Consider the following 72,089-nt stretch of genomic DNA (forward strand, 5'->3'; position numbering starts at 1 on the left):
ATTGATGGAACTCAGGAGTGATTGACGGAGCTTGCTAGCTCCGGAACAATTGATGTTTGCTCCGGAATCGACGAAGGCCGATAGTCACACGGATAGCAGCTATATTATTATTAAGGTTACTGATTAGTAAGGAACTCCCAGAAAGTGAAAGTGCAACTTTCACTTTCTGAAATTGCATTTTTGTCTCCCCCCAGTTTTATCATTGGAATGTGATATAAAACGAGGCAACAGTCTGCTTTAGGACCATGCGTACACATCTGAGTGGTCGGGTAGGCTGTTTGGAGTGTTTATCCTTCCGATCAGTTATACGTGGATATGTAGTATCGGCGTTTGTTGCTGTCAAGTCATGCCTATGTTTGCTAATCTTGCCAATGAAAAAATCCTTAATGTTATTGCAAATATCAGTCCGTTTTGTGATTGAATGAGCCATCTAATTCAATGAATGGAGCTGAGTTTGCCTTTTTGCCCAAAATGTCATAAGGTGCTCCAAAACGTTTTACTATCAATCTTTATATAATTCATATTTGATTCATAGTAGAGTTTTTTCTTTTTATTCAGTCACATGATTTCTCCATTTGCAGTACGTTTGTCATTCGGTTGTGCAGCCAGACTTATCTACCATTTCTTTTGCCTCATCCATCTCCACCATGTAATTGCCCGTCAATCTCCGGGGATTTAACAGTTTTTACGGTCATTTTGTTAATGGTGAATGCTTACTAGTAACTGGAATTTCATAAAGTTGTCATGAACCATAAACAATTAATGAACATGCACCTGTGGAACGGTCGTTAAGACACTAACAGCTTACAGACGGTAGGTAATTAAGGTCACAGTTATGAAAATTTTTGACACTAAAGAGGCCTTTCTACTGACTCTGAAAAACACCAAAATAAAGATGCCACGGGTCCCTGCTCATCTGCGTGAACGTGCCTTAGGCATGCTGCAAGGAGACATAAGGACTGCAGATGTGGCCAGGGCAATAAATTGCAATGTCCGTACTGTGAGACAACACAAGGGATATTGCAGCTTCCATCATCATGGTAGTGCTGCTGCTGGCCTCTCTGGGAGCCTTGCTGTACTACTACCTGCACATCCAGGACAAAACAAAGGCAATGACTGGCTGGGCTGTGGACCGAGGTTTCGGTAACGACACATATGACCTACGCCTCACAGTGAGTATTATGGTTCCACTATTTCTTGGTTGTTTCTGGGAGGTTTTCATCGCTTTCAAGAACAGTTCAAGAGACAGTTCAGGAAGGTGATTCTAATATTTGTAGTTTTCTTATCATTCTCCTTTTGTCAATTTTCAGCATTGCGACCTTGCTTCCAGTCCCGGTACAACCAATAGCGTAGGTTTTCACTAACGAAGATTACGTCCCTGTAAGTACACTCTGAATTAATGAACTTCTATTCACTTATTTATTCTAAGCTATGCTGCTCTGTGAATACCTATGAATATCTGCCTTTGTGTGTCTGCAGGACTCCATAGAATTAGTGAGGGAGGAGATGGTGTTGAAGGGGAGAGTCTGCAGCCTAGTTGTGGCTTTGTGAAATTTAGGCGATAACACAGTAGAAGAACTGCTTGTGTTGTCTTGCACCTGACACACACACACCTCGATATCAGGATAGCATTGACTTCTTAACTGTGAGTGAAGTGTCTATAACATCCACTGAACACGTTCACAAACCCCCCACACACATACACTCATCCATGTACCATTGCAATCAATGGAGCAGCTGCAGATTCGACTGACTGAGTCCTGAAGTCTGGGACTTCTCCAGGTGGACAGTCCGGATAGTTGGAGGTCAAAGGAGCAAGAGGTGAGATGGCTCACTGTATGCATTTCTAACTGCCAGAGCAGAAAATTGCCCCTTCTGTCTTCAGAGACAAGACACTGCTCTGTTGTGGTAATCCTACTAATAGAGTTAGGGTGTAGAAGAAATGGAGAACGTGTCTGACGTCGAATCCTATCGGTTAGCTACAGTGCTGAATTAAATGTATAGGTTATTGATATGAGAGCCATGCTGTATAGCTGTTTGTCATAGAGTGCGGCTGGTCAAACTTCAAGAGAGACGGGAGACAGGGAGAAGGATTGCATGCCCTATATTAGAATGTGATAGGTGCCTTGTTAAAATTGCCTTCCAAATAGAGTACAAATGTTCTGGGGCAAATAGAAGAAGACTATAAGAGGAAAATGAAGAGCATGTATTATCAAGCAAAATGTTATTGAAATTGTACCAAATTGTATGTTTTGAGATGATGACTATTATTCATTAAAACAGTAAATGTCATGCACCACATTGCTTCAGTTTAGTTTTACAACAAATATAAATTAATTTGCTTATGACACATTGTGACAAGTGACATCGATGGTGCATATTCATATTAAACTGTCAGACCAATTTGTAGGCTAATTATAAGTCTAATATGTCATCATTTAAGTAAATTGCATCCTGTTATTTATCCTGGCTACCTGGTCAAGAGTACAGGTGGTGTTGCCCTGGTCAAACGAGAAATTCACTTGGGAAAAAAGATGAACAAGGGAATGACGATATCGCCCCTAGCAACCCCTACGTCTCCACGGCAACATCCTCCCCTGCCCTCTTCTCTTCCGTGGCATCAATCACACAACCTGTTTTCGATCAGACTACCAACTCCTACAAAAATGGTTGGGTTACACACTGTATTGACAGGTGTAGTGGCATAAATTCGGCTGTAGCCTAGCCATAGTCCATAGTTAGATCAGACTATTGCACGGGCGGTTAGGCTACCTAATGACAGCGCACACATCCAAATAGGTGGGTGGTTGTAAGGCGCAAATTAGGAGGGAGCGGGCCTCGAATGAAACTCGAATGCAATTCCATAAAAACGAATTGCTCTTGAAAATAAACAGAATATTCCACGCGCTTACACCGATCCTGGCTCCCGCTGCTCGGACAACCTCCATTCCAGGCTCGTGCCATCCGCCCTCTTCCAATACCTTAACAGATATGGTGCGCGGATAAGCTTTTTTTCACCTGCACCCGCCGCAATTGCTAAGAATCCACACGCAACCGCCCTGATATTATACACGACCCAACGTGCATAGAACTATCAGCTTTTATGATGCGTTTTTGATGAAGACAGCACCTCTACATATGGTATATAACGGTGAGCATTGCAATCTCTCAAGATGCAGAAATAAATAAATCATACTTCTCCACTCTTGTTCCCAAACCCAAATTATGCCTACATTTGGTGTATAATTTTACTGCAATAAATGCTTAATTCTACAGAAGTTAAGGCTATGTGATAGGTTATAGATCTACAGTTAGTGTCCAGATTTCAGTTACAGTGCAATTAGTGCAATCAATCACAGTAGTGAGGGATGTGTCATAATGATTAAGTTAATTAGAATAAATTGAGTGAATCTGTTAAAAAAACAATAGTTTATGGCATATTAAATCAATTAGGCTATTGTTATCATATAGAAATTATTGTACTGTTGTACATAATATTAGCATCAACATACATTATTGTTAAATTCAATTTCACATATTTAATTGTTTCGTGTTTCATTTCATATTTGTTACATAATCGAGGCAACAGTGAAAGTGAAAGTAATCTTTTGGTTCAACCTTAATGCATAATAAGCATCATCAACACGGGGAACATATTAGGTGTACGCTAATACGCTGTATAAAGAATATATCCATTTATAAGACACAGGTTCTCTGCTAATTACCCTGCAGGTTTATTTTCTTGTTCTTTCCCCTGCAGAGTGTAAGAGTATCGTGGCGTTCTAATACGTTGAGACATGAACTGGAGTTCCTTAACAGAGTTACTCCATCATATGGTGCTGTTTTCACTGCTTGGATATTAAACCCGGCTAGGTAGTATTGCATTTCGCGTAAAACAAATCAATCAAATCCATTACCTGGTTGCTGTTTTTTTTGTCTGCCTGCTTTTCCCACAGGGGTCTTCCCCAATTTTTGCAGAGGTACTGGGTAATTTATCTCTCACCGGGTTCCTATTCCTCCAAGCGGATCATGACATAAGCTCTCCCAGGGTGTCGAACCCTTGCTTCATGGCCTTGTTTGTTTGGCTGAGCTAAAGGCTTCCCTTTGTGTGATGGTGGCTTCCCCCCTGGGGATCCGCATACCTCGTGTATGCACTGTCTGGGTTTGAGCCACATGGAGAGGGCGGTGGATCGCCCTACTGGATGCCTGTTTTGTCTGGTGTTCTCAGAACGCCTGCACCTGGTGCGATTGGAGGCCATGCGCAAGTGTGTCAGCCAGGCTTGGGCTCAGACTGGGGACGAGCTCCCTCCCTCACAAGGGGTGCACCAGTGAGCTGTTAGTCCCTCTACTGGGCCCAATACCCCTCCCAGGAAGCGTGGTCGGCGCCACTACAGGCAGAGCCCATCTGCTGCCAGTCCTGGACGGGGGCAGCACTCGGAACCTCTGGGACCACCTTGAACAGGGTGCATGCCCTGCATCAGGAGGTTGATAGCTTCGATGGCGCTGACAGCTGTTCCCTGTTGACTAGTGATAGGCTGTTCCTGGGGGATGATGCTGGCACTGTTCATCACGGTGAGCAGGGCTACCAGGCTGACAGGCCATCAGAAGCCGGCAGCGGGGCTTCATCGCCCCCAGCGGCTCGAGAGGCTATGAGGAGCCTACTCACTCGGGTAGCCACTACACTGGGAATCAAACTGGTGGACAGTGATGACTCTCCATCTGTCCCCATCTCTGCTGAGTTCCGTGAGGCCTTGCAGGAGAGCTGGGTCTCTGCCAGGGGGCGCTTCCGACCCAGCAGAGACTGGACCATGGAGTTATGTTGCGGGCGCAGAGTCACTCGGCCTCCGGGAATACCCGACCATGGACACCATGATAGCTGACATGGTCCTCCCAGACCGGGAGATTATAGGGCGGAACCCACGACTGAAGCCAGCATGCCCCCGAGACTTTTTGATGCCGACATGAAAGCCACATATGGTCCGTCTGCTCTCTTGGCCGCCTTAGCAACGCGGCCATACTGCTGCAGGTCTACCTGCAGACTCTGTTGCCCTGGCTGCAGGAGGGCACACTTAACTAGCATGGCTACCACAGAATTCTGCAGCAATATGCCATCCCATCTGCTTTGTGCTTAGTGGGAATATCATTTGTTTTTCAACAGGACAATGACTCAACACACCTCCAGGCTTTGTAAGGGCTATTTACCAAGAAGGAGAGTGATGGAGTGCTGCATCAGATAGCCTGGCCTCCACAATGACCCGACCTCAACCCAATTGAGATGGTTTGGACCGCAGAGTGAAGTAAAAGCAGCCAACAAGTGCTCAGCATATGTGGGATACACAGTTGAAGTCAGAAGTTTACATACACCTTAGCCAAATCGTTTTTAAACTCAGTTTTTCAAAATTCCTGATATTTAATCCTAGTAAAATGTTAGGATCATCACTTTATTTTAAGAATGTGAAATGTCAGAATAATAGTAGAGAGAATAATTTATTTCAGCTTTTATTTCTTTCATCACATTCCCAGTGTGTCAGAAGTTTACATACACTCAATTAGTATTTGGTAGCATTGCCTTTAAATTGTTTAACTTGGGTCAATCATTTCGGGTAGCCTTCCACAAGCTTCCCACAAAAAGTTGGGTGAATTTTGGCAAATTCCTCGTAACTGAGTCAGGTTTATAGGTCTCCTTGCTCGCACATGCTTTTTCAGTTCTGCCCACAAATGTTCTATTGGATTGAGGACAGGGCTTTGTGATGGCCACTCCAATACCTTTACTTTGTTGTCCTTAAGCCATTTTGCCACAACTTTGGAAGTACGATCTTTGTCCCCATGTGCAGTTGCAAACCGTAGTCTGGCTTTTTAATGGCGATTTTGGATCAGTGGCTTCTTCCTTGCTGAGTGGCCTTTCAGGTTATGTCAATATAGGACTCGTTTTACTGTGGATATAGATAATTTTGTACCTGTTTCCTCCAGCATCTTCACAAGGTCCTTTGCTGTTGTTCTGTGATTGATTTGCACTTTTTGCACCAAAGTACGTTAATCTCTAGGAGACAGAACGCGTCTCCTTCTCGAGCAGTGTGACGACTGCGTGGTCCCATGGTGTTTATACATGCGTAGTATTGTTTGCACAGATGAACGCGGTACCTTCAGGCATTTGGAAATTGCTCTCAAGGATGAACCAGACTTGTGGAGGTCTACAAAAACAATTCTGATGTCTTGGCTGATTTATTTTGATTTTTCCCTTGATGTCAAGCAAAGAGGCACTGAGTTTGAAGGTAGGCCTTGAAATACATCCACAGGTACACCTCCAATTGACTCAAATTATGTCAATTAGCCTATCAGAAGCTTCTAAAGCATGACATACATTTTTTTAATTTCCCAAGCTGTTTAAAGGCACAGTCAAATTATTAACTTCTGACCCACTGGAATTGTGATACAGTGAATTATAAGTGAAATAATCTGTCTGTAAACAATTGTTGGAAAAATTACTTGTGTCATGCACAAAGTAGATGTCCTAACCGACTTGCCAAAACTATAGTTTGTTAACAAGACATTTGAGTAGTTGTTGAAAAACTAGTTTTAATGAATCCAACCTAAGTGTATGTAAACTTTCGACTTCAACTGTATTCCAGGTGAAGCTGGTTGAGAGAAAAGCATTCCAGGTGAAGCTGGTTGAGAGAATGCCAAGAGTGTGCAAAGATGTCATCAAGGCAAAGGGTGGCTACTTTGAAGAATCTAAGATCTAAAATCTATTTTGATTTGTTTAACGCTTTTGGTTAGTACATGATTATTGTCTTATGTGTTATTTCATAGTTTTGATGTCTTCACTATTATTCTAGAATGTAGAAAATAGTAAACATAAGGAAAAACCCTTGAATGACTTGGTGTGTCCAAATGTTTGCCTGGTACTGTACCTTTCTGGATTTTTAAAGGTACTGTTGATCTATATTCAATCTGTCCTCCACCCACCTGCCCTTCAGCCACACAATATTTAATGACCCTAAACCTATCCACCCAGCGGATATAACCACGGGGACTGCGGGTTATTAGTCAACCTGGGCATCACCACTGCACAGCAGCCCATTACCGTTTGTTCTGATGGATCCCAGTGTACTCATCTTCCTGCTGTATAATCATAGCTCATAAACTGTTGGGTTGGATGCAGTACCGGAGTCAAGCGACCAAGCCCCGCAAACGAGCCATGCCAATATGGAGAAAAAGGTAAGGGTTATGTGTCGCGTATTATGGGATGAATAACAAAAGTGTGGGTGTTTGTTATCTTAGGCCAAATGAATCAATGGTTGGCTAAAGCTATATAATTAACCTATTTAGTATTTGAAAAACGACTATTTAACATTGCAGGCTATTATTTAGTTATTAAATTACAGCATGGCAAATATTATATATTCATTCAGATGTTAATACCTCCTCTCTACCTTTCAGATACCGATTTTGCCCTAGCAGCTGGCAGATCAGCAGCCAGCCTTGCAGAACAGAGAGGACGAGACTGGAGGAGGGCTGCTGGGAAGAGTGGACGGATTGACAGAAAGGCCTGAGCTGTCAGTACAGCAGTGGGAACTGGCTGGGCTGGGCTGGCTGACTGGCTGCAACCTGGTCTTTGAGGGTGGGGTTGAGACCCAGGGCCTCTAGCTTAATGATGAGCTCGGAGGGTACAATGGTGTTGAATGCTGAGCTATAGTCAATGAACATGAACGAGCTCATCATTAAGCTAGAGGCCCTGGGTCTCAACCCCACCCTCAAAGACCAGGTTGCAGCCAGTTAGCCAGCCCAGCCCAGCCAGTTCCCACTGCTGTACTGACAGATCAAATCCCTATGGGCAATGTGCTATTCAATCACAGCAAAGAGATTCTTCAGCAGATCAAGCTCGTCAAACATGTCAAAGTTCCAAGTTCAAGAAGAGGTCTTTTAGTCTAACAATCCACTTAGGGGTTGGAGAATTGTCTGAAGTTTTTCCTAGCCACCGTGCTTCTACACCTGCATTGCTTGCTGTTTGGGGTTTTAGGCTGGGTTTCTGTACAGCACTTTGAGATATCAGCTGATGTACGAAGGGCTATATAAATACATTTGATTTGATTTGCTTGTTTGGGATTGTATGTGTCGTGGTAATTTCCTGTATTACTTAACATTGGGAGAGCAAACCACACACAAGTCAGAGTTATTTTATGAAGTCCATCTTTAATTATATGAGCTTCACCATAGCCCTGTGACTCTCAGATCAATTCAGTGTCTATAAATTTATTACAAAACAGTTCTTAGTATAATTTATAGCCAAGACACACCCATCTCAACTCACATGACGAAACACAGATCTTAGGAACATTACAAAGGAAGACTTTACTTGAGAGGAGTATCCCATAGCCAGACAGCATTAGCTATACATTATCGTTCAGTTTGCTCTCTTAGACAAGGTTCTACTTCTCGTTCTTGGTACTTCATATTACCAAACCATTACCTCATCCAATGGCATATATCAATTGTCAATTCTAGATACTCCCATCTCAAATACACCCCCTCCTGGACAAGATTAGAAAAGACAGTGAGCCTCTTAGGTCATATACTAGATCAAGATAAGGGCAACCTCAGAGGGGACATACAATAGTTACAGACACATTCCCATAAGAAGACAAGCCTCCATTCTGTCCTCCTTCCCTTCTGATATTCTTCATAGCATCACATGGTTTAACAGATATATTGAAATATGAAGACAAGCCTGACCTCTCCCCTCCCTGGGCCCCTAGTGACTAAGCCCTGGGAGAAGAGAGGAAAATGCAACTGCCAACAGTATTATCCAAAAGAAAACATCCTAATGACAAATATCTCACATAAGCATTATTATGTAAATAAAACATCTTATTTATCAACGTTACCTAACTAATTCTGATTCATCCCCAACATATGTTACAATCCTTGATGTCTCTCTGGAAAGCAACCCTTACCCTAATTTCGTCTACCTTGTTATCTAGAGACTGGACATTAGCGATTAATATTCTCTGACGCTGTGGGTGGAGTGAGCGCCTCCGAAGTCTGACCTGAAGACCGCTCCGTCTACCTCTCCTCTAGCGGCGTGGTTTTGGGTCAGCCTCTGGAATCAGCTCAAATGTCCTGGGTACAGTCGTTCGGACAAAGGATCCACTTGGGAAAGTCGTATTCCTGGTCGTAGTGCTGGTAAGTTGACGCCGCTCTGATATCTAATAGTTCTTCCCGGCTGTATGTAATAACACTTACAGTGACTCACTCTGAGCTAACAATGTAAGAAAAAAAACATTACAAAAAAAAGAATACTACAAAGTTTCCTAAGGCCTAGAAGCGAGGCAGCCCTCTCTGTCGGCGCCATTTTGTCACATATACTATGTTACGTCTAGTCAATGAGACCAGGCTGGGACAACAGTACAACATGAGGAAATGTCTGTGAAAGTGTGGAAAGGCTGAATATTACTTTATTTTCCACTGTTTGTGTATTTACGTATCTGTTAATCTAGATTTTGTTAGTCATATTTGATCATGTTATTTGGTGTTTGTATTCCAAATCAGATGTTTTACCCCTTTAGTATCTGTTTTTCAGACCACACCTCAAAAATAATGCTGAGTCTTTCAGATGCATCCAGGAATTTTAAGTGTCCTTTTTGTTTATACACTTCATTATTTTGCTCTGAGCACAGGTGGCAGCTGAGGGGAAAACGGCTTATAATAATGTCCGGAACAGAGCAAATGGAATGTATTTGATACCATTCCACCTATTCCACTCCAGTCATTACCATGAGCCTGTTTTTACCCCCAAGCCAGTTTTTACCCCCAAGTTATAAGACTCCTGAACAGGTAACCAAATGGTTACCCAGACTATTTGCATTGTGTGCCCCCCCCCCTATCTCTACTCTTTCTCTCTCTCTTCTCTCTACTCTTTCTCTCTCCTCTCTCTACTCTCGATCTACTTTCTCTCTCTACTCTCTCTCTCTCGCTACTCTTTCTTTCTTTCTTTCTTTCTCTCTCTACTTTCTCTCTCTACTCTTTCTCTACTCTTTCTCTCTCTACTCTTTCTTTCTTTCTCTCTCTTCTCTCTCCTCTTTCTTTCTCTCCTCTCTCTCTACTCTTTCTCTCTCTCTACTTGTTCTCGCTCTCTACTTGTTCTCTCTCTCTCTACTTGTTCTCTCTCTCTACTTGTTCTCTCTCTACTTGTTCTCTCTCTACTTGTTCTCTCTCTACTTGTTCTCTCTCTCTACTTGTTCTCTCTCTCTACTTGTTCTCTCTCTACCCCCCCAACCCCTCTTTTACACAGCTGCTACTCTCTGTTTATCTTATATGCATACATACACTTCAACGATACATTCATGTACATAGTCCCTAAATGGCCCGACTAACCAGTGCTCCCACACATTGGCTAACCCGGCTATCTGCATTGCGTCCCACCACCCGCCAACCCCTCTTTTTACGCTTCTGCTACTCTCTATTCATCATATATGCATAGTCACTTCAACGAAACCTACATGTACATACTACCTCAATAAGCCTGACTAACAGGTGTCTGTATATAACCTTGCTACTCTTTTTTCAAATGTCTTTTTACTGTTGTTTTATTTCTTTACTTACCTACACACACACACACACACACACACATTTTTTTCCGCACCATTGGTTAGAGCCTGTAAGTAAACATTTCACTGTAAGGTCTACCTACACCGGTTGTATTCGGCGCACGTGACAGATAAACTTTGATTTGATCTGATTCTCCCCAATTAGGTGCCACCAACCTCCTATGTCTCAGAGAAAATGAAGAAATGTTTGTCATGGCCATGTTCACACTAATGTACAGTAAAGACCACCATGTGTGTCTACTGTGGATGTGGCTTTAATCAAATATAACAACCACAATGAACCACACCAGGTTTGTGGGCTCATGGTAATGACTGGGGCGGAATCAGTGAAATGGCTTGCAAAACAGCATTCCTTTGTGTGAAACACATTGCATTTATTCGGCATCTTTTTCTTATAAAATAAGATGTTTGAATTCGGTGGCTTCATACTTACCTTTCAAAAGATGATTCCTGCAGTTTATGCTTACATAGTGTCTCTCCCAATCTCATTATGCCTGGAATATTATCTGATTATACACAAGAGACACCTGATCTCTCCCTTCAGTAGTTGTTGACTCTGTCAGCATACATGTGCTTTGGGCATTGTGCCTCATCAGCATGGAAACAGACTCCGAAATACCCACCCCTTCTGTCCTTTGGCCAGCCCCCAATGTCAGAACAGTAGTCAGTGTCATTAGAAAACTGCGTCCGTATTAGAAAAGCCAGCCTAGTGGAAAGTAGGTACGTTTAACAAGGAGCCATCCTTCTCCCTACTGGCCCATGTTGTGTAATTGTGTGCTCCTGTGCACTGAGCTGCATACAAGGCCTGGATCAACAAACAGCCGTAGTCCTCTCTCAGCAGATGGCCTGCCTATGATGGCACAGGTGGGTGCTCATGTTTATTTCTCGTGGGAGGGAAGATTTTGGCTGCCTCAGTTGTACTGGTCCAATGTCAATGTTTGTCTAAATCTGGTTGTATGTTTTATGAGGGGTTTTCATGTTCATTTAGTGATTAATAATGTATAATCTCAAGAATTGAAACTGAATTTAAGAAATGTATGATAGCATTTGCACATAGAAACACATTGTGGAATTTGAGTGGGTCAGTGCTTATGCATGTTTTAAGCCATTTTTTGCACATATTGTGACACTGAACAGTATATTTACATCACAAGCAGTGATGGCAACTTTTACTTCACTACATTCCTAAAGAAAATAATGTACTTTTTACTCCGTACATTTTCCCTGACACCCAAAAGTACTCGTTACATTTTGACAGGAAAATTGTCCAATTCACACACTTATCAAGATAACATCCCTGCTCATCCTTACTGCCTCTGATCTGGAGGACTCACTAAACATAAATGCTTTGTTTGTAAATTATGTCTGAGTGTTGGAGTGTGCCCCTGGCTAACCGTCAATTTAAAAAAAAACTAGAAAATTGTGCTGTTTTGCTTAATATAAGACATTTTAAATAATTTTTATTTCTACTTTCGATACTTAAGTACATTTTAGCAATTCCATTTACTTTTGATACTTACGTATATTTAAAACCAAATACTTTTAGACTTTTACTCAACTAGTATTTTACAAAGTGACTTTCACTAGAGTCATTTTATGGTATCTTTACTTTTACTCAAGTATGACAATTTAGTACTTTTTCCACCACTGATCACAAGACACTATATTTACATTACAAGGCTTACAAAATTGAATCATGGTTAAATAAACTGTAGATTAAAGAAACCTTTTTAGAGACAAGTTTAACAACATGTCATTATTTCTAGAAAAGACACTGAGCTTCAAAGAAGGTAAACTGGATGATTGATAGGTCAGATGTCAGTGATGAGACTACGTCACAACAAGCTCATTTACATAACCTGTGAAAAACCCTAAACCGGTTTAACTGTCTCAGTCGACTTGGATGATCTAAGGCTGAGAGGAAAAGAGAGGAAGAGAGACCAGAGCACTGCTTCAGTATAATCAATTCTCCTTACTTCACCCATAAAACAGTAAGTAAAGATGTTTCTCTATAATAACTTTGGAAGTACAGATGATGTCATAGAAAGTGAAACTCCTACGACATACTGCAGATAGTTTCACAATGGGTGGCAAGGAATAAATTAGTCCTAAATATTTCAAAAACTAAAAGCAATTGTATTTGGGACAAATCATTTACTAAACCTAAAACCTCAACTCAATCCTGTAATAAATCATGTTGAAATTGAGCAAGTTGAGGTGACTAAACTGCTTGTGAGTAACCCTGGATTGTAAACTGTCATGGTCAAAACATGTTGATACAACAGTAGCTAAAATGGGGAGAAGTCTGTCCATAATAAAGCACTGTTCTGCCTTTTTAACAACACTATCAACAAGGCAGGTCCTACAGGCTCTAGTTTCGTCGTACCTGGACTACTGTTGAGTCGTGTGGTCAGGTGCCACATAGAGGGACCTCTGAAAATTACAATTGGCTAACATTAATGATATGCATGTAAGTCGCTCATGGCTCAAAGTGGAAGAGAGATTGACTTCATCATTACTTGTTGTTGTAAGACATGCTTAATGCACCGAGGTGTCTGCATAAACTACTAGCACACAGCTTGGACACCCATTCATTACCCCACAAGACATGCCAGCAAAGGTCTCTTCACCATCCCCAAGTTCTGGAGTTTTGTTTTTGCATCTTTTACTTTCGGTTTTGTACAGCTTCAAACAGCTGAATGTACAATATTTTTGGTTATTGAAAATATATTTCACAGCAGTTAAAATGGTACAATCATTCAATATACAATGACTGCTTGTTTTGCCACATAAACTGAAATTAGGTGAATGAAGCATTTGTGTTTAGTGAGACTGCCAGATCAGAGGCAGTGTGGATGACCAGGGATGTACTCTTGATAAGTGTGTCAATTGGACCATTTTCCTGTCCTGCTAAGCCTTCAAAAAATACTTTTAGGTGTCAGAGAAAATGTATGGAATGAAATGTACATTATTTTCTTTGTGAATGTAGTGAAGTAGAAGTAAACAAACATTGCAAACAGCAAGATGGATGCTTATAAAAAACTTTGTCCATCTGTTTCAAACACACGATACCATCTTAACGGGATAGTTTACTCAGAATACAAACATGATTTTCCACCTACCGTGGCTATACTTGAAGGAGGTTTTGGGATATTAAAATTTCCTTTCTACATTTAATAGCCATATTTTGTTACTGTTAGCATTCTCAGTAACACTTAACATGAAACTGTTCTTGTGCCTGTGTAATAAAACTAACTACTTTTGGAGCAACATTGTAGTAGCATGTCACATAATACTTTAGTAATTGTATTTTAAATACATAGGAATGAGCTGAGAGTTTAACTACTGTACACAAGAGGAATAGTGACTGTTCCTTATTCCACTTGTGTAATAACTCCATAAGAACTTGATGTTCAAGAAACAGAAACAATGACGCCTGGGGAAGGAACCAAAGAGAGTGGCACATATAGGGCAGGTAATTAAGGAGGTGATGGAGTCCAAGTGAGTGTCATAATGTGCTGATGCACGTAATGATGGTAACAGGTGTGTGCCATAACGAGCAGCCTGGTGACCTAGAGCCCGGAGAGGGAGCACATGTGATAGTACCCCCTCCCAGATGCGCGGCACCAGCCACAGGATGCCGACCAAGATGACGATCCCGGGGATCAGGAGCAGACCGGTCACCTCTGCTAAGGCGCAGGCACCTGTCGATCCAGCTGAGGCACGGGAGCATGGCGACCTAGAGGCCGGAGAGCATACGTGACAGTACCCCCCTCCCCGGCGCGTTCGCCTCCAGCCGCAGGACGCCAACAACAAGGACGATCCCAAGGATCAGGTGCGTACCAGTCGTCTCTGCTAAGGCGCAGAAACCTGATGAACCGGCTGAGGTGTGAGAGCCTGATGACACGTTCCCGTGCCTCGACGTAGGCAACCAGGGACCTGTTCACCCTGCTGAGGCATGGGAGCCTGTCGATCCCGCTGAGGCATGGGATCCAATCGATCCCGCTGAGGCAGGGGAACCCTTCGAATCCGCTGAAGCATGGGAATCCGACAAACCGGCTGAGACCTCCCAGGTAGCTCCGGTTCTGACAACCGAACCCGACATCACCTCCAAATCAAAAACCAAAAAACACTCCCTGATGCTTCCCTTTGGTGAGGCGTCACTCTGTAATGTATGCGTTGGGAGTCGGGTAGCAAGTTCAGGGAGTGAATCATTTAATAATAAATGAAAACAATACAAAACAAGAAACACGAACAATGCACAGACAAGAAACAGAAACAATGACGTCTGGGGAAGGAACCAGGGAGTGACAAACTCAGCAAAAAAAGAAACGTCCTCTCATTGTTAACTGCGTTTTTTTTTCTTCAGCAAACTTAACATTCGTAAATATTTGTATGAACATAACAAGATTCAACAACTAAGATAAACTGAACAAGTTCCACAGACATGTGACTAACAGAAATTGAATAATGTGTCCCTGAACAAAGGGAGGGTCAAAATCAAAAAGTAACAATCAGTATCTGGTGTGGCCACCAGCTGCATTAAGTAGTACAGTGCATCTCCTCCTCATGGTCTGCACCAGATTTTCCAGTTCTTGTGTGAGACGTTACCCTACTCTTCCACCAAGGCACCTGCAAGTTCCTGGACATTTTTTTGGGGAATGGCCCTAGCCCTCATCCTCTGATCTGACAGGTCCCAGACGTGCTCAATGGGATTGAGATCCGGGCTCTTCGCTGGCCTTGGCAGAACACTGACATTCCTGTCTTGCAGGAAATCACGCACAGAACGAGCAGTATGGCTGGTGGCATTGTCATGCTGGAGGGTCATGTCAGGATGAGCCTGCAGGAAGGGTACCACATGAGGGAGGAGGATGTCTTCCCTGTAATGCACAGCGTTGAGATTGCCTGCAATGACAACAAGCCCAGTCCGATGATGCTTGACCCTCCACCTCCAAATCGATCCCGCTCGAGAGTACAGGCCTCGGTGTAGCGCTCATTCCTTCGACGATAAACGCGAATCTGACCATCACCCCTGGTGAGACAAAACCGCGACTTGTCAGTGAAGAGCACTTTTTGCCAGTCCTGTCTGGTCCAGCGATGGTGGGTTTGTGCCCATAGGCGACGTTGTTGCCGGTGATGTCTGGTGAAGACCTGCATTACAACAGGCCTACAAGCTCTCAGTCCAGCCTCTCTCAGCCTATTGTGGACAGTCTAAGCACTGATGGAGGCATTGTGTGTTCCTGGTGTAACTCGGGCAGTTGTTATTGCCATCCTATACCTGTCCTGCAGGTGTGATGTTCAGATGTACCGATCCTGTGCAGGTGTTGTTACACGTGGTCTGCCACTGCGAGGACAATCAGCTGTCTGTCCTGTCTCCCTGTAGCACTGTCTTAGGTGTCTCACAGTACAGACATTGCAATTTATTGCCCTGACCACATCTACAGTCCTTATGCCTCCTTGCAGCATGCCTAAGGCACATTCATGCAGATGAGCAGGGACCCTGGGTATCTTTCTTTTGGTGTTTTTTAGAGTCAATAAAAAGGCCTCTTTAGTGTTCTAAGTTTTCATAACTGTGACCTTAATTACCTACAGTCTGTAAGCTGTTAGTGTCTTAATGACCGTTCCACAGGTGCATGTTCATGAATTGTTTATGGTTCATTGAACAAGCATGAGACACAGCGTTTAAACCCTTTACAATGAAGATCTGTGAAGTTAATTGGATTTTTACGGATTATCTTTGAAAGGCAGAGTCCTGAAAGAGGGATGTTTCTTTTTTTGCTGAGTTGATATAGGGCAGGTAATCAAGGGGGTGATGGAGTCCAGGAGAGTGTCATAATGTGCTGATGCGCGTAACGATGGTGACAGGTGTGTGCCATAACGAGCAGCCTGGTGACCTAGAGGCCGGAGAGGGAGCACACGTGACAGCTATAGGCTGTATTAAGATTCATATCTAAGAGCCCTCCAAAACATGTGCTTTTGATCGTATATTTAGACTAATTCAACAAACTGTTGTAGTTTTTGGTTCTTCATCAAATAGTTGGCAGCCATCAAATAAATATTTGTTTATTTTCAAATCATGTGCATATATTCACATACCTTCAAATATTATTTAGTTTTCAGACAGGTATTCAAAATACTTAATGTTATTTGTTTTTCTGAGACCTGTATTTGAATATCAAATAAAATAGTTGCCTTTTAGTTTCAATTCTATATAAACTATATTCGACTACCTCTAGCATTTAAAAAGTTGCTATTTTTAAATAAACAAAATACAATTATCTTCTGGCCAGGTCTGAATGTGTGCACATCCAGTGAAACTTACCAGGTGTCAGGTAGAGAAAAATAAACCCACAAATACGGTTGTGTGCTCCCAAATGTTAAAGTGACATTATTGTTCTTTACCTTTTGTACTGTACTGGTATGTCTATCCATCATGGCATTCAGATGACTTCAGATTGCATTTAGGCTTTCCTTGTTTGATTTTGCTACTGATTATCCCCCCCCCCAGACTAAAGGAGTGGAATGAAAATACATTTTGTAAAATAGAAATGTGTTCATGAGGACAAGTGAATGGAATGGTACATGAACAGCAAAACAAATCATGATCTTGTTCAACACTTCCTGATGACACCAGCTGATGAAAAACTATGAGGAATTACCTGTTGAACTATGTGTCACTATACAGCATGTGTACTGAGTGTCTGTTTCTCTGTTTTTTTGACCCCCTCAGACTCTACACTTAGCCATGGCATCTGTGTCAGTCAGCTCTCGTCTAAACAAGGCCATCCATCAGCACTACATGTCCCTTCCACAGGGGGACCTGTGTCAGGTCACCTACATCTGGATCGATGGCTCCGGGGAGGGGCTGAGGAACAAGACTCGCACCCTGGAGAGAGAGCCACAGGGAATAGAGGGTAACACATTGAATCAAATGTATTTGTCAAAATAATAACAAGAAGAATAAATACACAATGAGTATAGATAACTTGGCTATATAAATAGGGTAAGTACCAAGTCAATGTGCAGGGGTACAAGGTAATTGAGTTAGATATTTTTATTCATTTATCCCTTATTTTACCAGGTAAATTGACTGAGAAGACATTCTCATTTACAGCAACAACCTGGGGAATAGTTACAGGGGAGAGGAGGAATGAGCCAATTGTAAGCTGGGGATGATTGGATGACTGTGATGGTATGAAGGCCAGATTGGAAATTAGCCAGGACACCAGGTTTAACACCCCTACTCTTACAATAAGTGCCATAGGATCTTTAGTGACCACAGAGAGTCTGGACACCTGTTTAACATCCGATCTGAAAGACAGCACCCTACACAGGGCAATGTCCCCAATCACTGCCCTGGGGATTTGGGATATTTTTTTTAGACCAGAGGAAAGGGGGCCTCCTACTGGCCCTCCAACACCACTTCCAGTAGCATCCAGGGACCAACCCTGCTTAGCTTTAGAAGAATGCCAGTAGTGGGATGTGGGGTGGTATGCTGCTGGCAATGTATATATATATAGGTAGGAATAAAGTTAATAGGCAACAGGATAGAAGATAAACAGTAGCAACAGCGTACAGTATGGGACTAGTCAAAAGATTGCAAAAAGCATCAATGCAGATAGTCCATGGCCAAAAGTAAATGGACACCTGCTCGTCGCACATCTCATTCCAAAATCATTGGCATTAATATGGAGTTGGTTCCCCTTTTACTTTTATAACAGTCTCCACTCTTCTGGGAAGGTTTTCCACTAGATGTTGGAACATTGCTGCAGGGACTTGCTTCCATTCAGCCATGAGAGCATTAGTTAGGTCAGGCCCTGATGTTGGGCAAGTAGGCCAACCTCCTAGTCGGCGTTCCAATTCACCCCAAAGGTGTTCGGGTCAAGGCTCTGTGCAGGCCAGTCAAGTTCTTCCAAACCAATCTCAGCAAACTATTTCTGTATGGACCTCTGTGCACGGGGGCATTGTTATGCTGAAACAGGAAATGACCTTCCCCAAACTGTTTCCACAAAGTTGGAAGCACAAAATCATCTAGAATATCATTGTATGCTGTAGCGTTAAGATTTCCCTTCACTGGAACTAGCCCGAACTATGATAAACAGCCCCAGACCATTATTCATCCTCCACCAAACTTTACAGTTGGCAGAATGCATTCAGGCAGGTAGCGTTCTCCTGCACCCGCCAAACCCAGATTTGTCCGTTGGACTGCCAGATGGTGAAGCGTGATTCATCACTCCAGATAATGGGTTTCCACTGCTCCAGAGTCCAATTGCGCATGGTGATCTTAGGCTTCTGTGTGGCTGCTCAGACATGGAAACCCATTTCATGAAGATCCCAACGAACAGTTCTTCTGATGACGTTGCTTCCAGAGGCAGTTTGGAACTCGGTAGTGAGTGTTGCAAACGAGGACAGGCAATTTTTACGTGTTATGTGCTTCAGCACTCAGCGGTCCCGTTCTGTGAGTTTGTGTGACCTACCACTTCACGGTTGAGCCGTTGTTGCTCCTAGACGTTTCCACTTCACAATAAGAGCACTTACAGTTGACCGGGGAAGCTCTAGCAGGGCAGAAAATTCACAAATGAGTTGTTGGAAAGGCGGCATCCTATAAAGGTACACCATTGAAAATCAATGAGCTCTTCAGTAAGGCCATTCTACTGCCAATGTTTGTCTTTGTAGATTGCATGGCTGTGTGCTCAATTGTATACACCTGTCAGCAAAGGGTGTGGCTGAAATAGCCGAATCCACTCATTTGAAGGCGTGTCCACATACTTTTGTATATATAGTATAGGTCCTGGATGGCAGGGAGCTTGGCCCCTGTGATGTATTGGGCCTTACACACTACCCTCTGTAGCACCTTGAGGTCGCATGCCAAGCAATTGCTATACCAAGCGGTGATGCAGCCATTCAAGATGCACTCAATGATACAGCTGTAGAACCTTTTGAGGATCTGAGGGCCCATGCCAAATCTTTTCAGCCTCTTGAGGGGGAAGAGGCTTTGTTGTGCGTTCTTCACAACTGTGTTGGTGTGTGTGGACAATCATAATTCCTTAGTGATGTGGACACCGAGAAACTTGAAGCTCATGACCCCCTCCACTACAGCCCTGTCGATGTGGATGGGGGCATACTCGGCCCTCCGTTGCTTGTAGTCCATGATCAGTTCCTTTGTCTTCATCACGTTGAAGGAGAGGTTGTTTTCCTGGCACCACAATGCCAGGTCACTGACCTCCTCCCTATAGGCTGTCTCCTCATCGTTGGTGATTAGGCCAACCACTGTTGTGTCATCAGCAAACTTAATGATGGTGTTGTAGTCATGCGCTGCCAGGCAGTCATGGGGGAACAGGGAGTACAGGAGGGGACTAAGCACACACCCCTGAGGGGCCCCTGTGCTGAGTGTCAGCGTGGTGGCTGTGTTGTTGCCCCTGACCACTTGGGGTGGCCCATCAGGAAGTCCAAAATCCTGTTGTAGAGGAAGGTGTACAGTCCCAGGGTCCTGAGCCTAGTGATGAGCTTGGAGGTCGCAATGGTGTTGAACACTGAGCTATAGTCATTGAACATCATTCTCACATAGGTGTTCCTCTTGTCCAGGTGGGAGAGGGCAGTGTGGAGTGCAATAGAGATTTCTGCATCCGTGGCTCTGTTGGGATGGTATGCAAATTGGAGTGGGTCCAGGGTTTCTGGGATGATGCTGTTGATGTGAGCCATGGCCAGCCTTTCAAAGCATTTCATGGCTACAGATGTGAGTGATACAGGGCAATAGTCATTTAGACAGGTTACCTTATCGTTCTTGGCCATAGGGACTATGGTGGTCTTCTTGAAACATGTAGGTATTGCAGACTGGGTCAGGGAGAGGTTGAAAATGTCAGTGAAGACACTTGCCAGCTGGTCAGCGCATGCTCTGAGTACGCGTCCTGGTAATCCGTCTGGCACGTCCTTGTGAGTATTAACCTGTTTAAAGATCTCAAACCTCATTCACATTACAAATAAGCATGTTGCGTCAGATATCATGCATTTCAACGGGGACGACCACAATGGAGTGAAAAAGAAACTCCCCTCCTTGGGGTTGAAGGCTGCATACTTTGACTTTCTTCAAACTTTGCGTCGTCTTCCGTTCAGCCAGAGTCAATCAAAGAACACGAAGTTACCAAACAGAAGTAGATGAAAATATTCGGTTTTCAGTGATGGCTTTATGGAATAGCTAGCAACTTGTAAACAATTACCCATTCCCTCTGTCTGTTAAGCCAACTATATTATATGAATGTTGCCTACGGTTTAAGTTTATTGTGATGGTAATGACATTAGTTTTTTATGATAATATTTAGGTAGAGGTTGCTAGCTACAATGATATCTTCAACCTCGCATAGCTTTCAGCTGCAAACTAGATTGACATGCTATAAAGTTAGAGAAACAAGTTGAGGAAAAAGTTGCTTAACAAAACATGTTTTATTATCACCTGAGACAATATATGTATCCTGTCTTGAATGAAAAGGTCATATTTTGCAATCTCCGAAAATAAATGTGATCTCTGACGAGGCAGGTTCTTCTCCATCTTTCAATACAAACACTACACTTGTCCATTCAGTAGTGGGACAAGACTCTGTGAAGATGACTTATGGCGTAACGAAATACGTCACAATGTAAACTGGGGCATTACTCACATCGGTTACGGAGAGTGAGATTACACAGTCGTCCGGAACTGCTGGTGCTCTCATGCATGGTTCAGAGTTGCTTGCTTCAAGATTAATGTCCAGCTCTAGCCTTTAGCTCAGTGCAGATATCGATGGCTTCTGGTTGGGATATGTACGGTGCCTTGCAAAAGTATTAATCTCCCTTGGCGTTTTTCCAATTTTGTTGCATTACAACCTGTTATTTAAACCGATTTTGATTTAGATTTCATGTAATTGACATACAGAAAATCGTCCAAATTGGTGAAGGGAAATGACAAAAATAAGGAAAACGGAAAAGTGGTGCGTGCATATGTATTCACCCCTTTTGCTATGAAGCCCCTAAATAAGATCTGGTGCAACCAATTACCTTCAGAAGTCACATAATTAGTTAAATAAAGTCCACCTGTGTGCAATATAATTGTCACATGTTCTGTCACATGATATCAGTATATATACACCTGTTCTGAAAGGCCCCAGAGTCTGCAACACCACCAAGCAAGCGGCACCACCAAGCAAGCGGCACCATGAAGAACAAGGAGCTCGCCAAACAGGTCAGGGACAAAGTTGTGGAGAAGTACTTTTAAAGTTAATATCTCGTATCTTACTCCGCTATATTAGGCTTCCCTGCAATTTCTAGAATATATTTCAGTATTGTTTTTTTAATTGGTTGGGTTATCCTGTTCGCATAGAATTACCGTATATTTCACAAAGACAAAACCCAGTTAATATCCTCGCTGTATATCAACCAGTTTTCATGAGGACTATTTAGGTATGTCTTTTGAATTTGATAATACTACGTTAATTAACCATTTAAGTTATCCTATTTGTACAAAATCCCCGTCCTATCTCACAACACCTATTCAAATCCGGCTTTAACAAACCTTGCAGGCCGTCACAAAGGTGACCAGATCTATTAAGCTAGTTTTATTTCATGGTAGTGCACATGTACCTCAGGTCATTGCAGACCTGCACAATTAGTTAACTATCGACTTACACAAAAGTGACGCTTGGTGATCTTAAATCATTCCCCCAAATTTGTGAATAAAGATTACTGACCTTGTCTTGAAGACTGGGAAAAGCAATGTAGGTTGGATCTCGTCACCAACTCTGTCGTGTACCAGTTCACCACTGGCCTGAAATAAACCCTCAATTCAGAGGTCAGGTCTTTGTCTTACGGATCCTGGATCCGCCCGTGCATGGTTTTCAGCAGTTCCTTGGGACGACAGAGGCAGGTATTGAGATCCGGCTCGAAGGACCAATTGATAAGAGAATTATGTTCTCCAGGTACATAACCCAATTTCTCTCAGTCTGCAAACCAGAATGTGTAAGATCCTGGTCGAATGAAACAGACGGAGGCCCAGCTAAAATAGTCAAAAAGGTTTATTCACGGGAACATTCTAAAGTCAAGAATACAAAACAATTCATTTTATACTGACTTCTCATGCACACATACACACAAAGACGCACACACATACACACAAACAGACGCACACAATGTCCTGCTACGCACACACTGTCTGTCTCTCTACCCAGCCGACAGAAATCAGTGACCTTGTCCTTGAGACGTACTTCCTGTACTCTCCCAAACCTCTAGTCAGGTCGGCACCAAACTCAGACAGTCTGTGTTTAAAATACCATAAAGACATATTGTTTTACCCTAATTCTGGCGAGAACTACACATTTATTGATTATGATTTTATACATTCTAATCAATTCCATACAATTATATGTTTCAGGGGGGAATATTCTAATCATTCAATTAACAGATAATTCTCAACTAACAGTTATGAAAAAATATCAGAAACTTTGAACATCCCACAGAGCACCATTAAATCCATTATTAAAAAAGGGAAAGAACCTGGCACCACAACAAACCTGCCAAGAGAGGGCCACCCACCAAAACTCATGGACCAGGCAAGGAGGACATTAATCAGAGAAGCAACAAAGAGACCAACGATAACCCTGGAGGAGCTGCAAAGCTCCACAGCGGAGATTGGAGTATCTGTCCATAGGACAACTTTAAGCCGTACACTCCACAAAGCTGGGCTTTACAGAAGAGTGGCCAGAAAAAAAGCCATTGCTTAATGAAAAAAATAAACACGTTTGGTGTTCACCAAAAGGCATGTGGGAGACTCCCCAAACATATCGAACAGGTACTCTGGTCAGATGAGACTAAAATTGAGCTTTTCGGCTATCAAGGAAAACACTGTCTGTAGAAAAACCAACATCTCTCATCACCCTGAGAACATAATCCCCACAGTGAAGCATGGTGGTGACCACATCATGCTGTGGTGACGTTTTTCATCAGCAGGGACTGGGAAACTGGTCAGAATTGAAGGAATGATGGATGGCGCTAAATACAGGGAAATTCTTGATGGAAACCTGTTTCAGTCTTACAGAGATTTGAGACTGGGATGGATGTTCACCTTCTAGCAGGACAATTACCCTAAGCATACTGCTAAAGCAACACTCGAGTGGTTTAAGGGGAAACATTTAAATGTCTTGGAATGGCCTAGTCAACACCCAGAACTCAATCCAATTGAGAATCTGTGGTATGACTTAAAGATTGCTGTATACCAGTGGAACCCATCCAACTTGAAGGAGCTGGAGCAATTTTGCCTTTAAGAATGGGCAAAAATCATCCCAGTGGCTAGTTGTGCCAAGCTTATAGAGACATACCCCAAGAGGCTTGCAGCTATAATTGCTGAAAAGGTGCCTCTACAAAGTATTGACTTTGGGGGGGGGGGGTGAATAGTTATGCATGCTCAAGTTCAGTTTTTTTGTCTTATTTCTTGCTTGTAGGTGTGGTAGGCATGTTGTGTAAATCAAATGAAACAAACCCCACAAAAATCTATTTTAATTCCAGGTTGTAAGGCAACAAAATAGGAAAAATGCCAAGGGGGTAAATACTTTCGCATGCCACAATGTAAAAGTGTTTTGTGCTTCACTGTGGTCTGGTCTATCAACGGGACCTGAAGAACTGTAATATCCTATGTTTCTCGAAGTCATGGCCGACAAGAAATTGGATAATATACATGTAGCTGGTTTTTCTAAGCATTGTCAAGACCGAACGGCAGCTGCGGGTAAGGTTAACAAAGACACACACAACCCCCCCTTTATTAACAACCGCTAATGCGCAATCTCTAATGTTAAAGACGTCTTGAGGTTTTGCTCGCCTGAGTTAGAATACCTCATGATAAGCTGCAGACAATACTATTTACCAAGAGTTTTCATCTATATTTTTCTGTCTATTAACCACTACAAACCAATGCTGGCACTAAGAGCACACTCAACAAGCTGTATAAGCAAACTAGAAATGCACATCCAGAGGCAGCACTGCCAGTGATTTTAATGCATAGAAACTGACAACAAAGAACCATTACTCATTTTAAGCCCAAAGGTAAATTATGTCCTATGGTTAACAACTCTTCGATTAATACCTATTGTAGGTTAGTTGAACAAGAAGCCATATCCGTATATACGAGAAAAACAAACCATATTCAGAAGAACCTCACTAGGACAGAAGAACAGACACTCAATGAACTAATGAAAGACTCAGTTTTGCTGCTGCTACTCTCTGTTTATCATATACGCATAGTCACTTTAACTATACATTCATGTACATACTACCTCAATTGGGCAGACCAACCAGTGCTCCCGCACATTGGCTAACCGGGCTATTTGCATTGTGTTGTGTTTTTTTTATTAGTCTCGGGCTGTTGATGGTAGGTGCAGCCAATTCAGCTGCCCTGCGCGCCGGGTAGGCAAACTGTTGCCATTTCATGTGTCTGAAGGTACAAACTCTTGCTTCCGGTGGGCCTGGAGAGGAAATCAAGTGCACTACCACACCGCTGGCCAGTCAGATTACTCAGATGACCGAGTCTGCAGCAATGTAGCAGGCATAAAAGAAAGCTACGGCAAAATGTATACTGTGAGATTTCAAAACGTTTCAAACAATGACTAGAGGGAGACTGTCAACGAATACAGCAAAGAGCTGCTGTTTTTATGAGTCAGTTAATGTTTAAATTCTTACTTGCACTGTCAACACTTTGTATTCAACACTTTTATAAACCATAAAATGCGTGTACTTTCTATTTCCCCTCAGCACTACAACAAGCAGTGCAGCAGTAATGAATGAGTAGGAAAGTGTATCTATAGGCTTGCGTTGTTATTATTACCGGCTTGGGTATTTTTTAATATCAAGGAATATTTCACTTTCTCTGTTCATAGGAGTAACAACATGAATTTTTACACGAGGCAGAAATAATCCGGTGAGACTCGAGTGTCCCTTTTTTTATTTATTAGTGCCTGCATCTGAGACTGACGATCAGATGCAGACACCATCAGCCCAGTCAAATAAAAAGCACATTATTTAAATGTATTCTCACTCAGCTGTGCCTCACAAGTAATACAACAATGGTTCAATTACCGGTGTGATCATATAGCCTACCTCAAATGTCCCGAACAACAATGCATTGGCTGGTAAATTCAAGCAAAGCCAGTATGCGTGATAATGTATTGGGCCTATAGCTTACTGCACAAACATCATTGCTACAGTACTGTTTTTAATTGGTTAATGTTGCATAGGCTTACATTTTTTAAAATCATGTTAATAAAAAAAATCTGCGAGGTAGATCTCGGCATACATTTTGACTCAAAGTGATCTTGACTCAGAAAAGGTTGGTGAACACTGCTCCAGAGCTAAAGAACACTCAGTAATGTTCACCACCACATATACTTTGAGCTCCCGCAAGTGGGCGACGCTGTCAAGAAACACTGGCATGATTAATCCTCGGACCCAGTTTTGTCAGCTGAATTTAAGAACTCACCACTTATTGTATCTAGGAGAGGTCGAAATTTACGTGACAAGTTGGTCTATGCCAACTGCCAGCCACAAAAGAAAATATCCAGGCTCTTTTACGCCCTCTTCTGAATGGTAGCTATAAATGCAGAGGCAGCACAGTGCAACAATATGATGTGTGAATATTTTCGCCACCCACATGCAGGAAAACGGTTCCAAATAAATGACATTATTACGTGCTCCTCCACCCATGTTATCTACATGATTAAATGTCCATGTGGGTTGTGTTAAATAGGAACAACCTGTCGCTCTCACAGAGAATTAGTGAACATAAGTTAAATCAGGAGAAACAACAGGGATTATTATCCTGTTGCAGTACATTTTAATGACCAAAAACATGACATTTCTACATTTAGATTTTATGGTATAGAGAAAGTCAAGATATCAGACAGAGGGGATATAAATAATACTCTGAGCAATACACCCTCTAGACATTATTCCCAACATGTCTTAATGATAATTTCCATGAATGTTATGTCATAAATGTGAACATGAACTAATGCCTTGTAGTTAAAACCACTTCAGCCTACTCAGACGTTTTACTTGATAGGTACTTGATAGGTTGATGTCCTCATTTTGGTTTTACAGACATGTTTAATATGTTTTATGTCAATACTTTATTAGAATATTTCTGAAATGCACATTGTTATATTGGGTAACACATTCGATGCACTGAACACTCACAAAAGCTCTGACGAAGGCCTTCAGGTCTATGAGTAAAGCTTAATAAAGAACAGTGATACTAGCAAGAGCAGTGCGGGTTTCTGTTATTCAATGCTATTCAATTGTTACCATGCACCTTCAACAAAGATAGCTCAGATGTGCCTTTTGAATGCAGGGAAACTGAAATCCGTCTTACCCCATTTTTACCAGCATGTCACCTGTGCACAGAAACACATACAAGCACACCCTCGCCCTCCATTTGGCAAATCTGACCATAACTGTATCCTCCTGATTCCTTCTTACAAACATCGACAACGTCGTCCCCACAGTGACCATATATGTGCAGTGGCATGCAAAAGTATTCACCCCCTTGGCATTTTTCCTATTTTGTTGCCTTACAACCTGGAATTAAAATAGATGTTTGGGGGGTTTGAATAATTTGATTTACACAACATGCCTACCACTTTGAAAATGCCAAAAAGTAACTTTTGTGAAACAAGCAAGAAATAAGACAAAAAAAACAGAACTTGAGTGTGCATAACTATTCACCCCCCCCCCCCCCCCCCAAAAAAAAAGTCAATACTTTGTAGAGCCACCGTTTGCAGCAATTACAGTTGCAAGTATCTTGGGGTATGTCTCTATAAGCTTGGCATATCTAGCCACTGGGACTTTTCCCCATTCAAGGCAAAACTGCTCCAGCTCCTTCAAGTTGGATGGGTTCCACTGGTGTACAGCAATCGTTAACTCATACCACAGATTCACAATTGGATTGACTTCTGGGCTTTGACAAGGCCATTCCAAGACATTTAAATGTTTCCCCTTAAACCACTCAAGTGTGGCTTCAGCAGAATGATTAGGGTCATTGTCCTACTGGAAGGTGAACCTCCGTCCTAGTCTCAAATCTCTGGTAGACTGAAACCGTTTTCCCTCAAGTATATCCCTATATTTAGCCCAATCCATCATTCCTTCAATTGTGACCAGTTTCCCCGTCTCTGCCTATGAAAAACATCCCCACAGCATGATGCTGCCACCACCATGCTTCACTGTGGGGATGGTGTTCTCGTGGTGATGTAGGGTGTTGGGTATGCACCAGACATAGCATTTTCCTTGAGAGCCGAAAAGCTCAATTTTAGTCTCATCTGACCAGAGTACCTTCCATCTGTTTGGGGAGTCTCCCACTTGCCTTTCGGCGAACACCAAACGTGTTTGCTTATTTTTTTCTTTTAGCAATGGCTTTTTTTCTGGACACTCTTCCATAAAGCCCAGCTCTGTGGAGTGTATGGCTTAAAGTGGTCCTATGGACAGATACTCCAATCTCCGCTGTGGAGCTTTGCAGCTCCTCCAGGGTTATCTTTGGTCTCTTTGTTGCTTCTCTGATTAATGCCCTCCTTGCCATGTCTGTACGTTTTGGTGGGCGGCCCTCTTTTGGCAGGTTTGTTGTGGTGCCATGTTTTTTCAATTTTTTTAATCATGGATTTAATGGTGCTCTGTGGGATGTTCAAAGTTTCTGAACTTTTTTTATAACCCTACCCTGATCTGTACTTCTCCACAACTTCGTCCCTGACCTGTTTGGAGAGCTCCTTGGTTCTTCATGATGCTGTTTGATTGGTGGTGCCTCTTTCTTAGTGGTGTTGCAGATTCTGGGGCCTTTCAGAACAGGTGTATATATACTGAGATCATGTGACACTTAGATTGCACACAGGTGGACTTTCTTTAACTAATTATGTGACTTCTGAAGGTAATTGGTTGCACCAGATCTCATTTAGGGGCTTCATAGCAAAGGGGGGAATACATATGCACCCACCCCTTTTCCATTTTTTTTTCTCCCCAAAAACTTTTTTCAAAATATTTTTCTTTTTCATTTCACTCCACCAATTTGGACGTCCACTACATGAAATCCAAATAAAAAAATATTTAAATAACAGGTTGTAATGCAACAAAATAGGAAAAAGGGGGATGAATACTTTTGCAAGGTACTGTATATCTAGGACATTATATTCCATGATGTTAATGTTGGTATTGCTATTGTCAGATATTCCAGAGTGGAACTTTGATGGCTCCAGCACCTACCAGGCCGAGGGATCCAACAGTGACATGTTCCTGATCCCAGTGGCGATGTTTAGGGACCCTTTTACACTGGAATCCAACAAACTGGTTTTGTGTGAGGTCCTGAAGTACAACCGCTTGCCTGCAGGTAATTGTAAACATAGCAAGAGATACTTTTCTTACTTCAGTTGACAGACACGGAGACCAAATGGTTTTGGTCTATGATCGAAGCTGCTGTCTATCTAATTGACTGCTTTGACTGTCTCATATTCCTATCAGTCAAACTAACCCTGCAATATACACATTTTCCCTCCTGTACAGAGAGTAACCTGCGGTCAGGTTGTAAGAAAGTGATGGAGGAAGTGAAGCACTATATCCCCTGGTTTGGAATGGAGCAGGAGTATACTCTCCTGGGGATGGATGGTCGCCCCTATGGCTGGCCCCAAAATGGTTTCCCAGGACCCCAAGGTGACTGACCCTACTATATTTTACCATGTGTCCTTTCGTAATGTAAATGGTCTTAAGCAATTGGAAAAGCACTATATATATGAAATATATCTCTATATTTCTAGAAGTCCTACTACATAAGTCCTAATGTTATCAAATAGGCCTTTGATTTTGATCTCATCTAACTCTCTCTTTTTCTATTTCTCTCTCAGGTCCATACTACTGTGGGGTTGGTGCAGACAACGCCTATGGAAGGGACATTATGGAGTGTCACTACAAGGCATGTCTCTATTCTGGAGTCAAAATTTGTGGCACCAATGCTGAGGTCATGCCATCTCAGGTAAACATTTACCTTTTGCTACAATGCTGTATGACAAGTCTTTCCGGAAGGTTCTACAGATTGCTATATCATATTTCCTAACTCTCCTTTTATCTCCCTCTCTCAGTTTGAATTCCAGGTGGGTCTGTGTGAGGGGATAGAGATGGGAGACCACCTATGGATGGCACGTTTCCTGCTGCACCGTGTGTGTGAGGACTTTGGAGTTGTAGCCACTCTGGACCCCAAACCAATGAAGGGGAACTGGAACGGGGCGGGCTGCCATACCAACGTTAGCACAAAGGAGATGAGGGAAGAAGGGGGGCTGCAGTGAGTATGACTGCAAAAACATTATTGCACTGTAAGTAAGGTTCTGTGAGGCTGTGTAACTACAACATTTAGTCCAACACCTAAACTCTCCCCTCTTCTAACAGACATATTGAGCAGGCCATTGAGAAGCTGAGCAAGCGCCATTCCCAGCACATATGTGTGTACGACCCTCACGGAGGCCAGGACAACATCAGACGCCTCACAGGCTTACATGAAACCTCCAGCATCCATGACTTCTGTTTTGGTGTGGCCAACCGCGGGGCCAGCATCCGGATCCCACGCCAGGTGGCCCAGGAGGGGAAGGGATACTTTGAAGACCGCCGGCCCTCCGCCAACTGTGACCCGTATGCCGTGACGGGTGCCATCGCAAGAACCTGCCTGCTCGGGATGGAGGAGGAAGAGGAGAGTACATGAGAGAGTGACCAGACTCATAGACACACATAATCCTGTGTTTGGTGGAAACTGTCCCTTAGATTTGGCATGATTGTGCGATAGAACTATATTGTAACCAAATAAATCTATACTTAAGACTACTGGTTGGGGGCTTCCTGAGTGGCGCAGCGGACTAAGGCTCTGCATTGCAGTGCTAGAGGCATCACTACAGATCCGGGTTTGATCTCTGGCTGTATCACAATTGCCCCAGCATTGTTAGGCTCGGGGGGCTTTACTTGGCACATTGCTTTATATTGAATACTACTCGTTGGATGCTTTAAAGATTCATTACTTGAATGCAGGTTGAATGTTTGTAGGTTAATTATATATTTTTTTGGTATTTGGTAATTGCAGCTGGTTCAATTGGCATATATTCAGTTTGTTTAATGTTTATTGTTTGAAGTTGAGATTGAATAAAATGAAGCTGAATTGAATACAAACCGCATGTTCTTTAAAATCACTACTAGATGGAATCATGATGCAAGTTTTAATTGTCCCCCTTCATACTGGACATGAATGACAATGAAATGAATATTTCCCACGAGCTAACCTTTTACTGTAAATTATTTGAATATATTGACAACACATGACAACCAGTCAAATAAGACTGTAAATGCATTGAATTAAGTTAGCTAGTTCATTACCAACAATTCAGCAAGAGGAGGCCTGCTCACTGTCATCTCTCCATACTTTCCTTCTGTCCTATGTTGACACCCTGGCTCAACCTTAGCACCCTAACCTTAACCGTAGTTTCATGTCCACACACCCTGGCTCAACCTTAGCACCCTAACCTTAACTGTAGTTTCATGTCCACACACCCTGGCTCAACCTTAGCACCCTAACCTTAACTGTAGTTTCATGTCCACACACCCTGGCTCAACCTTAGCACCTTAACCGTAGTTTCGTGTTCACTCCATTGCTCAGCCTTAACCCTAGCTTCATGTCTACACCCTGGCACAACCTAACCCTAGCTTCATGTCCACACACCCAGGCACAACCCAACCCTAGCTTCATGTCCACACACCCTGGCACAACCTAACCCTAGCTTCATGTCCACACACCCTGGCACAACCTAACCCTAGCTTCATGTCTACACCCTGTTTCAACCCTTACCATAGACATAACCCCAACTCTAACCCTGCTGTCTATATATTAGTATAAACACTGTCTGTGCTGAATAACATAGCTGAATCTGGGACCAATTTAACAACCGTCATCATGCAGACCTTGACGTAAAAAGAAAAACTGCGTTATGAGACCATGATGTAAAAACAAACTGAACTGACTTCCATAAAACTGATATTTGATGGAAAACATTCTACTGCAGTTTTGTTACTGCAGTAAAAAGTGCAGTTATTATATTGCTGTAGTATTGCAGTCAAAGTGCAATAAACAGTTATGTCACACCCTGATCTGTTTCACTTGTCCTTGTGCTTGTCTCCACCACCCTCCAGGTGTCACCCATCTTCCCCATTATCCCCCGTGTACTTATACCTGTGTTTTCTGTCTGTTGCCAGTTTGTCTTGTTTGTTCAAGCTCACCAGTGGTTGTTCCTGTCTTTTCCCAGACCCTCTTTTTCTTGTCCTCCTGGTTTTTGACCCTTGCCTGTCCTGACCCTGTACCCGCCTGCCTGCTGTCCTGTACCTTTGCTCCACCTCTGCCTGACCTGACCCTGAGCCTGCCTGCCGTCCTGTACCTTTGCTCCACCTCTGCCTGACCTGACCCTGAGCCTGCCTGCCGTCCTGTACATTTGCTCCACCTCTGCCTGACCTGACCCTGAGCCTGCCTGCCGTCCTGTACATTTGCTCCACCTCTGCCTGATCTGACCCTTAGCCTGCCTGTCGTCCTGTACCGTGGCCTCTGCTCTGGATTATTGACTCCTGCCTGCATTGACCTGCCGTTTGCCTGCCACTGTGGTTACAATAAACATGGTTACTTCACACAGTCTGCACTTGTGTTTTACCTTGATTCCTGATAAGTGATGTTACTACTGTACTGCTACTGTAGTACAACTGTACATTAAATGCATATAAAATATGTCACTAATAAGGCTCAGAATCAAAACATGTGTAGTTTATTTTCTTAAATGCAATACACAAAATAAAAATGATCAGAAATGTGAAATTCAATAATGACTTTATTCAAAAAATCCCCAAGGTCAATTGTAATGACATAAATGAATAAAACAAACTCTTTGCATTGCTTTAAATAACTAATTAAGACTAAGCCAAGAGAAAAGCAGTGTGTGCGCGCGCATGAAAGTATCTTAACATATTAACATAATTTGCTGGTATGGAAATACTAGTGTCTCTCAGAGAAATATGTCAGCTCTGCTAGTAAGGTGCTAGGGGTCAAGCAGACAGGTCTGGATGTCATTTATGATATAAGAGCCTTCATGAAAGTCCTCTGATGGACCCCAGAAATCTCTTTACCAGGAGTTTGAGCTACTCCCCACTGGGCGATGTTACAAGGTACAAAAGAAATAGGGCCAAACAATCCTTTGTTCCAGCAGCAGGAAGGCTCCTGACATTGTGGTTGATAGAGACCTACAGCTAACATTGTGGTTGATAGAGACCTACAGCTAACATTGTGGTTGATAGAGACCTACAGCTAACATTGTGGTTGATAGAGATCTACAGCTAACATTGTGGTTGATAGAGACCTACAGCTAACATTGTGGTTGATAGAGACCTACAGCTAACACTGTGGTTGATAGAGACCTACAGCTAACATTGTGGTTGATAGAGACCTACGGCTAACATTGTGGTTGATAGAGACCTACAGCTAACATTGTGGTTGATAGAGACCTACAGCTAACATTGTGGTTGATAGAGATCTACAGCTAACATTGTGGTTGATAGAGACCTACAGCTAACATTGTGGTTGATAGAGACCTACAGCTAACATTGTGGTTGATAGAGACCTACAGCTAACACTGTGGTTGATAGAGACCTACAGCTAACATTGTGGTTGATAGAGGCCTACAGCTAACATTGTGGTTGATAGAGGTTGTGGTTGATAGACAAAAACAAAGAAACAATAAACTAACAACGAACCGTGACTACAGAGATGCTACGTGCAATAACTCATAACAATATCCCATAACACAGGTGGAAAAAATGCTACTTAAGTATGATCCCCAATTAGAGACAACGATAGCCAGCTGCCTCTAATTGGGAATCATACCAAAACACCAACATAGAAAAAACAAACTAGAACCCCACATAGAAAATATAAACTAGACTAAACCCCTAGTCATGCCCTGACCTACTCTACCATAGAAAATAAAGGCTTTCTATGGTCAGAACATGATGAACAGATGAACCATTGTTCGCTCATGAATTACACTTTTTCTACCTGTATTTATTGTCTGTATATGTCCTTTGTCTATGGTATTTCCAATTATGTGTTATGTATGCACAGAGCCGCAACCCAAATTACCCCATGGGGATAATAAAGTATATCTTATCTTTACACCCTGCCCTCATTATTCAGCTTCGTCCGGATCACTGCCTTCACTTGTCCGTAGTCCTCAACATTTCTGATTGACGTGATCTGTAGTGAAACATAAAAACACGAAGAACCATATTAGTAAGCAATAAAAACACTTCTGCTTGATTTTTCTGGTCCAAACTATGTAGCACAATTAAGGCCAGCATCAAGCCAAATGCAATTAATTAATCTTGTGTGAGCTACTGCTATACTTCTAAACAGGTGTCAATAATCAGATCTCAGAAATCAAACAGGTCATCAGATAGGTTGGGATGGCTGATATGCTATAGATGCTGGGATTAGGTTTAGGTATAGAGCTGAGGTTGGGTTTAAGGTTAGGGTTCTGGATAGTAGGTAAGCAATTTGTTAATAGTTAGTTGAACATTTAGGCACAATCCAAATACTGTAAAGAACATTTTTCAGTGTTCAAGTTTTAATACGTCTACATGTAGCTAAGCCTTTGTCTGTTTAGATACCGATTCATTGCTGCACTTCTCTTTTGGGTCTCCCTGACAACGTCCTGGTTGCATTGGATGCCCTCCTCCCATTCAGCAAATGTGTTACCAACATTTGGACCAGTGGTTACATTATAAATGGGTTTACCTGATTTGGACCTAGTAGGTGTCTGGATGAGGACGTTCAGTGTAATGTGATGTGAGCTACTGATTTCAAGTCCTGAGAGCTGAATGCCTCTATATGCTGGTGTTACAAGTACATCCATCTACAGTACACCTTAAGTTGCCATATCATGTGACTATGGACTGCTGCTGGCATCACGTTTACATGGATTGATTTTTGTAAATTACTCATAAATTGAGTAATAGATGGGGATTGACTGTGAAAGAAGAGGATTATTTCAGCTACTTACTTCTACAGGCGTCTGAATCAGCAACATGGAGGATAAACAGTATACAGTACAACACACTGCTTCAAAATTGAACACTTATTCAAACAAGATCAGAGCCATTTCCATGGATACCGGTAGTAACTTGGCAACGACCGTGTCTGTCTGTTGTCGTGGAAGCATATGTCTCATTACATGGGATGTACTCTGCTTTTTCTGCAATTAATGACTGGGATACAGCTCAGTCATCGTCTCTCTCTCTCGCTCTATTTCTATCGCCTCTCTCTCTTTTACACATACACATGCACGCACAAGCAAGCTTGTTCGTGTGTGTGCATGAACGTGTGCATGCATGTGTGTGTGTGAATGCAATAAATGTATGTTTCACCAAATTGTACTTTTATATATCACCTATTACAGTACATGCACTATTAAAGCAGTAAATGGTAGATGACGTAACTTAGATTAATATGGCACAACCAGCTCTTCATTTGGGAACAAAGTACAAGTCCCATTTCAGCTTGGGAGCTCAATCTCTCCAGGACACTTTTACTATTTTCTCTAAGAGCTGAGAGCTATAAACATCACATTCCTCTGCTCAGAAGCATAATTGAATCTGGGCTGAGTAGGACAAACTGATGATGTCAGCAGCATGTAGCTACACTCTGGAGATGGGGATTTCCCTGCTGTGTCTCGTTTCTAGTGATGTGGGGGTGGGGATGGATGGATGAATGGATAGAGAGAGGGGTATCCCACCATCCAGTGTTTGATGTATCCTTAGGGCTTAGGCTACTACTGAGTGGATGTGGTCTGGGAGCTCAACTCAATCAATGACTGGATGTCTGAGAAAGAGTTGTAGCAATATAGAATAATGCAAAAAAGGCCAATGTTTGTTAGCTAAAACTGGCTACTACTGTAGATACAGTGTTACTATAATATCTACACTGGGATGTGTACTGTCAAGGTGGCCTAAACACAAAGACCTAAATAACCTAATATTTACATTGTGTGGTCAGTTATGGAAGAGTACCAACCTTGAATAGATTCAATGTATCCGCATATAATTTTTAAATAATGGATCAAATATTGTCGTAATGACGTCACTGCTACTGGAAACTGGGTGTCGTGCGTGCTGCAGCTGGGCCAAGAGAGCTCTGTCTGCTCTGTCTGCTCAGCTTCCTTTCAGCGGTAGACGGTTGCCTCGCGCACGACTAAGCGCTTTTTGTTGTGAGACGCAGAGGGTTGCGGAGTCATGGGTAAGCTTAAGGAATTCGATATTACTTTCACCAACAACAAAGTGGTCTACAGCCCTGGCGAATCCATAAGTGGGTCTGTGAAAATTACAACCGGTACCTCACTGCAATATAAGGGTAAGATTACATATTTTTTGTATGTATCACTGGCTCAATGAAGCGCATCAGGGTTCGATTTCGAACTGAACGGGAGGAGAGGAACTTTTCCTCTCTTTACATGGCCTAAACAGAAGATAACGTCCTTAAAGTGTTCTATTGTTTGTTTTATTTGTATTTTGCCATGGAAAATAGGATTGAAGTAGCCTATATTTATGTTTGATACATATTGCGCATTGGTGCTGGGTTAAGTGGACATGCCTGTTCTTGACTGAGACAGCTGCTGATTTCAGATGTTTACGGCAGTTTTGGTAAGAGATCAAATCAGACAGTAGGCTACATACTGTAACGTTACCGCATCCTGTTTAGTTCTAGTTTAGTATGACCTGTAGTTTAGTGTTCACAGTTTCACATCTGTTGCTAGTTATAACGGTATGTCATGAAGCAAAACCATGATCATAGAAAGTCAACAGGTGTAGTTGTGTAATGATTTTCTCATTTTAATCTGGTCAATTGTTACTAAAATATACCGAATATTTTAGGACTTGCATAGATATGCTGTTTTTGATATGGTAGATTTGGACCATCAGTGGATGAACAGTTCTAGAGAAGGTAGGTTAGGCAAGGTGGAGGGCAGCTTGTAAGGTTTCCATGGTGTTACACAAAGAATCTATTGTTTATATCGTGTGTGTAGAAGTGATCTTAGACTGGATTCATGTCAGATAATAGGGGAATGCAATCAGTCTATAGCCAGAGACAACTTTCACATAATGTCTATGTACAGTTGAAGTCTGAAGTTTACATACACTTAGGTTGGAGTTATTAAAACTCATTTTTTAACCACTCCACAAATTTCTTGTTAACAAACTATAGTTTTGGCAAGTGGGTTAGGACATCTACTTTGTGCATGACACAAGTAATTTTTCCAACAATTGTTTACAGACAGATTATTTCACTTATAATTCACTGTATCACAATTCCAGTGGGTCAGAAGTTTACATACACTAATTTGACTGTGCCTTTAAACAGCTTGGAAAATTCCAGAAAATGATGTCATGGTTTTAGAAGCTTCTGATAGGCTAATTGACATCATTTGAGTCAATTGGAGGTGTACCTGTGGATGTATTTCAAGACCTACTTTCAAACTCAGTGCCTCTTTGCTTGACATCATGGGAAAATCAAAAGAAACCCGCCAAGACCTCACAAAATAAATTGTAGACTTCCACAAGTCTGGTTTATCCTTGGGAGCAATTTCCAAACGCCTGAAGGTATCACGTTCAACTGTACAAACAAAAGTACGCAAGTATAAACAGCATGGGACCACGCAGCCGTCATAACGCTCAGGAATGACACGCGTTCTGTCTCCTAGATATGAACGTACTTTGGTGCGAAAAGTACAAATCAATCCCAGACCAACAGCAAAGGACCTTGTGAAGATGCTGGACGAAACAGGTACAAAATTATCTATATCTACAGTAAAATGAGTCCTATATCAACATAACCTGAAAGGCCGCTCAGCAAGGAAGAAGCCTATGCTCCAAATCCGCCATAAAAAAAGCCATACGGTTTGCAACTGCACATGGGGACAAATATCATACTTTTTGGAGAAATGTCCTCTGTTCTGATGAAACAAAAATAGAACTGTAATGACCATCGTTATGTTTGGAGGAAAAAGGGGAATGGCTTGCAAGCCAAAGAACACCATCCCAACCGTGAAGCACGGGGGTGGCAGCATCATGTTGTGGGGGTGCTTTGCTGCAGGAGGGACTGATGCACTTCACAAAATAGATGGCATCACGAGGAAGAAAATTCTGTGGAAGTAACATCTCAAGACATCAGTCAGGAAGTTAAAGCTTGGTTGCAAATGGTTCTTCCAAATGGACAATGACCCCAAGCATACTTCCAAAGTTGTAGCAAAATGGCTTAAGGACAACAAAGTCAAGGTATCGGAGTGGCCATCACAAAGCCCTGACCTCAATCCCATAGAAAATTTGTGGACAGAACTGAAAAAGCCTGTGTGAGCAAGGAGGCCTCCAAACCTGACTGTTACACCAGTTCTGTCAGGAGTAATGGGCCAAAATTCACCCAACTTATTGCGGGGAGCTTGTGGAAGGCTACCCTAAACGTTTTACCCAAGTTAAACCATTTAAAGGCAATGCTACCAAATACTAATTGAGTGTACGTAAACTTCTGACCCACTGGGAATGTGATGAAAGAAATAAAAGCTGAAATAAATTATTCACTCTACTATTATTCTGACATTTCACATTCTTAAAATAAAGTGGTGATCCTAACTGACCTAAGACAGGGAATTTTTACTAGGATTAAATGTAAGCAATGTCAGGAAAACTGAGTTCAAATGTATTTGGCGAAGGCGTATGTAAACTTCCGACTTCAACTGTAAATGGAGAACCTGATGAATTACCCTTATTCAAAAAGTTATTGCACCTTCCTGTCACGCCCTGGTCTTAGTATTTTGTGTTTTCTTTATTATTTCGGTCAGGCCAGGGTGTGACATGGGTTTATTATGTGGTGTGTTTAGTATTGGGTTTTTTCGTAGGATTTAGGATTGTGGCTTAGTGGGGTTTTCTAGCATAGTCTATGGCTGTCTGAATTGGTTCTCAATCAGAGGCAGGTGATTATCGTTGTCTCTGATTGGGAACCATATTTAGGCAGCCATATTCTTTGAGTGTTTGATGGGTGATTGTTCCTGTCTCTGTGTTTGTTGTCACCAGATAGGCTGTATAGGTTTTCACGTTCCGTTTATTGTTTTTGTATTGTTCGTGTTTCATCTTTATTAAACGTGTATCAAAATTTCCACGCTGCATTTTGGTCCGACTCTCCTTCGACGGAAGAAAACCGTAACACTTCCTCTCTTTCACATGATATTTGACCATTACACAACATTATTAAACAGTTCCTTGCTTGCAACCAAATTCTCTATACAGTACAGAGTTTTCAGATTTGTGAGGTCACAGACTGGCACACGAGGCTAGTGAGATATAAAGCATATATTAGGCATTGAGACTTTGGCCCTCCACGTTGGCAGGTATGGTTACTTGAAATGCAAACCCTTCCCAGAATCTCTATTAATGTAGTCTGACTAATGCAAAGTATTCTGCAAGCATCCATCATATGACTTGCCAAGTTCCTCTTCAATCTGTTTGCTTTCTTGGTGAACACTTGCAGATGGATCTGATCAAAATTTGAAATTACATTATACTACATGTGTTATTCAGGTATCTTATTAGTAAGTTTGAATACGAATGTTTTCCTGTCTGAATCATGTGTGACATGGTGAATTCAATCCAACATTTCTTAGTGTCCTTGACTGTTTGAGTCTGACACACCTTGACATGTCTATGTATGTATTACTGGATTAAGGACCGTCCCATGTTTGCAGACCTGTGACAGATGGTATTACAAGAGTTGTACAATATTTACTGTGATATGTTATGTGAGGTCATATTAGACCTGACTGTGCACTTGACACCAGAGAGGCACTCACCAGGCTCCAGCCCGGCGAGCACACATCCCTATGATGACTGATGGGACTAATAAGGGCGTACTCTGATGACACAGACACTTGGGGGGTAGTGTTAGTGGGGAGGTGTTGTCATCAGCCTAGCACCCTAACACCCTCATGTCACCCAGCGTGGTTGGCCTAATGACCTACATACCAGCAAGGTGAAGGTGTTTATTTATTCATTTTATTTCACTTTTATTTAACCAGTTAGGCAAGTGGAGGACAAGTTCTCATTTACAACTGCGACCTGGCCAAGATAAAGCAAAGCAGTTAGACAAAAACTACAACATAGAGTTATACATAAACAAACGTACAGTCAATAACACTATAGAACAATGTATGTACAGTGTGTGCAAATGTAGAAGAGTAGGGAGGTAAGGCAATAAATAGGCCATAGAGGCAATATAATTACAATTTAGCATTAACACTGGAGTGATAGCTGTGCAGATGATGATGTGCAAGTAGAGATACTGTGGTGCAAAAGAGCAAGAATATAAATAACAATAAGGGGATGAGTTAGTTGAGTGTGCTATTTACAGATTGGCTGTGTACAGGTACAGTGATCGGTAAGCTGCTCTGACAGCTGGTGCTTAAAGTTAGAGAGGGAGATATAAGACTGGATCCAGCTTCAGTGATTTTTGCAATTCATTCCAAGATACCTCATTGCTTGGGCAGTTTTAAGTAGATAGTCTATGAATACACACAAAGCACTCACATTAGGCAGTTAACCCACTGTTCCTAGGCCGTCATTGAAAATAAGAATTTGTTCTTAACTGACTTGCCTGGTTAAATAAAGGTCAAATTAAAAAAATTAGACTTCTACTGTGAAACACTTGACTAGACCATGGTATCGCCTCAGTGTGATATATGGTATTTCCCTGCTGAATGAAGACTCTTTAGGTTAAGATATTCTGGCTCCATTTCATGCTCTTTCTCAGCCATGACACCATACTTCAATGTAAATGCTTAGTTATGTGATCAATGAAATCATCCTTTTAAATGCAATGGCTGCCCTATTTGATTTATGGCATCATCATCCGTTAAATGCCTTGGCTCTAAATCTGATCAATGACAGACTGTTTTAAATGCCCTGTCTGTGACCTGAGAAATTGTCTTAATGTAGTCATGATTTGCCAGTCATGTTTTTCTATACAGTGATTGGTGAAACATTACGACCTGATGAATAGGGTGCAGGAATACTCTGTGTTCCTATCAGAGGCTATACATTCAGAAGAGTCCTATTCCAATCCCCTCACTATCCATCTCATAACACCAGACAGATAAACCTTTTTTTAATCCAACCAAAATCCATTTAGATTAGTGAGAGAAATACATGGTGTTTTTCTGTGTCCTATCCTTAACATTGAGATTCACATTAGGAATGCCAGTGTTAAAATGTATGACACATGTATCCCATCTACTCTTGATATGGTTGCTGCTGCCCCACTCTAAAGCAATGATAATAACCCTACTGTCCATTGTGACAAATGTCAGCACTCAGTCTTTTTTCCACCATGGATGTTGCCTATAGAAGCTCCACTCCTCAGAGCGAGAGGAGGCAAAATTGGGTGAAATTATTCTCTTTCTTCTTGCCGCACCATTGTCCGTGAGCTGCCTAGTTTCTACACAATCAGCCTAGTCTCCTCTCATTTAGTCAGTCTGCATGAAGTCTGTGAGGCCCTAGGAGACAGTCCTCAAGAGCTTTTTAAAATGATTCTGCTGAAGTGTAGCCAAGTCTATTTCGCTAGCCAGCCCTAGCAAGCCGTGAATCGTGTTGAGGAACATCAGACACTGGTTCTTGTGTTTCATTATGCCATCGTCACTATAGGCAACAGGACTGCTGTGAGGATATTTGAGTAAATTGAAGTCACATGGGTGCGTCTTTTCTGTGGGTAAATATGTGTATCAGGCACTACAGTGTATGCTAAATGTGTACCATTATTACATGCATTACTTCATCATATGAGCTATATGGATTTGCTCCATAGCCGCCATGTATTTACATTGTGATCTGAGTGAGGTGTATACAGTTACCCAGTATTGTACTGCAATAAATAGATTAGTAAGTACTGTGATGTCTGCAGCCCCCGATGTGTCTGCTATGGTTAGTATGTAGAGCTGTAAAATGGATGATGAGGGAGATTAAGTGGCCAACTGTATTATTGATGAAGAGTAGACCATTAGTTTGTATTTCCATTGATTAGTTAGCAGAGGAAGACAAACACAAATAAACACACACAAATAATGCACCTGTTATTACAATTTGTTATTATTTAGTTGTGCATTTCTAGCCATATCCAAAAAAAACTTTAGGTCTGATTCTTTGCAATTAATTCAGCATAAGTACACATACAGGCTAGCACAGGTACACTACAGGCTAGCACGGGTACACTACAGGCTAGCACGGGTACACTACAGGCTAGCACGGGTACACTACAGGCTAGCACGGGTACACTACAGGCTAGCATGGGTACACTACAGGCTAGCACGGGTACACTACAGGCTAGCACGGGTAGACTACAGGCTAGCACGAGTACACTACAGGCTAGCACGGGTACACTACAGGCTAGCACGGGTACACTACAGGCTAGCGCGGGTACACTACAGGCTAGCACGGGTACACTACAAGCTAGCACGGGTACACTACAGGCTAGCACAGGTGCACTACAGGCTAGCACAGGTACACTACAGGCTAGCGCGGGTACACTACAGGCTAGCACGGGTACACTACAGGCTAGCACGGGTACACTACAGGCTAGCACGGGTACACTACAGGCTAGCACGGGTACACTACAGGCTAGCACGGGTACACTACAAGCTAGCACGGGTACACTACAAGCTAGCACGGGTACACTACAGGCTAGCACGGGTACACTGCAGGCTAGCACGGGTACACTACAGGCTAGCACGGGTACACTACAGACTAGCACGTGTACACTACAGGCTAGCACGGGTACACTACAGGCTAGCACGGGTACACTACAGCCTAGCACGGGTACACTACAGGCTAGCACGGGTACACTACAGGCTAGCACGGGGCTAGCACGGATACACTACAGGCTAGCATGGGTACACTACAGGCTAGCACGAGTACACTACAGGCTAGCACGGTTACACTACAGGCTAGCACGGGTACGCCAAGGCTTTACATTTTTTTGTGTATTCAACTTAGCATTCATTCAGTGACAGGGAAACCCGCGGAGTCAATAATAAGAGTGTGACCTTCCCTTTATAGATCTGACGTGGTGGCTGTGAGAGTCAGGGTGTCTATTCTATTCATTGTGCTGTTCTGTGTTGACTGGAGCTTCCCCTGGGTGAGCAGCATAGTGGGCCCCAGTCTGAATACAGACATCTGATACAGTAAGGTAACACCACTGTATTGATACTCCTGCTTTTAACAGAAAACAGGTTGTTGTCAGAATATATCATTGGCTCTTGCAGCTGATCCATCTAACAAGGCCTGATTTCTGCACTTTCAATGTGATGTTAGTAGTGGGGCTCTAGCGAGAGTAATACTTAAAACACAGATACATAGTAAGGAAAAGAAAGTGTCCAAAGGTGAGGCTTGAAGGAAATGAAACCTAACATTTCAGGTAAAAACGGCTCTACAGTCTATCTAATAACCTCTTGGAACTAGGCCAACATAGATAAACCAGAAATAAAACAGTGCAGGCCTATAGTAGTTACTAGCATCTGGAATGTTACTCTCCTGGAGAGAATAATAATGCCTGTTTGGGTTAACTGTACAAGCCTAAGCATACTGCAAACAGCAAGGTGGGGAAATCAGGCTTGGACCTATTCAGCCTGTTTGTTTGTAGCTGGCTGATAATGGATCTCGGTTGAGCTTGTGCAAACAGAAACAGACAAACATTTACAGTAACCCAACACTCATTAACCGTACCAGAAACGACTGCCCTCACTGCCCTCACTAAAAACACTCTTTACCTTTCCATGTCATGTGGTCCCGTGTAACTCAGTTGGTAGCGCATGGTGCTTTGATTCCCACAGGGGACCAGTATGAAAATGTATGGACTCACTCTGGAAGAGAGTGTCTGCTAAGTGATTAAAATGTAATGACTGACATTGCTTGTTTCAGTTTGCCCTGTAAGACCCACAAAACACAAGGCTTTCAAACACATGTTGTTGGGATGGTGAGGTCATGTAATCAGTTTGAACTTTTATGGTTCATTCCCTGGTGAAGATGAGTTGGCTAGGTAACCACTAACCAGCATTAACCTTGATGACTCCCGTCTCACACCCACTTCAGCAAACACTCCCTGTCCCTGCATTCCTGGCTGTAAATGGTTGTGAGTCACAAAGAAAGACTTCCCCACAGGGCCAGGGTCTCAGTTTCTCCCTGGTCTGTCTAGACTGAGGAGTTGAACTAAATCATGATATAATCATAGCTAGGTCTGGCACAATTACTGTATAATCATGTAACCAAAGATTATGGATGAAGACCACCATGAAAATACAATGACCTCCAATAACTGTAAATAAATAAAAACAGCCTTGCTTTCGTGCGGTTGAGTCTTTACAACATGATGAAACTTTGTTGCGGCTGGCTGAAACAAGCAAGGTGTTGTAGCAATGCCTCCTCCCTGCAGCAGCAGCACATTCAGGGCCCATTCCTCTGCCCAGGCGTTGCTGACGCCTGCCAAATCTTACAACACCAGGATAGGTATTTTACCTATAAGCTAACCGCATCCTATGTTATAGCAATCTGGTTTCCAACGGCACAGTCGAAGATGTGGCACGCAACCATTGGTTGATGCATGCAACGTCTTTGCAGGGGAACGCAACCTATGTCATGAGCGGAGGCAATAGGAAAATGTACGTATTTAAAAAAACAAATGCTATTCAAACTATTTTAACGGTGACCACGGTCATTTGTCTAACCAATAACCTATGATCATTCTATGATCGTCACAGCCCTAATCATAGCCCTGAAGGAGTGTGGAGGGAAGGATGTTGATGATTAATTCGCTAGATGTGTCAGACTTATGAGGCAAAAGGTCCAAGCATTGCTTTGCCTCAGACGTTGATGGGATTACTTACAATGGTTAAAAAAGCTTCATACAATATTGTTGAATTGCTCAGTCCTGGCAGCATTAACAGCCACCACCCACTACCTCCCCTTTTGGCTCAGACATATGATTGGACCTTTTCTGACCTGCGTACCCCAACTCCCTCATAAACCTCTACTCTATCAGAAGCCCTCGGTGGAAGCCCACCACTTCCTCAACCCCCACGCTCCTTTCCTTTCTCCTCTTCCCTTAATCTCTTCCTCTAACAGACAGCCAACAGGACTTAGTTCCCTAATGTTATATTTGCCTGGCTAGTCTACTTGGCTGCACTGGAGACAGGGGTTTGTAGTTTATTTCCTTTCTTGACAAGTGTAAGCAATAAGCTGATGCCCATTATTTGACTGGCTTTAACTTGTTCAATTGTTACAGATCAGTGCAGACAGGTAGATAGTCTAAAGATCAGACTCTTCCTGGGTGGGGATGGATGAGCCACCTACCACTGATGCATTGTGTAGGAGGCAGGAACATTGGTATCCTGCTTTGAGATACAGATTATATTTTTATTGTCATTATCTACCCACCAGCTAGAGTTTCCATTTAGCGTGTGCTGTTATCTGTTGTGACACAATGTCACAGGCGATTGGCTGTTTTATTGTTTACTGGTACTGTATAAGCTTACGAAACTAACTGATTTCCTCTAACTGACTAGTTTCCTTTAACCCTCACGATGACAAGGATGCAAACATTGATCAAGCATTGGAACGATTATCTTGAAAGGCCAGGGTTCAAGTGAACCCAGCCTGGAGACAGAAGTGGTGGGCTGGAGACTAGAGAGGTTTTGTTGTGGGTAGTGTTGGGCTGGAAGCTCCTCTGGAATGTCACACATTCCACAGTACCGCTCTCTACTGCTGGAAACCGAATGGAAGGTTTGATGGGTCTGAGCTGAATACCCAACACACAAGTCTACTGAGTGTACAACTTCTATTACCTGAGACAGGTCAGAAGGTGTGTGTGTGTGTGTGTGTGTGTGTGTGTGTGTGTGTGTGTGTGTGTGTGTGTGTGTGTGTGTGTGTGTGTGTGTGTGTGTGTGTGTGTGTGTGTGTGTGTGTGTGTGTGTGTGAAGATCAGTGGCCACTGGAGAGAGGGGGTTTCTACTCTCCTTCTTCGCCTCTCCACCTGTAATAGTCTAGGTTCCAGGTGCCCTTTCTCACTCTGCCCCTCCCCTCTCCTCTCAAAACAAAGGCTCCTCTGGCCACAGGAGTTTCTCCATCTCCCTCTAGTTTACATCATCTCACACAACAGTTTATGCTACTCGTATTCAGTTGTTTGGTAATGGAATCATGTTGGAAATCCATTTATCAGGTCACAGATTTCTCTATTTGACCTAGTTTGCTGTGTCAGATCAAGTGGAAAAAGTATTTAAGGATTTATCACAAAATGACCCAAACTGATTATGATTTCCTATTTGGCACAATGGTAAGCAAGAGTAGCAACATTCATTTCACCCGTGTTTGAACTGCTCAGGATTCTATGAAATGCTCTGAAGTAGTTAAACAAATTACTTTAATGAGTCTTTAAAACCAGGCCTTAATATAGAAACACATTGATGTGCATAGATTTCACAGATTTCCACAAATTACAATCTAATCCTTCCACACTAATTCAGCAGATCCTCCAGCTCAATAATGTGTACTATAAGTCATTTCCATGTAAAAGGACCCATGAGCACCAACATGTGAAGTTCATAGGAGCATGTACAATTCGGTGTCAAATGAAAGCTAAGAGTTCATATTTTTTGAGAAATGAAGGCAAATATACATTTTCCAACCATCCTAAAAATCCCAAACATTTGGAATAAGCAAAGGCTCTTATTTCTGGTCAAACAGATGGAAAAGGGAACTTAGTAACCATCTAGCAGAAAAAGTCTTAAAAGGTATTAGAAATACATCAAAACACAATGCTGAAGTAAATACCCCGGCCAACTAATATCAACACTTGTATTTAGTTTTGGAGACATTTGTCTGCCTTCTGTAAGTTTAAGAAACGTTGCCTTGTGCCTTCAAATTCAGTTACCAAAAACCCACATATCTTTAAGATATTTTCACATTTCTCTCCCTCATGAGGAGGGAGGATAACGAATAATACCCGAATATGCAAAGGTGACTATTACATACCTTTGTGTACCTATTTAGGATACAACATCATGAAGAGAATTACATTCATATCCATAATTATGCATTCCTATGTAGTACAGATCAGGGACTCGTGATGAAATTTCATTAACGTAATTCTATTACTGGGTGTAAATTCATTTCACTTACTGTAGTTCAGTAAGTCAATGTGTCATTTCATAGCTGACACCCCATTCTTTCTGTAGACATCGTTGAATCTTAATTCGGAGCAGATACAGTGGGGCAAAAAAGTATTTAGTCAGCCACCAATTGTGCAAGTTCTCCCACTTAAAAAGATGAGAGAGGCCTGTAATTTTCATCATAGGTACACTTCAATTATGACAGACAAAATGAGAAAACAAAATCCAGAAAATCACATTGTAAGATTTCTAATGAATCAGTTGAACGGTGTTTCCTCTGACACATTTGTCTGGCTGGCTTACGGCTTAAGCCGTGGGTGTTAAGCGGTGCGGTTTGGTATGTCATGTTTCAGAGGACGCATGACTCGACCGTTGCCTCTACCGGGCCCATTGGGGGAGTTGCAGCGATGAGACAAGATCGGAATGGGAAATGATGTCATTTGGAAATCCTCGCTCTGTGAGAAAAGCAGAAATGAAAGGGAAAACTTTACCGATGTCAACTAGATTGTTGATGATGCATTGATCATTCTATAAATGTATGACATTATTCTGGTGATCAAGGCTTTATTTATACTGAACAAAAATATAAAAGCAAATTGAAACAGTTTAAAAGATTTGACTGAGTTACAGTTCATATAAGGAAATCAGTCAATTTAAATCAATTCATAAGGCCCCAATCAATGGATTTCACATAACTGGCCAGGAGTGCAGCCATGGGTGGGCCTTGGAGGGCATAGGCCCACCCACTTGGGAGCCAGACCCAGCCAATTATAATTATTTTTCCCCCCACAAAAGGGCTTTATTTAACGACAGAAAAAGTCCTCAGTGTCATCAGCTGTCCGGGTGGCTGGTCTCAGACGATCCCGCAGGTGAAGAAGCCGGATATGGAGGTCCTTGGCAGGCATGGTTATACGTGGTCATTGGAGGCAGTTTATGGTAGAGAAATAAACATTAAATTATCTGGCAACAGCTCTGGTGGACATTCCTTCCGGCAACATGCCAATTGCAGGCTCTGTCAACTTGAGACATCTGTGGCAATGTGTTGTGTGACAAAATTTGACATTGTAAAGTGGTGTATTATTTTCCCCAGCACAAAGTGCACCTGTATAATGATCATGCTGTTTAATCAGCTTCTTGATATGCCACACATGTTAGGTGGATGGATTATTTTGGCAAAGGAGAAATGCTCACTAATAGGGATGTAAACAAATTTGTGCGCAAAATTTGAGAGATGTAAGCTTTTTGTGCGAATGGAACATTTCTGGGATTTTTTATTTCAGCTCATGAAACATGGGACCAACACTTTACATGTTGTGTTTGTATTTTTGTTCAGTGTAGTATTTTAGGCACATAGAGATCTACTTAGGCACATAAATCTACTTTCACCCCTGCCCATAAGTATTTCTCCAGTGGTGTCTTTGCTAATAATCTCAGTGATCACTGTCCAATTAGGGATACCAAACAGATTAACACTGATTCTCATATAATTATGAAGAAACATTTTCCCCCCACAAGCTTTTCTTCATGATGTGTATTACTCTGACTTCTCTATCAGCTGCATGCCTGACCCTGAATTAGCATCTATTTTTATCTCTCTGGCAAACACACTCCCTTTAAGCGCCTTAGAGTATAAAATAGAACAAATCCTTGGTTCTCTATAGAACTTTCAGATGTTGTTATGATGAGTAATCAGGCCTGGGCCAAGGATAGAAAAATGGACTCTGTAGCTGATTGGCAGCTTTTCCAGATATTGAGAAATAGATGCACTTCCTCAACCAAGAAAATGTATCTAGCTACTTTCTAAGTTCTTTCTCAGACTCGGCTGATGTTAAACAGTTAATGCACTGAAGCGTGGAAATTCCTCTCCTTCTCTAGTCAATTAAGAACACATTCTTATTTTCAATGACGGCCTGGGAACAGTGGGTTAACTGCCTGTTCAGGGGCAGAACGACAGATTTGTACCTTGTCAGCTCGGGGGTTTGAACTCGCAACCTTCCGGTTACTAGTCCAATGCTCTAACCACTAGGCTACGCTGCCGCCCTCTACAAAGGAGGTGGCCCGTGTGACCTAAATAATGATTGTCCCATTTCCAAACTCTTTTGCAAAAATTGTAGAATCCTTGGTAAATATCAAATAAAATTATGGACGTAATAAGTTACAAACAATGCAAAACAAAAAACACAAAAGACCACAGTTGGTTTGGTGCCCTTAAAACGGCAGCCGTCCCCTCCAGCGCCATTGTCTACTAAAGCTTTGAAATGCTTTAACTTCGAAATGTATATGGGGCTGCAGGGTAGCCTAGTGGTTAGAGCGTTGGACTAGTAACCAGAAGGTTGCAAATTCAAATCCCCGAGCTGACACGGTTCAAACCTAAATAGGCAGTTAACCCACTGTTCCTAGGCCGTCATTGAAAATAAGAATTTGTTCTTAACTGACTTGCCTAGTAAAATAAATAAAATTCCTTTTAATTGACCTGTCTGAAGTCTTCGACACTGTGGATCACCCATTACTTATTCAGAGGCTATCATCAACTGGCCTGGACCAGGCTGTGTGTAGCTGGTTGGAAGTGATTTAAAGGACAGAATACAGTATGTATTTACTGATGGTGTTAAATCAGGTTTTCTGGACATAACAAAGGGTGTCCCACAGGGATCAATTGTTGGCCCAGTTCTCTTCTGTAACGTACAGTGCATTCAGAAAGTATTCAGACCCATTCCCTTTTCCCACATTTTGTTACGTTGCAGCCTTATTCTAAAATTGATTCAATAAATGTTTTTCCTCGTCGATCTCGTCGATACACCATAATGACAAAGTGAAAACTGTTTTTTTGAAAACCAAAATACGTTATTTACTTAACTATTTAGACCCTTGCTACTAGACACGAAATTGAGCTCAGGTGCATCCTGTTTTCATTGATCATCCTTGAGATGTTTCTAAAACTTTATTTGAGTCCACCTGTGGTATATTCAATTGATTGGACATGATTTGGAAAGGCACACACCTGTCTATAGAAGGTCCCACAGTTGACAGTGCATGTCAGAGCAAAAACCAAGCCATGAAGTCGAAGGAATTGTCTGTAGAGCGTCGAGGCACAGATCTAGGGAAAGATACCAAAACATTTCTGCAGCGTTGAAGGTCCCCCAGAACACAGTAGCCTCCATCATTCTTAAAAGGAAGAAGTTTTGTACCACCAAGACTCTTCCTAAAGCTGGCCACCCAGCCAAACTGAGCAATTGGGGGAGAAGGGCCTTGGTCAGGAAGGTGAACAAGAACCCAATGGTCACTCTAACAGAGCTCCAGAGTTCCTCTGTGGAGAACCTTCCAGAAGGACAGACATCTCTGCAACAATCCACCAATCAGGCCTTAATGGCGTTCCCACCACCGCAGTGGACGATCGTCGTAACCACTCGTCAACTGCAGGGGCCTGTCTGGCTCAGAGTCCATGGAAGCAGGGCCGGCTGATATCCCAGGACACCCTTGAAGGAAATCCGGTGGAGGAGTGACGAAGTGATTTCTGGGCATAATCGGCCCAGGGAAGGAACCTGGTCCACTCCCCCTGCCAGGCCTGGCAGTGACTCCTTGGGAACCTCCCCAGCTCCTGGTTGGTCCTCTCCACCTGTTCGTTGGAGAGGGATTGGATGGTGGTGCGGGTGATACCTGGGTGTCCAGCGGCGAGGGATGTGTGTGCCCAGGTCAACAGCCAATCTCTCACCCCCGTGGGGACATAGATGCGCACTGGAGGGCAGGTAGCAGGAGCGGGTTCCCTCTCCAGAGCCTGGCAAATATTCACATATACGTCCCAACACACAGGGCCAACAATTCAGGAGGACAGATTGATAGACTGGAGGGGACTCACAGGACCCTCCACAAACGTGGGTGTGGGAAAGCAGGTCAGGTCCTCCGGGAATTCTGGTCCCCAGGCGGTAAGTTCAGGGAGGAGGCAAGGGCCTGGTCGATGAACTTACCAGCGGAACCGGAGTCCACTAGAGCTGTAGAGACAACACTTGAGGGACAGCCAGTCAGGGAACCAGAAAGAGTTTGGTGGAAAATGATGATAATAGAATACTCATGCCTACCATGGGAGATGGATGGTCATGGGGCCACCTCTCTGCTCTAGAGGACCCCGGGTTGGGACACACTGGACACCGCTGAAGCTGGTGCCACTCCTGGCCGAAATAGGGACAGAGCCCCAGCTGTCTCCGGCGATGCCGCTCTGCTGCGGAGAAGTTTGGCCCCTACCTCCATGGGTTCAGGCTCTGCCTCAGGACAGTCAAAGGAGGGAGACGAGTGACGAGGTGGACACTGGCGCTCCCGAAGAAGGCTATCCAGACGGATGTCCATCGCGATGAGAGTTTCCAAGGATATGTTGTCTTCTCGACATGCCAACTCCATCTGGACCACCTTGCGCAGTCCACTGTGGAATAGAGTGCAGAGCGCCGGCACATTCCATCCACTGCCACAGCCCGAAAGGTGAGGTTGTACTCCGCAGCGGTCTGGGCACCCTGCTGGTCGCTCACCTCCCTCTCTGCCCTCTGGAGGATGGTTGAAGGCCCACTGAACAGAGCCATGAACCTCTCATAGGAACCCAGTTCCTCCTCTCATCTGTCCCAGATGACCGTAGCCCACTCCAATGCCCGTCTGGTCAGCAGGGAAATGACCGTGGCAACCTTGGACATCTCAGTGGTGGAGGCTCCTGTCTGATAGGCGAAATAGAGGGAGCACTGGAGTAGGAAGCCACGGCATTTCGATGGAGTACCATCATACTTCTCCAGAAGGGACAGTCGGGCATGGTTAACCTGGTCAGATGGCTGGGTAGGCTGGGTGACTGGCTCACTGTGACGACATGTGGTAGGAGGCCCTCCATCATAGGTATGGAGAACCTCGCTGGTGGTCTGGAGGCGGTGGAGAACATGGATGAATTATTTCATGGTCGTACCCAGTGGAGCCAGCTGGTCGTGATGTTGGTGTAGATGACAGGCAGTATTCTGTATCGTATACACAGGGAGTCAAAAAGCAGATGCAGAAGGTGAGTTTAATAATAAGAAGCATGATGATAAACAAAACAGGAGTAGCGTACTGAACGTAAACAAAACCAATACTGCCTGAAGACTGAGGCTACTGAGGCTACTGAGGGCTAAATAAAGGGGAAGTAATCAAGTTAATGATTAAGTCCAGGTGTGCATAACGATGGGGAGCAGATGTGCGTAATGTGGGCTGCCAGGTCCGGTGGTGAGTAGACCGTCGAGCGCCAGAGAAAGGGAACATGAGTAGGCGGGACATCTTCACTATTTACATTAACACTATTGGTTCAATCTGTAAAAAAGAAATACCTGTATGCAGATGACACTGTAGTGTATTCTATTGCCCCCACAGCTGAAAAGGCTCTGTCAGAGCTTCAATCTTCCTTTATTGCCCTGCAGAAAACCTTTGTTTAGTTGAAATTGGTACTTAATGCAGTTAAAACCAAGTATATGTTATTTTCCAAATCACGTAAAAATGTATCTCATGATTTATGCATACATACTATGGATGGTGCCCTCATTGATCATGTCCCATAAATATTTGTGCATCTGGATTGATGAAACGCTATCTTTCAAAAGGCATGTTGATGAGTTGGTTAAGAAATTAAGAATTAAAATAGGCTTCTTCTATAGGGACAGGTCCTGTCTTTAGTTAAATAGCAGAAAACAAATCATTCAGTCAACATTAATTCTAGATATTGACTATGGCGATATAGTCTATATGAATGCAGCTGCCACCGTATTGAAGCCTTTGAACAGGGTTTATCATAGCGAATTTGGGTAATTACAGGTTCAGTACACATCATTTCATTTTGTACCAGAAAGTAGGCCAGCCCTCCTTAAAATCTTGTAGATCGATGCATTGCGCTCTTTTTGTCTATAAAGCCCTCTTGCATAAACTTCCGCCATACCTTACCTCTTTGTTAACCTTCAGACGTATAAGTTACCAGACCCGGACTCAGGAGTGGCTAACCCTGGAGATCCCTTCAATCGCCACCGAGTCAGGTAAATCTGCATTTTGTTTCTTTGCACCTTTCATCAGGAATGATCTCCAAAAGTCCTTAAAGTTGGTGGAGTTGGTGCCTATAGGGAAATTTAGGGGGATGTTAGAGGGCCTTTTACTGAAGAATGTGTTTGTTTCATGTGATTGTGTTTTGCTTTTTGTGTTTTGTGTTTGCTTTTCATGTATTTTCTAATAGATATGTATAGCATAATAGTTGTTTACTGATGTGTATAGTGGGCTCATCTGCAAAAGAGAACATGGTCTCAGAATGACTCCCTGCTTAAATAAAGGTTCAATAAAATACAAATGATTTGAACTCTGCAAGATGGATGGAGGAAATGTACAAGACACATGGTCTAAATGTACATGGTCTAAAAAGGAGGTCAAGAGTTTATGGTACCTGGTATGTGCTGGCAGTAGTGGTGACTTGGTGAGATGCTCTGTGGGCTAGACTGTGGTTCAGACAGAGGATGTATGTTAGGGGAACTTCAGGCCAAACTCCTATGGTAATGTACTGTATCTGTCTGTCCTGCACTAGTGGATGTGAGACTGACTGGACAAAGGAGAAGACAGACAAAGCAGCTTTTCATAATGACTAAGCATAAACAGCCCTCTGTTGAGATTATAGTGGTCAGTAAGTGCTCTCTCTTTCACTTCACTCCTAACTCTGACTCCTGGTCTGGGGCTAGGTCTGGGTCTAGGTCTGGGTCTCTGTCTAAGTCTGGGGCTAGGTCTGGGTCTCTGTCTAAGTCTGGGGCTAGGTCTGGGTCTAGGTCTGGTTCTAGGTCTGCGGCCAGGTCTGGGTCTAGGTCTAAGTCTAGGTCTGGGTCTAGGTCGAGGTCTGAGTCTGGGTCTAGGTCTGCGGCCAGGTCTAGGTCTGGGTCTAGGTCTGGGTCTGGGTATGGTGCTACAGCGGGAGCACGCAGAGAGAAAGCGATAAACCTGTAGCATTATATAACCTCCCCCAGGCTAAGCCTCTTATGCACACTAAACATGCACGCACACACGCATTCACACACATACACACGCTTTGAATGCAAAATGATTCGTCACCCTACTATACTAGTAGAAAATGGTGTATGCAAAATACCTTAAGACACAATCAACCATCTGGTAGTACCTATTACGCAGAATAAAGATGCTCTTGGTTACTCTAACCAAAGGCTTATCCAGGAGAAATTGAACTTTAAATGCAAATCCTAACGATTGGACTTGTCTTTTGAGAGAAACTACCCCAAGTCTTGTGGAACCTTAGCTGTAACAACAGTTCTGCAGTCCTGTCGGTGCAGAACTCGCTTACAGGCATTTAAAATTCTAGATAATTAGATAAACTGTCTGTGTGCTCTTTGAGTGTTACTGAGAGACAGTGAAAGGGAGTAGGAGGGAGAGCACTAAGTGGAAAGCCAGATTCTCTCTACTTGTTTGCAGCGCTTTAAGATTTGATGGGGATAGTGAGTGTGGCATTGTATTACTGGAGTGTCTGGATGAGATGTGTTGAGAATGCCTACAGTAAGTAGTGTCTGGATGAGATGTGTTGAGAATGCCTACAGTAAGTAGTGTCTGGATGAGATGTGTTGAGAATGCCTACAGTAAGTAGTGTCTGGATGAGATGTGTTGAGAATGCCTACAGTAAGTAGTGTCTGGATGAGATGTGTTGAGAATGCCTACAGTAAGTAGTGTCTGGATGAGATGTGTTGAGAATGCCTACAGTAAGTAGTGTCTGGATTAGATGTGTTGAGAATGCCTACAGTAAGTAGTGTCTGGATGAGATGTGTTGAGAATGCCTACAGTAAGTAGTGTCTGGATTAGATGTGTTGAGAATGCCTACAGTAAGTAGTGTCTGGATTAGATGTGTTGAGAATGCCTACAGTAAGTAGTGTCTGGATGAGATGTGTTGAGAATGCCTACAGTAAGTAGTGTCTGGATTAGATGTGTTGAGAATGCCTACAGTAAGTAGTGTCTGGATTAGATGTGTTGAGAATGCCTACAGTAAGTAGTGTCTGGATGAGATGTGTTGAGAATGCCTACAGTAAGTATGGGTGGTCTCTGCACTGCTAATAGGCCTAATTTAAAACTGGAGGCTACCAAGGTTTTCTTTGTGGTACCTTTACATGTGACATATGCTGTGCATACAAACATTCAAGTCATCTCACCAGGACTTCAGAAGCTGTCCTGTAGTATGTTAAACTGTTATGAGCACAGCAAACACCACTATGAGTGTGGTAAACACCACTGTAGCTAAGGGGAGTTCTATGGATTTGGCTCCGTGAAAGGTTCCACCCTTTTTATCTAAGGGTGCTTTATCTTAGAGGAATTTATGTGCATGTGTCTATTCACTTGTGTGCTGGTGTGTAATGCTACTGTTGATGTCAGGTTCCTCTGAGACCATCCATGGAATGTTCTTCCTGGTTTCCCAACAGATTCAGCAGACCTTCTTAATCTGCTCATTAATACTCCTGACCCAGTTGTGATGAAACCCCAGCCTCTGGACAGGCACAATCTTCCCCTTGTCTTAGCCAATGTGTCCGACTGTCTGCCTGCTCTTTCTTTTGGCTGGGGGATAAAGAGCTACCTCTGTCTGTATTGTTCTCTTAAAAGCCGGACATTAAACAAACCCGCTGTAGCTCCTCTGTTTTCAGCCCCACCAGTTAGAACCCTATTCAGGGTGCACGTAAACAAGGAATTATCGTTATCAGAGGGTTAGTCTGTCTATCTGCCTCCCTGCCAGTTCCTCCTGCCTGGCTCACATGCTGACTCATTGCTGCCATGCAGTGATGTCACTAGGAGTCATGTTCTGTAAATGCATTTTGATGTTGATCAAGATGTTTGGATTGCCCTCCTAGGCATGTAACAAAAGATGAACTAGGCCTATAACATGAAGCACATGTTTAAACAGCCATGTCCATTCACAGGGGCTATAGTATCTTAAGTTAGAAATAACACAGACACATTATAAACAGTAATGCAAAATTGCATAACAGTTTCCGTGAAAGTGTCTGCTAAAGATAGACAATCCTGTGGGAAGAGAAGAAAGCTTGGAATGTCAGGTATAAATAAGGCCTTCATACATAGAAAAAAAAGGTATTTCAAACCTACAGGAAGAAGTGTGAGAAAAAGAAAGAGTGACAATGCGAACTATTTGAAGCTCTTGACTGAGTGGATATAGTAAAACTGTGTGTCAACGGTCCTAATCATATTAATAGTCCCAGTATTGTAGAGATGGAGTAGCCTATGCTGTCTGATCCTTCTGGGATCAGCTGTAATAAAAGAAGCTGGTGTTCTCCACGTACACAGCCATGTTTCTCTGACACACTTAAGTCTGAAGAGGCCTTGGAAAGACTCCAGTGTGTTTGAGTGAACACAGACACTCGACAAAGACACAACTCAACAAAGACACAATGCATTCAATGATCATTCTTCGTGGTTATTTGACATGTAGAGTTTGTAATACTTCATGGGTAGTCTGGTGAGAGATGACTTAAAGCTGCTAAACTCTTGTTCACATTACTATGTGTGAGTGATCCCTGTGGGCACTGCTTGTAGGTGTGTGAAGGAATATAGTTCTGTGGACAATAGACTCACTGTAATTTGATGACAGGAAGTCATATGATGCCTAGTATGCCACGTAGCTAGCTGCCTTATCTGAGTTACTGTTCATTAGACACGTGTAACTTCCTGGCATTGCAAACCTTTGAGGGCAAAAGCTTGACTTGCTCTAATGCTTGAAATGCTACTGTAAATTCCCCCAAAACTTTGGTTTAACAGCACTTTACTGTAACAGTAATGTACTGTTAAACCAAAGTTTCTCAGGGATTTACAGTAACATATCGTACCTTTTTACAGTAACTTACAGGTAACTAACTGGCTTCAAGTAAGGTTAGTGTAGGTTAGTGATGGGGAAAACATTTTATACAGTTACATATCGTGATATTATTTTTGACAATATATCATATCATTTTGACAATATCACAATATTATTTTTGCGCTTGTTGGCTGTACCTGCACTAAGTATTTTTCCTTCATAGCTTGATCTCCACTTTCTTTTTAAGTAGGGAGCCAATTTGTTTTCAGTACTTTTATTTCCATGACTGATCAAAAATTGTTTTCTCGTGCCTCTCTCTTGTACCTCTGCAGCAGACATATGGTGAGCAATATGTTTGTAACATGGAATCGCAATAAAATTACTGTATTGAATCGCAATACATATAGGATCGTGATAATATCATATTGTGAGGTCCCTGGCAATTCCCAGCCCTAGTGTAGGTCCGAATACAGTAGCTTGCTTTTGTAGTTTGTATTGAAGATGAAGATGAACAAAGAGGAGTTGGAAGCTTTATTACTCTTGAATGATCCAGAAGGAAATCAAACCATGTTTTTTAAGAGCTTGGACCTGTCTTGGGTACCCTTGACTTGGTGTTGGAATAGTGTTAGGAAGGCTTCAACACTGCCTGCCGGCATCTGCTACATATTAACACATATTGTGGTCTCTGCCTTAATGCCTTGTTCTCCTGTGTCATGATGCCATCAGACAGACTCACACAACAGCTCCATCTGTTTCAGAGTGGCACTGGAAATACCGATTCTTTGCAGCCATCCAGCTTCTCTGCCAATCTGCCCCTTCTCTTACCACAGGGTTATTCACCATTCAACCCAACTGCTGCCTGCCAGTCTTTCTGCTGTGGTGATGGGGATAGCAGATTAGAGAAGCTAGCTAGCTAACTCTACTGTCAAGAGTGATTACCCAACCTTTTCCTGCCATTTACTATATTTGTCTCAACAAGGGTTTGTAAATACTGGCCAGCTGCTGCTGCTAGTTATGTTTGTGTACAGTGTACACATATTTAATGCCCCTCCCCTTCACAAATGTGACCGACAGGCTCAATTCGGTCCTATGTAGCAACATTTTAAATTGTATTTTTTACATAGGATAAAAGTAGAGACTCAAAGCTAGAAAATGGTATATCATACACTGCAGTTGAGGAACAATTGAAAAGTAATTCTGCTTTGAAAGTTTATAAACTTGTAACTCCACATTTGAGAAAATGGACCTCAAATGTTTTGGTAAACCTACTGGAGAGCTCTACTTTGTCTACACCAATTCAGCATTATTCACACGCTCTTAAGCCTTAGCCCCACCCATCTCTTTAAGGATTCACATGTGTGGCCATGTGCTAAACTGAGTAAGGTAGTGTAGTAAATAACCTAAGATTTCAAGACTAAAAGTGATGAAAGTAGTAACAAAAATACACTTTATCTAGTCCTTGGCCTACATCCTAATCTGACTTTGGTGCAGGACATGTTGTCCTTCACATTACCGGTAAACACACACTATATCAAATAAAATCTAAGTTGCACATGCACAGGAATTATTTGATGATTCTTACCCAGACACACTTGTCTAAATGAATGGTTCATGTGAAAGAAATGCTATAACAACCCCCCAGCCACATCTAGCTAAGTGGAGAGGTCAGTATTGTCTAGACATGTACACGTATTCTTGAAATACAATAGATTACCGTAGTCACCCACAGACAAACATGGCTAACTTGATGGATCATGTAATCATCTGGCAAAGCAGAGTCTTTTGTTTAGACATGTAGCTTGCTAGCTAGCTAGCTAAACAATGAACCTAATGGTGCTTTCAAGACGAGGTCAAATCATGACGTCAGTGATTTTCAGGTCGGAAAATTGGGGCTCTAGAAAGAGGCCTGAGTTCCCGAGTTTGAATTCCGAGTTAGATGACTATTCAAAATGATTTTTCCCAGTAGGAGCTTATTTTTTTCCAAGTTCCCAGTTGTCTTGAACGCACTGAAGTCGGAGGTCAGAGATTTCCAAGTTCCAGAGTTCCCAGTTGTTTTGAATGTGCCAATAATCCCAACCCATGCTACTAGCAATACAAACTGATTGTCATAGCTAGCCACCATGCATGAATCTGCAGGTAGCTAAAGCTAACCAACTAGGTTCAATGTTAGCTAGCTGACATTAGGCTATAATTAGCAATGCAAATGGATTTCATCCATCTCCTTAGCTATCACACTCTGCTTCCACTGGGCATTCCAGTGATTTCAAAACTCAGTCAAGTTCTTCCGTGACAACCACACTGTTGATCGCCATTTCAGAAGACTCTACGATGTACAATGCCAATTTCTGGTTCAATGAAAATGTTTTGACCTATATCAGGGATTTCTTCATCGCCTGAATAATTTTCAGTCAGAGAGAGTCAGCATAGCAGGATCATCCTCCAGATGCTGGAGAGCTGTAGCTACACTTTTGCAGTTCTTCGTGGTATCTTTCAAAAAAGGCGCGGTAGAAACGATTACCTACACATTCTGAGCAGCTCATGCTATAGACAGAAGCGTGCTACATGGCAGACCAATCGGAACTCATCTCTCGGCATGTCCAGTCCATCCATTATCTCAGGCAATCATGGCTAGCGAGAAGGTTACTGTCTTTTCTGTGGCTAAACCAACCAGGCTCTTAATTTAACAATGTTATATGTATTTACAAGTTTGTTATTAAGGCACATGAAAGTTCACATGTTCTAGAAAGCATTTCTGCCCAAGAATGCATTTTGATAAAAAAAGATATGTTTTGTTCGAATGCCTTTCCTGTGAAGTAGTGACATACTCCCGATTGGCACAGTGGTCTAGGGCACAGCATCTCAAAGCTGGAGGCATCACTACAGACCCTGGTTCAATTCCAGGCTGTATCACAGCCATCTGTGATTGGGAGTTCCATAGGGTGGTGTACAATATTGGCCCATCGTTGGCTGGGGTAGGCCATCTTTGTAAGTAAGAACTTGTTCTTAACTGACTTGCCTAGTTAAATAAATAAGAATGCCTAGTTTCTTAAACAAATGTGTTGATATCAAATGGGGTGAAGAGAGAAGTGTGTAGGTGCATTATGCTAAATGGGGCAGATAGCTTGAGAAACAGATTGCATTGTTTTTTTAATGCCCACATGGGCCGTTAGTTTGAAGGGCGCTGGTCTTTTCTGTGCACTGTGAATTTTGCTGTTGTTCTCCCAGAGCAGAACAGAAAAGCTCTGCCGGTGGAGGGGAGCCATCTGCTACTTGTGTGTGTCTCTGGTGCCAACACGGGCTTCTGCATGGGTGTGGGTGTGAGCCTGTGGTCGCTCTGTCACACAGTCCATAACTGCACAGTGTCATATGCCACCACTTCCGTCCCCTGCACAGATCTCTCTTCTCTAAATCTGACCTCTTTCTCCCTCCCTCAATTTCTGACAATGTGATGCCATGAGGGAACATGATGCTATGGCGATGCAGGTTTCTGTAAGAGATGAGGAACGTGACCATGTGTGAACATTGTGTTCAACTGCACATTATCAAAATGTTTCAGTTCCTCCTTTGAGAGAGGAAGGGGGGAGGAGAGACATACGATAGATAGATAGATAGATAGTTGTGTTTGGTGAATTGGGCTTCAGGAAATCTCCCAGGAAATCTCCCAGGCTTACCCAACTTGTTACATAATCATCTCAACACTCAAACATGGCTGAACACAGCAGGCTGATGATGGGTTTAACAGCAGTTAAACAATACATTTTGTTTTCCAATATGGTTTTTTTCTAACCATCATTGAACACAAAATGGCGGCCATTCGACACCAGTTTCACATGAATATTGGCAGCACTGATACTGTTTCTCCTATTTCCTCCTCCCTCTCCATCTGTTGATAACTACACAACACAATCAAGTGTCTGTTTTGTAAGATTATTTATGACCAAGAGAGAATAGAGCCCCTTTGCCAAACTGCAGCAGCCGCCACTAATGACCAAAGTAAGGCATCATGCTTTGTGAGGGTCTGTGGTGTGCCTCGGGTAAGGTCATTATGATGCTAATAAGTCTGCGAAATTCGCTGTGTTTTTCTCTCCAACGGTATGGAACTCAACACAAAGGCCTTTAAACCACACAGACCCTCTCCATACATCACCCCACTGAGCACTGAGCACAGACATCAATTCAACGTCTTTTTCACATTGGTTCTATGTCATTTCAATGAAATGACATGGAAACAACGTTGATTTAACCAGTGTGTTCCCAGTGGGACGTCATATGTGTTGTGACCGCTGTGTGCAGTCTGATCAAAATAACCCTCTGGTTCATTCTCAAAGAAGGAGATAGGAGCTTATCACAGGACATCAGATTAGTAGTGGCTGCATGTATGCAGCATCATGAAACATGATCTAATCTCCTGGTACATATCTAGGTTGACCTGTACTTACATAATGATAACATTACCCAGAAAACATCTGGTTCATCTGAAGTTTGACGTAGTTGTAGAGTCTGCCCGTCCCGATGGGGCAAGGCTGGCTGGCTCGCCCCATAAAGGCTAGCTATTGGATTTGACTTGCATTAGCGTCTCAGCAACATAATCGATAGCCCCATCGAACAGGTGAGCGGCGAGGCTAATACAGTCTGTGATTCAAATAACTCTACCAACCCATCACTATTGAATGTTGAGTGCTGCTGTTTTTATACAACACAGTGAACACACCAGGACTCAGGGTATTCTCTCTAAAGGGAATACTCTCTGAACATTGGGCTTCTAGTCAACAGAAAAACATATTTATAGACACCATTAATTGAAAACTCTGGTATTCGGTGTTTGTAGCATCCATACCATTTATGGGCTCTGTTTTTTTATACCAGCTCATTACTTAGATTAAAAAAACATTGTGAGAACTACCATTTTAGAGAGTTATGGATGATAGACTAAGTTAGTAAACTGTATATGGTTGATTGACTCTTTTCTTTCTTTCCATTCCAGCCATTAAGGTGAACTGCCTGGGATCATGTGGGGTCTCCAACAAAATGAACGACATGTCATGGACACTGGAAGAGCAATACTTCAGCAGCACACTGTCTGTAGCTGACAAAGGTGAGGACTATGGAAGCCATTTTGTGGCTACTGATTCAACATGTATAGAGTATAAGGTATAGAATGAGAATCTAAATAGAGGCTCTTCAGTGGCCGTGTTGCAGCCCTCTTCATCTCTGTTGATTATAAAATGTATGATAATGTAGCTTTCTGCCTCTCGATTGGGTTTTTGTCCGCAAGAGTGGTTTTGCATTTATATTGGTGATCACTCTAAGGGATAATTAACATTTTCCACAGCTCTTGTGACAAAACTAGTGAAACTGCCATCAGCTAAAGTAGTAGTTCCCTGCATATGGGTGTTCCTGCACTAAATGTTCTGTCTGCCCTCTCAGATGAGAAACATGGCTGTGCCTAACAATTACTGATCAAGAGAAGAGATGTGCTGTGCTCCACAGATCCCATCTGTTTAACTGTCTGGTGGTGCTCTGTCCTAGTACTGGTCAGGGAGTTCAGTATGTGATCTGTGAAGAACGTAATTTATGCTGGTTAGATTAACGTACCACCAATATGTTGCTTAATATTTAACTCCACCACCTCTCTCACCTATAGACCCAGTGTTTTTACCAGAGAGCGGGCTGTTCAACTCTGTTTTCTTTCTTCCTGTCTACATATATAGTATAATCCATAGTCTTTCCTTGTTATTTTTATATATTCTATATCCATACTGATTAATTAACCCATAACTTTGGTGTTGAAAGCACTTTGCTCCAACAACCGACTAAGCCGCCTGAACCGCACAATTACAGTCAAGAGAGCTGATTTAATCTTTTTGATGTAATTTAATAATAAAATCAGGGAGGTAGAACTTCTAGGCAGAATTCCTCTGTCCAGTGTCTGTGTTCTTTTGCCCATCTTAATCTTTTCATTTTATTGGCCAGTCTGAGATATGACTTTTTCTTTGCAACTCTGCCTAGAAGGCCAGCAACCCGGAGTCGCCTCTTCACTGTTGATGTTGGGACTGGTGTTTTGCGGGTACTATTTAATGAAGCTGCCAGTTGAGGACTTGTGAGGCGTCTGTTTCTCAAACTAGACACTCTAATGTACTTGTCCTCTTGCTCAGTTGTGCACCGGGGCCTCCCGCTCCTCTTTCTATTCTGGTTAGGGCCAGTTTGCGCTGTTCTGTGAAAGGAGTAGTACGCAGCGCTGTATGAGATCTTCAGTTTCTTGGCAATTTCTCACCTGGAATAGCCTTAATTTCTCAGAACAAGAATAGACTGACGAGTTTCAGAAGAAAGGTCTTTGTTTCTGGACAAAAAATTTGCTTTTCTTAAAAAACAAGGACATTTCTATGTGACCCTAACTTTTAACGGTAGTACTGTATATATATATATATATATATACAGTACCAGTCAAAAGTTTAGACACACCTACTCATTCAAGGGTTTTTCTTTATTTTTACTATTTTCTACATTATAAGACATCAAAAATATGAAATAACACATATGGAATCATGTAGTAAGCAAAAAAGTGTATATATAAAAATATATTTTAGATTCTTCAAAGTAGCCATGCTTTGCCATGATGACAGCTTTGCACACTCTTGGCATTCTCTCAACCAGCTTCACCTGGAATGCTTTTCCAACAGTTTTGAAGGAGTTCCCTCATGTGCTGAGCACTTGTTGGCTGCTTTTGCTTCACTCTGCGGTCCAACTCATCCCACACCATCTCAATTGGGTTGAGGTAGGGTGATTGTGGAGGCCAGGTCATCTGATGCAGCACTCCATCACTCTCCTTCTTGGTCAAATAGCCCTTACACAGCCTGGAGGTGTTTGGTGATTGTCCTGTTGAAAAACAAATGATAGTCCCACTAAGCGGAAGCCAGATGGGATGGCGTATCGCTGCAGAATGTAGTGGTAGCCATGCTGGTTGTGTGAAAACTTACACGGGCTACTAGTCAGTCTGTCTTGCTTTCTTTGTCTGTGTATGTCTGTCTGTCTAAATGTGATTTTGCTTGTCTATCTGACCAAGTGAAATCTCTCTTACAGGTACACTGGCAGCTGGCGAGCACAGCTTCCCTTTTCAATTTCTCATTCCAGGTATGTTTGGAATTAGTCTGGAAAAACTGTTGAACTGCATTCCACCATGTCAACCATACTGAGGTCAATGTAAATAAAATAAAAACATCTTTACAGTATACCAGAACTGTTGTTAGTGACGTTGAAGGAAACTGGTAAAACAGCTGATAATGTGAAGTTTCTGAACAGGCACAGTGTTTGTTGCCTTTGTAGTATTGCCTAATGCCCTTGGCTCTTTGTCTCACAATGAAAGAACATTCAGTACAGTTTGTTCAGGTAAATAAAGATATGTCTTTTCATATCACAGGTAGGGCACACTATTGACTCTGTCTCTGCCCTTGTGCTTTATGCATTTCACCTTAAAGAGGGGCTGAACTTCCTGATTTAGCCTCGGTTTCAATTCCCCTCATTAGGAAATGCGACTGAGAATGAGATTTGGGTTTTGGAGGTGTGCTTTGATGTGGGTGTCTTGTGTGTACGGTCAAACATGGGAAGTGTTTGTACTGTCACTGACAAAACAGTACACAGTTACAGTCACTCACCCTTCTCAATAACTTGAAACAGTTTAAGGTCTTGTGTCTGGAAGGAGCCTAGGCAAGCTAGCCAACTTCTTTCCCCAATTAGCTTCAGCCGGTGTGCGACTGTGGCAAAGGTGGTTTGACTTTGGATAGCCTATCTCTGGGGATAGTTAGAGACCATCAATAAATTACACAATGTAAATGAGGCAATATTTTCATGTTGCCCAGATTTGAGTTGTCTCATCAAATGCTTTAAATATTTGTATATAAATTTCTAAAATGTATAGGTGGTTTGAGGTTAAGTCATTGAAATTTGGAGCTATTGATTAAAAAAAATATTGTCCCATGTACATTGTGTAATTTACCGGTGGTCCCTAACTAGCTCCCATAGGGATATCGAATGTCATACCAAGTTTACCATGAGCATTATGATCGGTGCGCTCCGAATTGATGATTACTTGGGTGCTGCCAGCTGTAAGCATGTGGGCAGGATTGAAATCAACCCAACTCAAGAAAGACTTTTACGGTACCCTTCATTCCATGACATATATTTTATTCCTAATTATCTCACAAATTGCCATTTTTGACGAGACTGACTTTATAAGAAAATGTATCCTATATACACTTTGTCGTCAATTTTGACTCTAGAATGTTTTTGACTCATATTGACGCCACTTTCAAAAGGAGAAGTTGTCCCGTTCGTCATAGTGATGAGACCAAGGCGCAGCGTGATAGGCGTACATACTACTTTAATAAAGAACAAACACTGAACAAAACACGAACGTGAAGCTATATAACAAGTGTGCTGACAGGTACAAAACAAAAAAACAAAAATGGAAAATGGCAACCTAAATAGGATCCTCAAGCAGACAACGATAAACAGCTGTCTCTGATTGGGAACCAATTCAGGACACCATAGACCTACATATACCTAGACATACTAAAACCTCATAGATATACAAAAACCCTAGACAGGTAAAAAAAACAAGACAATACACAAACTAAACCAACCAACCTCGTCACACCCTGACCTAACCAAAATAATAAAGAAAACAAAGATAACTAAGGTCAGGGCGTGACAGTAACCCCCCCCCAAAGGTGCGGACTCCCGGCCGCAAACCTAAACCTATATGGGAGGGTGTGGCCCGTCGCTGGAGGCTCCGGACTGTGGCCCGTCGTTGGAGGCTCCGGAATGTGGCCCGTCGTTGGAGGCTCCGGACTGTGGCCCGTCGTTGGAGGCTCCGGACTGTGGCCCGTCGTTGGAGGCTCCGGACTGTGGCCCGTCGTTGGAGGCTCCGGACTGTGGCCCGTCGTTGGAGGCTCCGGACTGTGGCCCGTCGTTGGAGGCTCCGGACTGTGGCCCGTCGTTGGAGGCTCCGGACTGTGGCCCGTCGTTGGAGGCACCGGACTGTGGCCCGTCGCTGGAGGCTCCGGACTGTGGCCCGTCGCTGGAGGCTCCGGACTGTGGCCCGTCGTTGGAGGATCCGGACTGTGGCCCGTCGTTGGAGGATCCGGACTGTGGCCCGTCGTTGGAGGCTCCGGACTGTGGCCCTTCGCTGGAGGCTCCGGACTGTGGCCCGTTGTTGGAGGCTCCGGACTGTGGCCCGTCGTTGGAGGCTCCGGACTGTGGCCCGTCGTTGGAGGCTCCGGACTTTGGCCCGTCGTTGGAAGCTCCGGACTGTGGCCCGTCGTAGGAGGTTCCGGACTGGGTACTGTCGCCGGACGCTCTGGACTGCCGAGGCGCACTGTAGGCCTGGTGGTACCAGGCTGGGGACACGCACCTCGGGCGAGGAGCAGGAACAGGGCGTACTGGACTGCCGAGGCGCACTATTAGGCCTGGTGTGTGGTGCCGGCACTGGTGGTACCGGGCTGGGGATACTCACATCAGGGTGAATGCGAGGAGCAGGAACAGGGTGTACTGGACCCTGGAGGCGCACTGTAGGCCTGGTGCATGGTGCCGGCACTGGTGGTACCGGGCTGGTGACACGCACCTCAGGGCGAGTGCAGGGAGGAGGCACAGGATACACTGGACCGTGGAGACACATTGAAGGTCCAGAACATAGAGCTGGCTCAATACTTCCTGGCTGGATGCCCATTCTAGCCCGGCAAATGCGAGGAGCTGGAATAGAGCGCACAGAATAGTGCACTGGAGACACCGTGCGCATCTCTGCATAACATGGTGCCTGACCAGTTACACACCCCCCCTTGGTAAGCATGAGGAGTTGGCTCAGGTCTCCTACCTGACTCATCCAATCTCCTTGTGTGCCCCCCCCCCCCAATCTTGGGGCTGCCTCTCGGACTTCCGTGCTAGCCGTGTACCTTCATATCTTCGCTGTTCCTTTATTCTCCTGTATTTCTCCTCATAGTATCGCCGTTCCGCTTTCGCTGCCTCTAACTCATCCTTAGGACGGCGATACTCCCCTGGCTGTGTCCAGGGTCCTGCTCCATCTAATATCTCCTCCCAGGTCCATCTCCCCATTAAGCTCTGTTCCTCCTTTTCACACTGCTTGGTCCTTGTTTGGTGGGTTATTCTGTCACATTCGTCATATTGATGAGACCGAGGCGCAGCGTGATAGGCGTACATACTACTTTAATAAAGAAGGAACACTGAACAAAACTATACAAACGAACACGTGACACTCTATAACTAGAGTGCTGACAGGCAACTACACGTAGACAATAACCCACAAAACCAAAATGGAAAATGGCAACCTAAATAGTATCCCCAATCAGAGACAACGATAAACAGCTGTCTCTGATTGGGAACTAATTCAGGCCACCATAGACCTCATATACCTAGACATACTAAAACCCCATAGATATACAAAAACCCTAGACAGGCCAGAAACACATAGACAATATAAAAACTAAACCAACCACCCTTGTCACACCCTGACCTAACCAAACTAATAAAGAAAACAAAGATAACTAGGTCAGGGCGTGACAGAGGTTGCTTATTACGTTAATTTATCAATATCTATCACTCCAGTGTTTAATTGCTATATCTTAATTACCTCGCCACTGTGGCCTATTTATTGCCTTACCTCCCTTATGTTATCTCATTTTCACACTGTATATAGACTTTTCTCTACTGTATTATTAACTGTATGTTTGTTTATTCCATGTGTAACTCTGTTGTTGCATGTGTCAAACTGCTTTGCTTTATCTTGACCAGGTCGCAGTTGTAAATGAGAACTTGTTCTCAACTAGCCTACCTGGTTAAATAAAGGTGAAATAAATCAAATAAATAAATTTGCACTTTAATCCTAAATGCTTCAGTCAGCCAATATCTCCTGTCTAAGTGGGTGATATATGTCAAAGTCGGCCATGTAAGTCATCCCCGACCAAGTACTAACACAAAGGCAGAGTTAACAAGTGCCAGTAGCCGAGAGAGTCATATTGTGTCCCCACAGACACACCCCTGTGTGATAACACATGACATTTAGAATGCTTCTTTTGACTGGACTGTGAACTCGAGTACATGCAGGTGTGAGGTCACAGACAGTTCAGTGTCTGTCCATTAGGCTCCACTCTGTCTGGGCTCAGTGGGGTGGGATGGATGTCTATATATAGTCGTTTAGTCCTTTCAGTGTTTAATTGCGCCTTGTGGGCCCCCTGCCCCCCCACTGTTCCTCCCACCCTCGTCTACAGAACAGGCAGAAGACATGATAATTCCAGAGCTGATGACGGGATCATCCAGGCAGTGACCCAGTGACAGTGCCCCCTGCTTGTTGTCAGGTCAGGGGCTGACAGGGGAGGCTTTAACATCTAGGCTCGAGAGCTCCTCCAAATAGGATGCTACATTAAAACTGCTGTTCATGCTGTGAGGATTGGTGGATGTACTTAAACACTGACAAGTAAAGCCTTAAAAACAGGAGCCATTGGTTCTGTGGAGGATGCTGGAGAAGAGATAGTGGAAGAGCTTTTTGTCAGGCCCATAGACTCAGTCAGACAAGTGCCCCTGGTGCTGGGTTCCCTCTGGCCAGGAGCCTGTCTGTGTCTGTTCTGCCAAGCCTTTTCCACCCAGCCTGCTGCTCCTCACTAATCCTTATTGACAGCAGGAAATTCCCCTGTGCAGCACCCACTACTGACATTATCATTTAAATGAGTCGGAGTGCAGAATTAGAATGGATCATACTGAGAAGTCCAGAGACTTGTTTGTTCTGTGTACACCTTGAAAACTCTACCATATTGAATCAATCTATTTATTCCAATGATTTTATAGGAATGTACAATAATGTGTTTGGTTCAAGGCCAATGGGTAAATCAGTGGACACCACGCATTCTAATTTGAATGTATCAGCGCCTGTCATGCTTTAAGGCATGAGCTGAAAACAATAGATGGACATTTCTATTACACAGTATGACCTTTGTAAATGTATTCGGATTGAGGATATACTGTAGACGTATCTCTGTTTGTCCTGAACTTCATCCTGTAATTCTCCATCCAACCTCTCAGAATTGTTATTTTTGTCTTTCCCTTCTCCAGTTTCCTTTCCTCATTCCCTTCCCCTCCTCCTTTATCATCTGTCCTTTCTGGACTGTGTAAATCAACAGTGTCCTCCTCCTGTCCTCTTAGGAGGGGATTTGTACAGCTCAGACAGATGAGCACAGACACTTGGTGACAGCGCTGCTAGGAGCACTGAGTATCTGTCCCCCTGATCTGATCTATCTGCCTCCCACTGCTCAGACCAAGCACTGACTGGCATTTCTCTGATAAAGCACACACAATGACCAGACATAATTTTAGACTGCCAGTCTGTTTTAGTTAGAATCTCATATCCTTGTTTATAGGATTCATCTGCAGACAGCACAGGCTTTATGAAATAAATTAAAAAGCTTTGGTTAATGTCGATGCAGTAGCTGTAGCACTTGATGTCGTGAATTATTTATCTCCATGAGTACATTTTTGTATACCACCTTAAACTTTCTGTGGTCAATCTTGCATTGTCTAATAGCTGTATTTCTTTCTGCCCAACCAAGTGGCTGCCCCGACCTCCTTCGAAGGGCCCTTTGGGAAGATTGTTTACCGTGTGAGAGCCATCATAGACACACCTCGCTTCTCCAAGGACTACAAGGCCCAGAGGCCCTTCTACCTACTTAACCTGCTCAACCTCAACCAAGTGCCCAACATTGAGGTAAAGACCAGTCAACACTGTCTCAACAATATCATTCAATTGTTTTGTAATGCAGTCATTTCAATGGAATTACCTAAAAAAATAACTAGATATAGTACTTGGCTAGAGAACGTCTACTGGAACAGTAGATCATGTCTGAAGAGGACAGTGAACTACCCGTAGAGTGCCCACTTATTTGATCATGCCTTATTTAGTTTGATAGTTATGGGATTTGATTTCAGCACAATGAGCGCAGCACAACCACTATCTTGTATTTTATTAAAGATTACGGGAGGACTCCTCCTTACCCCCAGCTCTAATTTCTCTGTTTCTATGCTCTGTTCACCTGTCCGTTGGAACGGCTTGTTTTATCCTTCCTATGACTGCTTCTCCCCAGCAACCCAGTTATGCTGTGACCACTAAGAGGTTCAGTTACCTCCTGGTGAAGACGGGCACCCTCATGATGAAGGCTTGCAGTGACCAGAGGGGATACACACCAGGCCAGATCATCAGACTAGCCACTGAGATCCACAACAAGTCAGGCAAGGGCACGGGCTGTGTGCTGGCCAGCCTCATACAGGTACCCAAGACCTATTTAATGTCTGATGTGCTCTTGTTCCTTTACCTATTTTGTCCTGCAAAACAGATAGTCTGACTGGTTTATGGGCAAATGCTGATATACCGTATATTTTGATGTGAAGTGATGTGATGCTTTGCTCTGTATTGTCTCATCTGTATGTTGGTCCGATGGGCTTCACTCTGATGAATCTCTCCTGACCAGAAAGTGACTTATAAGACCAAACGGGCTGTTTTCGACCTGCGGACCATAGCAGAGGTAGAGGGGGCGGGAGTGAAGGCGGGGAAACACGCTGAGTGGCGGGAGCAAATCATCGTACCGCCCCTCCCCCAGTCTGGCCTGGCCGGCTGTAGCCTTATAGAGATCGATTACTTCATCCAGGTTAGTAACACCCTCAATGAAGTGCACTTGTTGGGATCCCCTCAATGAATAGTGTTGTTCACAAGTGGTGCTTTAGACTTGTAGCAGCTGTACAGTGTTCTTTCTATAGTTGTAGTTAAATAAAGTTGTAATATAAACCAGACACTGTTCCTCATACTGTATCATAGTGCTGTAATCCTCTCATTAACCCAATGCACCTGTAATGTAGTATGCTGTAAATCATTCATGCTCAGTTTCAGATGTCTCTTTAGTGAGTTCAGGGATTATAACTATGGTAATCTCTTGTTCCTAATACAGTATGGCAAAGCTATTTTTGTCAGTACAGTCCTTAAAGGCCCAGTGCAGTCAAAAATGTGATTTGCCTGTGTTTTATATCTATTTCCACACTATGAGGTTGGAAAAGTACTGTGAAATTGGGAAAATTATGTAGGGCTGACCCCATTTAGTCGACTGTTCGATTGTTTGATCAATAGGCTGTTGGTCGACTGAGATTTTTGTAGTCGAGCAGTTGCAAAAAAACTAAAAACATGGTGTACAAGACACCTGTCTGAGTGGACTGATCCGTTCTGGAGGCTGTGGGGATGGCTCAGTCCATCAGTCTTAAGACATGTGCTACTGAAATTGTATATGGTTATAATATGTAAGAACTATGGTACAACAGAAATAAAGATTTTATTATTTTATAACACACACGCTTTCTCGTGTTGAATTGAGGTCGCTGTCCGCGGTTCTGGAACACATCAACATTGGTGTTGAGAACAATGCGCCGGAGGCAACAGCGGAGTTAGGAGATGAGAAAACAGCCCTTGTCTTAACAGGCAGTTAACCCACTGTTCCTAGGCCGTCATTGAAAAAAAGAATTTGTTCTTAACTGACTTGCCTGGTTAAATAAAGGTAAAATTAAATAAAAATATAATCAATCGCCTTAACTGTTAAACGTGCCTGGCTTTATAAATCATCCATACATATCTACAGAAATAAGACTGCTTCTGTTGCCTGTTTTAAGTGTTTGGTCGATAGCCTACCGATTCCATGAGCATCAAGCCTCATGCAACAATTTAACAAATTGGTCTGTTTTTAATCTTGCTATGCTCTAATACATTTTGTTAGACCAGTATCTCTGGTGTTATTTGTAATTTATTTAGTGTTGTTTACACTGTTCCAAATGTCAGAAATGATTATTTATAATAATAATAATAACCCTCCTTTTCCCTTGAGCTCCTTATTGTTATTATTATTATAATTGTTATTATTATAATAAGTAATGTCATTATCATTAGTAGGCTTAGTATAGCAGCCTTGTATAACTACCGTAGGTCTAAGCGCACATCCTGTTTAGTCTTAATATCGTAACTTACTTAGGCCTATATTTCAATAGTTATATAGGCTACTGTATCAATCATCCATTCATTCGTTCATGTCATCACACAGCATACGAGTCATTCATGATGTGAAATGCAATCAAGCATTTTAGTTTTAAAATAAAATAAAGCGTTAATTTGACTAATTAGTGTAAACAATAAATAGGCCTAAACCGTTCCATTTCAGAAATTGCATTCACGAATGAATGCGACTGTTTTTAGTCTTTGCTGTAATAAAGGCTTTACCAAAAATAATAAAGAATTACACCAGACTCTCTGGTACG

General features: G+C 42.8%; 2 protein-coding genes across 5 annotated transcripts in view; both read left to right on the forward strand.

Moving 5' to 3' along the window:
• The first annotated feature begins 10,738 nt into the window (after positions 1-10,738).
• On the forward strand, positions 10,739-31,778 carry LOC109868556 (glutamine synthetase). Of its 3 annotated transcripts, none has more exons than XM_020458191.2 (7): positions 10,739-11,471; positions 17,338-17,521; positions 28,828-28,989; positions 29,163-29,309; positions 29,501-29,628; positions 29,735-29,934; positions 30,039-31,778. In XM_020458191.2, the coding sequence occupies exons 1-7, from the start codon at positions 11,367-11,369 to the stop codon at positions 30,346-30,348; spliced, it is 1,236 nt and encodes a 411-aa protein (XP_020313780.1). In that variant the 5' UTR covers positions 10,739-11,366; the 3' UTR covers positions 30,349-31,778. The 3 variants fall into 3 exon arrangements, with proteins under 3 accessions (XP_020313780.1, XP_020313782.1, XP_020313781.1); XM_020458193.2 differs by having other exon boundaries at positions 11,459-14,442; XM_020458192.2 differs by lacking the exon at positions 10,739-11,471 and adding an exon at positions 12,156-12,598.
• Positions 31,779-35,815: 4,037 nt separating this feature from the next.
• LOC109868356 (arrestin domain-containing protein 1) overlaps positions 35,816-72,089 on the forward strand; it is a 40,087-nt gene continuing 3,813 nt past the window's right edge. The window contains exons 1-7 of one of the 2 annotated variants that reach the window (XM_020457837.2): positions 35,996-36,072; positions 52,871-52,941; positions 61,726-61,836; positions 63,822-63,872; positions 69,353-69,507; positions 69,884-70,066; positions 70,268-70,444. In XM_020457837.2, coding sequence (XP_020313426.1) covers positions 61,770-61,836; positions 63,822-63,872; positions 69,353-69,507; positions 69,884-70,066; positions 70,268-70,444 — 633 coding nt within the window. In that variant the 5' untranslated portion in view covers positions 35,996-36,072; positions 52,871-52,941; positions 61,726-61,769. Of the gene's footprint in view, positions 36,073-52,870; positions 52,942-61,725; positions 61,837-63,821; positions 63,873-69,352; positions 69,508-69,883; positions 70,067-70,267; positions 70,445-72,089 lie in introns of both variants that reach the window. The other variant, XM_020457834.2, reaches the window with a different exon arrangement.

This window comes from Oncorhynchus kisutch, linkage group LG23 (genome assembly GCF_002021735.2).
Source record: "Oncorhynchus kisutch isolate 150728-3 linkage group LG23, Okis_V2, whole genome shotgun sequence".
Lineage (NCBI taxonomy): Eukaryota > Metazoa > Chordata > Actinopteri > Salmoniformes > Salmonidae > Oncorhynchus > Oncorhynchus kisutch.

What these genes read in the sequence shown, in the direction of transcription:
- LOC109868556 (XM_020458191.2), top strand. Translation starts at nt 11,367, where the DNA reads ATGTTGTGTAATTGTGTGCTCCTGTGCACTGAGCTGCATACAAGGCCT. An exon ending in CTGAGGTCATGCCATCTCAG is followed by an intron (nt 29,629 to 29,734) that starts GTAAACATTTAC and finishes TCCCTCTCTCAG; the next exon opens with TTTGAATTCCAGGTGGGTCT. An exon ending in AGGGAAGAAGGGGGGCTGCA is followed by an intron (nt 29,935 to 30,038) that starts GTGAGTATGACT and finishes CTCTTCTAACAG; the next exon opens with ACATATTGAGCAGGCCATTG.